We start from the raw sequence: 72,089 nt of genomic DNA, 5'->3' as shown, positions 1-72,089 counted from the left end.
TGTCTAACACTAAATTCAATAAGGGAAAAGGTACTAATTTACCAAATGAGAAGCCAACTTGTGGAAATAGTTGTAAAAAGCACTACTGTGATTGTCTTAAGGGGACAAATAATTGCTTTAGTTGTGGAAAGAGTGATCAAAAGATAAGAGATTGTCCAATCTTGAAGAGTCAAGACAAGGGTAGTGGTCAAGCTCAATCAAGTTGTTGTAGTGCTGCTCCAAAGAAGAACCACTTCTATGTTATATGCTCTAGGGTTGAGCAAGAGACTTTTCCCGATGTGGTTATCGGTATGTTGAAAGATTTCTCTATTGATGTGTATGAATTACTTGATATTGGTGTTACTTTTTCATTTATAGACCTCTAGTAGCTATAAATTTTTACATTTTACCCGATATTTTGCATGAACCTTTTGTAGTGTCTACACCGGTGGGAGAGTTGGTTGTTGCAAAAAGGGTGTATAGAAATTGTCCAGTAATGTTGCCCAATAGAGTTTCTTATGTTGATCTAGTAGAACTATAAATGCTTGCCTTTGATGTTATAAAGTGTATGGATTGAATGCATGCATGTTTTGCCTCTATTGATGGTAATACAAGAGTGGTGAGTTTTTAACTTCCCAAGTGAACACATTGTTGAGTGGAAGGGGGAATATTCTAGTCATAGAGGTCGTAATATTTCTTGTCTAACAGCATGCAAAATTATCTCAAAAGGTTGTCTTTATCATATAGTAATATTCCAAGATCTAGACTCCGAAGTTCCTTCCATCGAGTCGGTACCCACAGTGAATGAGTTTCCGCTAGTCTTCCCTAATAACCTTCCCAGTAATTCTCTTGAACAGGAAATTGACTTTGTCATTGATTTGCTGCCGGATACAAAACCCATATCAATTCCTCCGTATCGGATAGCTCCGGCTAAGTTGAAGGAGTTGAAGGCTCTACTCAAGGATTTACCAGATAAGGGTTTTATAAGGCGTAGTTTTTCTATGTGGGCTGCTCCGGTTTTTTTGTTAAAGAAGAAAGATGGGTCCTTCACAATGTGTATTTGTTACCGCCAACTCAAAAAGGTAACCATAAAGAATAAGTACCCTCTACCTCGGATTGACAAATTGTTTTATCAACTCCAAGGGGCGACTTACTTTTTCAAAAATTTACTTGAGATCGGGGTATCATCAAGTTAGGGTGAGAGGTGAGGATATAGCAAAGACGGCGTTTCAGACTAGGTATGGGCACTATGTGTTCTTGGTCATTCTTTCGATCTCACTAATTCTCTGACGGTATTTATGAACCTAATTAATAGAGTGTTTTGAAATTACCTAGATTTATTTGTCATTTTCTTCATTTATGATATCTTGGTATATTCAAAGATTGAGTGTAATCACATGGGTCATTTGAGGGTGGTATTATAAACCCTTAAAGAACATTAATCGTATGCCAAATATTGTAAGTGTGAGTTTATGTTGAGGTTATTGACATTTCTTTGGAACATCATCTCTATTGAGGGAGTTGATGTAGACCCAAGGAACACAGAGGCGGTGAAAAATTGGCTTAGGCCATTGACTCAAACCGGCATTAGGATTTTCTTGGGTCTAACTAGTTATTATCGGAGATTCGTAGATGGTTTTATGTATACTCCATCTCTTTTGACTACTTTGACCCAAAAGAGTAAGAAGTTTTTCATACATGATGTAGGTTGTTTATGTTTCATCTATGACCTATGAGTTAAGCATATGAGGAGATGAGTCTCTTAGGACTATGTTTTATAAAGAAATGATAATAAAGGCTTTTTCAATAATAGGGAATTTAGCTTAGCATCGAGCGAACTGATTGTATATGAGTATGTGTCCCTTTCCAATGTGGGAAGGAAGGTCTACAATATATCTCATGAGGTAGATTACCACAATGCCTCAATAGTCATAAAGAGGGTTTCCATAAGTGAATAACTATAATGCCCCATCTTGGCATAAACAGGGTTTACACATGTACCTCAAAGTTTGACAACTATACTTGCCAGATAAGATGTTGCAACTGAATTTGCTTAGTATGCTACCGTGTGTTAATGTTATACATGGATAGGTAAGAACACCTTTCATTGGTGTAAGGCTTTACAAAACCAAATTCCTTATTTAGAACCCATTGTCTTAGTGTCGCTTAAGGCTATAGTTTCCCTAAAGTAAAATGGACAATGGAAGTAAACGAATAGGACCCTTACAAGGATGACTTAAGGGAGGTTACTTAGGATTGGTGAAGTAATGAACCACTAGACATTGCACAAGTACTCCTTAGAATGTTCTGGGAAGGTGTTCGAAGGTGTACGATTATGATTATGTTTTTCTGCATGGCATGGTAGTATTTGTCTATTTGTCATGTAGATGTGCATGGTATGAGCCTATGTGATGTGGTCTTATTCTTATATGCACTATGTGAGTCTGAATGACTATATGATGAAGGTTGTTGAAATGAATGAGGTTGTCTTCACTTAATATGTTGATGTATGAATTGAATGATAAGGTTTGTAGTCATGAATGGTTTACTAAGTATGTGTGGAGTTATGGGATTTCACACGTACATTGCACTACTAAAATATTATTGGGGTCATGAACAAGGTCTTGTAATGATTTATGTGATGTGAAGTCATTATATGTGCAAATTGTTGTAGCTTACTGTAAATCCTTGACTTAAATGTGTCTTTGATAGGTTATACTTGTATGATGGTATGTGTTGTCTTGTATAGGTTTTATGTATGGTTTTGCTTGTGGCGTTAAGGAGATGCATTTACGCAATATCACGAGAGGGTTACTTGGGAGTTTAAGGAATAAAAGAAAAGAATACTCACTGTAAACAAGGAAATAGTTCATTGTAAAGTGACCTAAAAAATGACATAGATTGTATATGTGTTTTTCTATAGTGTTTGGCCTTTGAATATGATATATGAGCTATGTGAATGATATAAATGCTATTGTATAAAGGTTTTATGAAGATTTACTCAAAAGTATGATTTCAAGAAAATGTCCCTTTTAAATGGATGTTATTGCATGGTTGTCATACTTAGTGCATTCTTATACTAATATCATTCATTTTTACTTGGTACACTAAAATGTAGGTTATGGATGCTTAAAGGATGTTTATATTATTGATGAGCTTGATATGTGATTTCCAAGCTCAAGGAAAGGAAACCTTAAGCCGAAGGATGTCCTAATGTTTCGTTACTATTTATATAGTTATGTATTATGTTGTATGTGACGTGTCACTAATGTACTCTAATGTTGTTGAGTTTAAGATGGAAAATAGACCTATAGTCTGAGTATGTAATATTATATTTTATATATATGAAGTGAAGTTTCTAAGCATATGATGTTTTATGAAAAGTTTTAAATTTTCAGCTAAATTTACTGTGACAATGTATATTTTTCTTTTTCTTTACTTTTCTTTCAACTAATTCTTGAGTCACTTTACTTTTGTTCTTTCACTCTCTTTGTTCTTTCAACCCCACTTTCCAGAGCATTTCTCATAATATCCACCCTCAACTCATGGCTTTGCCATGAGTCAAGGTACACAATACCCAAAGTTGGGCCAGGGTCATAATGAAGGTTGTTTACTGCATTAGCCACCCTCAACTTATGCTTTTGGCATAAGCTGAGGTGCACATGTCCAAGGAGGGACCAGGGCCAACACATTATTCCCAGAAAAGATCAGTTGGGGTGAAAAAGAAAGGTCTAGTTTAAGCTTAGATCATTTGGATCAAAGAAGGATGAATTTCATTTGGTTTTCTTTTATTTAGGCTAAAAATGGGATATATTGAATAAGGGCCTATGATCCTTTCCTAATTGTCTATTATAGCTTACTTTTAGTAGGACTAACCAGGCAAGTTCTAGCTCAGTACAAATAGTGGAATATTCAAATCTTCCTCACACTCACTTGACATCTCATCACTCTACCAGATTATCAGACACCTAGTTCGAATTTCAGACTTAGGGTAATGCAATGGTGTACCTTTATCAGTTACTATGCCTAGTCATGCATCAATTTCCAATTTGTCAGGATATCATTTTAGCCATCATGCTCCAGAATTAGACTATGTATCTATTAACATGCTGGTTCAACAGAAAAAGTAATCAGTCTTTTGGGGAAAAAGAACACAGGCAAGAAAACCCCAAAAAAGGATAATGAATTTGGCAACTCAGACTTCACGCTAACACTCACTTTCCATTTACCCCACCCCAATAAAAAAACATGCAATTGTCCCCAATGCATAAAAATTGAAATACTAGAGTGGAAGGTGAAGCAAACCTGTGGCGCAACGCACCGTCGATCAGCAAGCTGGTGGGTGCGGTTGCCAGGAACCCACGTCCTCTGCAATCTGGACACCCTCACTGGTGTCCTCAATAACAACCGCACTATTAGTAGTGCCTCCTTCTATCTCCACAATTCGGGAGCTAGACGCCCAAGACGCTAACTCTGATGCTCTCATCTGGTGCGCCTCCTCCTCAGCAAGTGAGGCTCTCCTCGCAGCCTCCATCTCTCTGCGCTCCTTTTTCCATGCTCACGCCTCTTCCTTTGCTCGGCCCCTACGCCTCTTGGCATGCTCTCGAGGGGGAGGTGGTGGAATATCTGAAGTGGCGAATAGGGCCACCAACACTGTGTCTTCAGCAGGCTCGACAGAAGGGGCCTCAGACTCCAGCACCCTAGCCTCTAAGATCATTTCAATATCTGCGCGAAGGCTATCGACTGCAGCCTGAAGAGTAGACACATCCACTGGAGGGGCCGGGCTAGCACCCGCAACTCAAAGGTGTCCAAGCGCTGGTGAACCTCATCGATTTTCCGCTTTGTATACTGGGACCATTTTCCGCTCTAGGCGCTCTTCTGACTCAATAATAGACTTCTGCATCAACGGCTAGATATGATGCAGAAGTGTAGCCATTTGCGCCTCTAATTTTTTGACCCTAGCAAGCGGAACCTGCTCCAATAGAGGGGCTGTGCGAGAGGAGCTCGGGGCAGTCCTACTACCCGGGATAAACTCGACTGGGGTAGTGTCAGTGGACGTTGCCTGCGTAGCCGTGCGGGCCTGGGCTACCATATCAGCAAGATCATCAGCTAGTGGGGGATGCTCTGGACGGGGCCCTCTGCGTGGAGCCAACTCATTGAGAGATGAGGCCAACATCAACAGTGACCTGCGAGGTCTTGAGCTGATCTACATGCCATATAGGCACACCTGCGGACGTGCAGAGAGAAAAGATCATGCATGGGAAAGGGTAAGTAGTTGTGACCTTGAAAGCCCTCTCGTGCATGACTGCCTGTAGAAGCCACGCGAAATCCACCTCGAACCCGGCTATCATCGCCTCCATCAGAACTGCTCGATCCCATGTAACGATATTATCAGCGGCTATGGGGGAAAGGCAGTGACGGACAATCAGCCACAAGAACTTCACCGTTAAAGTGAGGTTGGCCTTCTTGATGGCCCCCTTTGGCTCGGTCACCCAGTCGGCACCCTCTCCATCAACTGACAGGTGCAGGGCCATCCACCTCTTGGTGGTCTCTCTCAGCGATGGCTCGAGCAGGAGCTGGCCATCTTTAGCAAGCTGCCATCTGTAGTCAAACTCGGCAGTTAGAGGGGTCTGAGTAGAATCAACACCCTCGCCGTATAGAAACCAGTGGATGGCAGGCAGGGAAATGTCGACCTGCACGCCCCGTACTCGGACCTGCTCCAATGGGGCCTGTTTGGCGGGGGCAGCCCGCCTATCTATCTATGATTGGATAGTCGCTACGTAGGATGCGTAGAACTCTCGGACCATTTCTTCACTGTAACGTCCCAACGGACGTGTTGTCCACTCCAGGCGATGCCTGGTGAAGAGATTATGGATCTCAGGCATCGTCTGGAGACTCCCTGTAAGTACCTGCCGCTCCAAGGTGAGTGTTTGAGTAATAAAACCTTTGTTAGTCAGGAACATGGCGTCGGAGTAGAATTGAAATTGCCCGTCGACACACCACCGATTGGGCTGGTCAGTGGCTGGGGTGAGAGCCTGAGCTGGTGAACCTGATGTGAATTCCGACTGTCAGCCTCATCAGACGAGGCCGATGCTACAGCGGTGGCGGGTGCGGGAACCTCAGTAGAGCCGGTGGCTTCCTCCGACCACGATACTCCAAAGGAGCTAGACGCTCCTTCTTCATTTGTGGCTAACCTAGAGGGTGTGCCGGTCAGTGTGCGCTCTTCATCAGACTTGGAGGCAATGACTACTCTGGACGCCACCTTTTTGGGTGTGGCTCTGGGAGCAAGTGCAGCACGGGCAGGGGTGGAAGTGCCTATGGCACATACTTGGGGTCACGCTCATCATCAGAGCCAATGACCATGCGGGCAGATGGGGCGACAGATTTCGATTGCCCGTGTGCATAGATTCGATCTTGCTTTGGTGCCATAGAAGATAGTACCTGTAAAGGATCAATATTAGTACGGCAAACAAGACAAGCAAAACCACACACAAAAAAAAGTTTCCCCCTATTATTTCCTTGAAGTGTAATTTTGTAGGTATTTGTGCTTAAGCTATTTCTGTGCCTTAGTAAAAAATTTCGACTCCGAACCAACCTCCAAGAATCGCCCCTCAAAAGTGAAACTAATGAGTGTAATTATATCCCAAAAGTGGGTTGGAAGAAGTGGGAAAACGTGAAAATTCGAGACGGAGGGCCAAATTTTGAAATTCAAATTCCTTCCAGCTTTCATCAAACGAGATGACCAGCCTTTTTTCTGATGTTTGGACCCTTTTAGGCAGAGGAAAAGGAGACAAAAGGTTGTGAAGGGTTCGAAGTCTTGCTTGCCCTACGTGGTTCCATCATTTCCCAAAAAGGACGTATCCGCGTGATGCTTTTTCTTCTTCAAATGTATGACTGGAAAGGGACATCGAGGAAGACTACAACGATCGTACTTGAACGTGTCACTCATCAATGCTTTTCCATGAACTTGTAAATATCCCTGTATGTTATGCTTATGCCGTGTGGGAACACTTGTACACTGCCCTCCTTCTAGGTTTCTCTACATGCCCAAAGGGAATGAGGGTTGGTTCTGGTTAGGATTATAGAATAGTCGAATTAGTCTGAAGGAAACGAAAGTGTGCCTAAAGAATGGGATTCATTTATTAGGATCCAATGGGAGTTGGGAAATATGGGACAAATTTTATATATATATATATATATATATATATATATATATATATATATATATATATATATATATATATATATATACATATTAGATGTTTGGATAGATTATGGTTAGTCAATTTAAGATTAATTAGAAGCTCCTTAACTTTAAAAAAATGAATTTTTTGATTTAATTGTAAACTACATAAATAAAAATATAATCTGTTACATAGCTAAAGCCATTAGTGAATATTTATGCAAAGTAAATTCTTTTTTTAAGATGATTTTTTTCAAAATGATTATAAAAATGTACGTAAGTCTATATAAAATATAAATATCATTTAAGTTTATAAAATGTATAAAATTGTATTTTAAAAATAGATTGGTAGAAATTAGGATTCTTTAATATATACAATTAGCTATTCTAAATGGTTCGAGGGTTAAGAAGCTCGTTAACTAATTTATATTGTTGAGTGTCAAAATTGGGTGTCAACAACTGTTCCTCATTTTCCTTGGATTGAAGCAATAAATTTGAGGAAAATGAAATTGACCCAACCAATTTTGACCGACCACATTCTCGTCTTTAGGAGGATATTCGATATGGACCTCATGCATTATGGTCGAACCCCGAAAATTGGTTTCCAGATATATCAGGCTAGATGAGAATTCAGGCCACTTGTAGTTCTATAAGATTGATTTAAAGAACGATTTCAAAAGAATTCAAAAATCATTCTGATAACGAATAATGAAGGGATCAGAATGCTCCAGGGTAAGATTTAAGAGCGATTGTTGGAATACAGACGAGTTTTCAACATTGAGCTCGCCTACATATCCTTAAACTCTAGCAATCAGGCTGCTTGTAGTTCGATCCAATCGGTTGAAAAGGTAATCTATTATGCTAGATAACCTTTAGTTCTAGGCAAATGACTAATTAAATCGAGTATGAAAAGGAGGCTTGTAACCTCTTAGCCATGGATGTGGCGCGTTTCACACCCATAATTAAGAATTTACACAGAAATAATTTCCAAATTTCTTGCCCCATTGTCACTCAGATTGGGAACTTGCTTCCAGCATACCGAAATTTTCGGATGCGAAAATGAAACCAAGAATCCTAACGAAAAACCCATATGCCTTCTGATAGGGGTGTGGTTTGATTGTGGTTGAAGTCGCTCCTCTGCTCGCGTCTTAAGAGTTTGATACTCCATTTTGGACTATGTTGTACTTCACTGCTAAGAAAAATTTTCACGTTGTGCTACATCTCTTTTGATGTTATCCACACCTGTGATTTTGTTTTTGGAGAATTCATCCCTTCGGATGCTCTCGAAAACTGAGATAAAATTCGTAAGCATTAAAATGCAATTGAAATGCGAGGTAGTGTCTTTTACCATATTAACACTTAGTTTCTCTCCTTCAATATTTGTCGCCAACTCTTTTGGGTTTGACGTATGAAAATGAATCTTATGTGTAATATTTGCGATATAATCTTTGATGTACTCTTCATTTGATATTAAAATAAATAAAGTTGATGCATTGTTGATATTTTCTTGATGTCGTCTTTAATGATTCTTTCGACTTCTAATCTTTCCATATAAAAGATGCAGTTGATGTCGATGGGTAAATATTTCTCTTGAGATGCACGATTTCCTTCTCTGTCCATGTATGATTTGTTCTCCCGATTGCATGACTTTACGCGATGCATGAATATTAACTCGTGATGCATGATTTTGTACGAGGCATGAATATCAAGCCCAATGCCTTATTTTCAGTGAGGCATGAATATCTTTCCGTGATGATTGAATATTATCTCGCGATGTGTGAATATTGACTGGCGATGTATGATCTTTTGCGATGCATGAATATGTGTTGCGAGTTCATATTCATCCATCACGGAAGATCATGCATCGCGAATCGATATCCATGCATTGCGAGTTAATAGATTAAGTCCCACTATAAGTACCCTCAACCCTCAATAACTTAAAGACAACTCACAAATAAAATCTCTTCCTTCTCTCTTATTTTTCTCTCTACATGAACTCACCATTAAAGAGTACCAAGGATTAGGGTTTGGGGGATGGAAAGGGACAAATTCACCATCAAATTTTTACCAAATGTTAAGTTATGGGTTCTATTCACATTTGAGACTCTTTCCTTGAAAGGTTCCTTCAAAAATAGATTTCAAAAGTTGAGTTTTCTTTTGGGTTTTATTCAATTATAAAATTGAAGTTATGGATTGAGTTGTTAATGTTTGCTTTAGGTTATATTGAGTAACTAACATATAATTCAACTTGTTTATGGTAATTATTGATGGTTTGGTCTAAATTAATGAATATGATCCTCAATCCCTAACCCTAGGTAGTGATCTTGACCTATATTGTATTTGTGATCATTCAATTGAGTTTATTGTTGATTAGATTACTATTTTATGGTGTTATTATGATTGAATTAATATGAATTATAGGCCTATCATTCTAGTTCTGGCGAGGTAATTTAGGTTTTGAATTCAAAAGGTGAAATTAGCATATGTATCTTGTCTCAAGTTGCAATCTAGTGTTGAATTGTGTAATAGAGATGCGATGCAATTGGCCTTGATATATTATTGGTTATGATTGTGTGATGATGTTACTCGCCAAATTGGATTAAGTTATGCTTTGATGGTAATACCTTGATAATAGACTATGTGGAAGACTTGGTAATTCTTAGATCTCTATCTTTATTTCTAATTGTGATTAATTGTTGTTAAGTCATGATATTACATTGTACTATGCCTTATACTAGGATTATAGGGTTGTATGATATTGAATTGAAATGTCTTCACTATGTTGTGAGGTTGATTAAGGTGTATGTGATATGAATATGGTGGAAACTATCAATGTGCCTTGATATGCTATGAATTGCTAAAATGTTAATTTTACTTATATGAGTTGTGATGAAAGGACTTGTACTCATACAATTCTTAATGAGATATTGATGATAAGGATTATATTAGGGGTAGACCCTATGTCCTAAATTAAAATATGATTCATAATTAAAGGTTTAAAGACATTTCAATAATCGGACTTAGCTTATCATCGAGTGTACTTGACCATGGGAGGTGATGACTTCCCAAAGAGGAAGATTCACCTTATGGTTCTACATGAGATGTTGACTTACCGAAGAATAATACTCATCCAATAAATTCCCATGAGAGGAGGCCCCAACTACCATGTGGTATCAAGAGGGAATATACTATCTCTTAGTTCTTGAACTATGTTCTCCCCATAGGAAGACTAGCTAGTGAATCCACCAAGAAAGCTACGTTTGTGTTTGGTTCTACTTTGGCCGTTAGACCACCTTCCATCAGTGTGAGGGTTTACAACACCAGATTTCACACTTTGCTCATGTGGTCTATGTCATCTAAGAAATGTGTTCCCTAAAGTAATGAAGAATAAACTAACAAAGGTGACTTCACAGGTTTAACATAGCCTAGGTAGGGGTATGGGACTCTACCTATGCCTTGCACTAGTTAACTTTCGGGAAGCTTTAGGAAGTTTATATTATGGAAGCATATGAGGATGATGTATATAATGATAATATGTTGATGGTACAATGTAAATTCATATACATGATGATGATTATTCTCTTGATATATGTAGTGTGACTATATTGTTAAAGTTGGCCAATGTTTAAGTTTTCTTGTTGAGTTTACTTGGTTGGACAAGGTTATGGGGCTTTGCTTGATCATTGCACTTGTTGACTTGATAAAAATTCATGAGTAGTTGTCTTGCTTATTATAATATGATTGACTCTTATTCATTCTTGTGATATTATTCTTTGATGTTAGAGTTGTAGTAAATAATGGTTTCAAGTATGTTGGGATTAGTATTACTTGTTGAGATAGTAAGCAAGTTTGGTGGATTGATATGACTTACTTGACTTTGGACCCTAAAGGGGTAATTTGCAATGTTTTGATAAAAAAATTCTTTTTCTCATGTTTTTCTTGTGTATGTGCATAAGATCTCATATTTAGTATATGTTCAGTACTAACCCCATTTTCTTCCATTTTCCCAAACATTTTAGGTTCCGGTCGTTGAAAAGTATGGAAGGCGACATTGTTGAAGGCTTGGACTCTTTCTGTCATCCAAGTGGGTGTAGGTCCTCAACTTTTGAGGGCAATGCCATCATCTAGCTTACAAATTTTGTTATGAGCTTATTGACTCATTCAGTTTTCCTTTTTAATTGAATATTATACTTTAGTATGACCTATAAATGGTCATGTTGGATTTATGTAAGGTCTATAACCATATTTTGTAATACTTTAGACGGTATGACTTGAGGGAATCATTGAGACTATTTCTATATTTTACGTACATGTATGTGCATTAAAAGTAGAAAGCTATGTATACTTCCTATACGAAGGGTCTATGTGTACTCGATATGGATACATATTATGTGTATGTAGACCTCCAAGTAGTGATGATGAAATTTTTAAATTTTCCGCATTTTTCAGCTATGAATGTAATGACATGAGACTAAGAGGTTATTATTAGTCCTTCAAAAGGACAACGACGACGGGTAAGTCTAGAGGGTAAACCTGGATGTGACAAACTTATTATCAGAGCATGAGTTTGAATATCGGTTGAGTTATGACTCTCACTCTACCACATCTATGTTGGTTTGTTTTCATTATTGTTCACACTTATGAGTAAGAACCTATATGATGCTTAGGAATCACCCTCTTTCTTGGAAATCCTAGATCGTGCCAATAGATTATTTTTATAGTGTGCTTTTACATCTAATGATGTTGTTGTTCTTATAGGAAGCATGAACACTAGAATGAATGTGGCTCGAAGACTAGAGGAGGAGGTTGCTAAAACGGCAGATCCTCCCCTTGATGACCAAGTTCCTCCACTTGAGGAAAAAACTAAGGTTGATCAATCCCCGGCTAACCCTCAAGCTATGACGGAGGCTGAGATGAGGGATATTATTGCTGAAATTGCCCAAGCCATTACTACTCAAGCACAAGATGCGACGGTCCAAGACAAAGCTATGACGGCCCAAGCCAATCGAGAGATTTCTCTCTATCCTCATCAACAAGTCACTACTATGGCTTCCCGTCCAAGGGACTTTACTCGAATGAACCCTCCTAGTTTCTATTGGTATAAGGTGATGAAGACACCCAAGAATTCATCGATGAGGTTTTAAATAATATTATATGCTATGAGGGTTTCTTCAAGTGAGAAGTTCAAGTTATCCACGTACAAACTCAAGGATGTGGCTCAAACTTGGTATGTGCAATGGAGGGATAATAGTCCTTTGAGGGCTGGTCCGGTGACTTGGGAGATCTTTAAGGAGGATTTTCTAGATCGATTCTTCCCCACAGATATGAGGGAGGAAAAAGTGGTGGAGTTCATTAATCTTTGCCAAGGAGGAAGGACTATCCATGAGTACTCTTTGAAATTCATTAAGTTGTCAAAATATGCTCCTTCTTTTGTAGCATATCCTAGAGACCAGTTGAGCGGTTTTGTGATGGGGGTGTTAGAGAACTATAACAAGGATAACCTAAGGGAAGTTGTTTAGTATAGGTGAGTGTATAGGACTTTACCTATGAATTGCACATGTAGCTCTTAAAGGGAGTTCTAGGATGGTGTTGTAATGTATTTGATTATATTTATGTTTCTCATCCATGACATTGTAGTGACTTTTGTTTGTTGTGATGATATGCATAATATGAATCTATATTATTTTATATGCATAATATTATTCTTAATGTCTGTATGATGAAGGTGTTGCTTGGCATGAATGAAGTTTTCTATGTTGCCTTGTTGATGTATGATGTGAATGTTAATGCTTGTAGTATCTTGGTAGGTTTACTTAGTATGTGTGAATTTATGGACTTCACACGTACATTGCATAAGTGGGTCTAGAATGGGATGATGAGTAGAGTTCTATGTTGTTCTTGTGAAGTGAAGTCCAAATATGTTAATGTTGACTAGTGCCTTAATAGGATAATGATTAGAAGTTTTGAATTGTTTGTGTTATTGTAATGAGTTCTTCTATGTGGTCCATAAAGTATGTTGTCTCAAATATGAGTTATATGTCTTGATTGTATTAAATGGTTCTATGAATGCATCTGTTGAGTTAATGAAGGTTTGTGTGTACGATTCCCTTGTAGTCTTAAGATGATGCTTGAGTGTAAATTATGTAATGGGACATTGTCCATACATTTCAACAAGTTTCACCATAGGGTTTCATTGGGAATATAAGAAGTTAAAAGCAAGAAAGCTCACTGTAAAATGAACTCACTCTGAATGACGTGAGTTTACTATAAAAGGAAGTGTGCTTACGGTAAAATAATATAAAATGTGACTTAAATGCATGTGTGATTTTATTTTATATTATGACTATGTTATATATGCCTAAATGAAGTATGTAAATTGTATAATTCTCAATGTATTAACTATTTTGAAGTTTTTATAGAAAGGGATGATGCTTGGTTTCAATTAAAATGTCCCTTTTAAATTCATGTTTTTGCAAAATTGTCATACCTAGTTCAATGTGGATTAACTTTATTCTTCTCTACCTTTTTGTACAATGTGTAGGTTGTTAATGTTTAAATGGATGTCTCTAAAGTGAAGGGGCTTGATATGTGATTCCCAAGCTCAAAGAAAGGAATCCTTAAGTTCAAGGATTTCCTAAGTCTATCTTACTGTAGAGTTTAGTTATAAATGTACTTGTGATTTATGTTGTAAGGGTTGTGTCCCTAATGTACTCTAATGATGTTGAGTCTAAGATGGCAAAGAGACTTAGCTTCTTTACGAATGTATTATGATATTTTATGTATATATATATATATTTGAAGTGATGTTCTAGCGATGATGTGCTATGAAAGTTATAAAATTTCCGCTAAATTTACCTATGAAAATGAAATAAATGATAACTATGAGCTTGCATAAAACCTCCAAGAGGTCCAGTACACCATGTTATGTCTAGGGTGTTCTCCCTAATTGTGACAAATATATTATCAGAGCATGAGGTTTAGGAAGATGCTTTTAGGGCCCAAAGTCTTGTATTTCCATGTCTTGTAGAGTCTCAATCATCGGTGGTGAGTCGCGACATATCTATGAGCGAGAGTCTATAGACGATAGAGTTTCCCTTTTTCATCATTCTCACGTCGTTCCATAGAACTTAACTCTATAAGATCTCTCTCTTATATTTTCTTGTCGGGGGTCTTTTAGATATGATTGCTTGGATGAGATTGTATCGCTATGCTTGAGGATGAAATGGTGAGTTTTGATGTTTTTCTTGGTTTTATGGTTTGATGAGTGTGTGTGAAGGCGAATTTTTGCATGCTTTGATGATGTGATGCCATTTATTGCCATATATGTGATATATAAGATATGACATGTTATGTGATGATTTATGTTATAATTAAAGTTAAAGCTTATTAAAGAAGTTGGTATAGTAAAATTGAGCTTCCTTTTTTTAATTATAAGTTGCTTTATGATATATAATGATATTTATAGGCAGTATATGGAGTTTTATGAAGTTTGGAGGTCAAGCGTTCAAGAATGTCTAAGACATTCAAAAGTTAGCCCTTCAGACGTTCAATTATGTCTTAATGAGGGTTTAGCCTGTTTGGACGTGTTTTATATGTAAATTTTGAGTGAAACTTTCATGGAAGGTCCTTGACTTATAAATGTACATATTTAAGTTTGAAACACTCGAGTACGACTTTTCAACGGCACCACAAAAGGGCCCACAAGAAGGACCCAAGGGCTATCGAGACACCGCTTTTGCAGTGTGAATCGAATGACCCAAAGACGCCCATTTGGTTTGACCAACGGACCGTTGGTGAGGTCTTATCAATGGACACTTATCATTGGCAAATCTCAACCCAAAAAGATTAAAAAATTCAATCGACTGAAGCCACAGACGGCCTGTCGATGGACCCACTGGCCATCAATAGTGGTCCGTCCATGCAGCCTTGTGCCAGTGCCTCCACACTGTTTCACTAAAGGGGTGATGGGAAATTCACCCCATGTCCAAACCTGACCCACTTGATTTATTTATCTATTTTTGGGTGTATATAAGTGATAAAAAAAACGTTATCAACCCATTAACAATTCCATACACACAAATCAGACATTCCCTCAAAAATCAATTCTCCCTAGAAACCTCCATTGTTGGTGAAGCTCAAGAACAGCTTGAGATTTGATTTCCATTGATTAGTCATCAATTTTTATAGGTTTTAAACTATACAAAGGTATTGTTATCCTTCATATCTAAGTAACCTTTCATTGTGAGAGTTAATCTCAATGTTTTTCAAAGAGATTTCATTATCAAACATCTTCTTATTAAATCTAGCCGTGGGTTCATTCTGAAAGAACTTTTAATGGCTTAATCATGATGCCCTCAATAGGAAGAATGGACTCGGGATCACCTATGCACTTCTTCAACATAGAAACATGGAAAATTGGATGAACCGAAGCCATTTCACTAGGAAGATTCAATATTTCATAGGGACCCACATAACAAGGACTCAATTTCCCCTTCTTGCCATATCTAACCACCCCATTCATTGGTTAAATTTTAAAGTACACCTTATTACCTTCTTCAAACTCCAAATCCCTTCTTCTATGATTGGCATAAAACTTTTGCCGACATTAGGCCGTTTGCAACAGATTCCTTAGGATATGAACCTTTTACAAAGACTTAAAAATCAAGTCGAGACCAAGAAGCTATCCCTCACCCGTTTCAAACCATCCAATAGGGGACCTACAACTCCTACCATACATGGCTCCATAGGGAGACATGGACATGGCTGAATGAAAACTATTGTTGTAGGCAACTCACCAAAGGTAAATGTCTATCCCAATTCCCTTTAAAATTAATAATGCACACCCTAAGTATATCTTCAAGGGTTTGTATCGTATGCTTCACTTGACCATTGTTTGTGGATGAAAACGGTTCTCGACTTCACTATAGTACCTAACCCTTTTTGGAACGACCTCCAATATCAAGATGTGAATTGGGCGCCCCAATATGATATGATGGATAAAGGAATGCCATGACGGTGCACAGTCTCATCTAGGAAGATTCTTGCATTATCCTCTGCCGAATATGAAGAATTGATGGGAATAAAGCGGGCAGATTTTGTCAATCAATCCAAAACCACCCATATTGAATCATCTTACTTTTGATTCTGAGTTAAACCTACTAAAAAGTCCATATTGATGTCTTTCTACTTCCAAGTAGGAACTTTTATCTCTTGTAGTAAGCCACCTGACTTTAGATGTTCAGCCTTTACTTGTTGGCAATTAGGACACTTACCGACAAACTCCGCTATGTCCCTTTTTAGATCTTCCCACCAATTCCTTTAGGTCATGCTACATTTTTGTTGACCTCAGATGAATTTGACTAGGGGGACCCATGTGCTTCTTCTAGGATCCAATCCCTCAACCTCTATACATTGGGAACAAATAATCTCCTTTTTTACCTTAGCACCACCCCCCAAAGAGAATTATTCATTGAACTTGTCGAGAACCGATTCTTTCAACTTTATTAAGGCTAGCTAGATCAAGGTGTTGTTTGGACTTCACCTCAACCACTAAAGATGACATGGAGTTATGATGAACTATAGCACCCCTATCCAGTGAACTCTCCAACGTCACCCCAACCTAGCCAACCTATTTACTTCCCTTTCTAGGTCCTTCTTGGTTTCGTCAAGATAGGATACCCTATCCATAGTAATACGTCTTAGGGAATCCGCAACTACATTACCTTGTCGAGGTCATAAAGACAATCATATCATAATCTTTCGATAATTTTAGCCACTTCTTTATCAGAGATTCAACTCCTTTTAGGTAAACACATATTTGAAACTCTTATGATCAAATGAACCCCATACAAGTAATGCCTCCAAATTTTCAAAGCAAACACAACGGGCACTGATTCAAGGTAATGAGTTAGATAAATTCTCTCATGTACCTTTAGTTGCCTAAGGCATAGGCTATCACCCTCTTGTGTTGCATAAGCACACACCCCAAACCCACTCGAGATGTATCACAATACACCACAAATCCCTTTGTGCCCTCCAATATGCCTCGTATTTTTTTATACGTAGTGCGCATCGTGATCTAGAAGACGTAAAGAAATATTAGGTAAGGATGTTATTTCCAAATGTGATATTAAGTATGAGTTGGCTAATGTAAGTGCCATTAACTTTAAGTGAGAGATTAATTAGTGGCTAATTTGGATTGATTTAATCCAATGGGCCCCACCACTCATAATTGGTGGCTGATTAGGATTAATTTAATCCAGTAGGCCCCACCACTCAAGGCAAAAATTAAAAAGGGATCAGATTGTGGGCTGGCCTTAGTGGACAGGTGTAGAGGGGGGCTGCCTCCACTTCATACTATTAAATGAGGTGGAGAAATCCACTCCATGCTAAATAAAGTGGTGAAATGCATTGCTGCATATCATCTTCTTCTTCACCACTTGTCTTAGGCAGCCATGGAAATGGAGAAACCAACCCTGCAACTCTTGGCCAGCAGCTGCAAATAATTTGGTTAATAATCTCCTTGTTTGGTGTGTTAATTCTTTAGAATACCCTTGTTAATTATCCATTAATTTTAAGAAGGGGGCGTGACCAGTAGCTTAGGAAGTTTGTTTTAGTTATTGAATGTGCTAAGTATGAATGGAAACCATAATCGGATTATTAGTGGTGTCGTGTTGGTGCTTGGGCTGTTTTGATTAAAGCAAACTGCAGGAAAATTCTATTTTGGCATTATGTATATGTTGAATGTGATTATGAGTATATACTCCAAAGGATGAATACGATAAGGTAGATGTGTTGGGAATTATAAAGCGAGTTATCGCTCAGTGTGTCGTTGCTTCGCTGCTATGGTTGCCGAGACGAAACTGTTTTGGGGAGGGGGTTGTTTAATATCATTCTTTGGGTTATATGTGTTATTGGTATTGCTGTGGATAATTTGGATTGTTGTCAGATTGGGACGAAGTAAGGAAAATAGGGGAGGTGCTGCCGAATTTTCGTTAGATTATTAGCTAGCTTACAAGAAAGTAAAGCACGATGTTTATCTAAGTGCGGCACGATTGTTGCTTGTTATAGATTAATAGCTTGAGCAATAAATATTGGATGTGCGGCTCGATTATACGGTATGTAACGCTGTCCCTTCTTTCTTTGCTTGACATGATTTTTAAAAATAAGCGAATAACGGACAGATTTGATACTTACCTCTAGAGCGTCTAGGTGACGTATATTCTTGCTTCCACAATTATTCCTCTATATATCTGCTATGTCTAAGGCTATGATGATCTCTAATATCTATGGTAATGCTTCTTAGAGTCATTGAGATTTTACGTTTCCATATCGTATTAAAGGTTCATAATCTTGATAAAACATTAATCTTTGGTGATACTCCTTGCTGGTTCACGTTGATTGTTTTATTGAGTTATCAGAAATGATTTTAATTGCATATGGTTGCTCATAATATTTTGCTCGTGCATAGAGTCATTTATCATTTCACCGAGTCCCGGGCCGGGTAATGTTCGTGCGGAGTTTCTTGCATATGTCACCTAGTTCCTCACTAGAGGGTCGGGTATGTATATTATATATATGATTGGTGATGAGGATGGTTATGATGATGATGATGACGGAGATGACGTGATGATTGTTTTGCCGAGCCCCTTACTAGGGAAGCTGGGCACCTTAAATGTTAAAAATATTCATGATTTTCACTTAAAAGGGTATATGTGTAGCGATATTTTGTTTCGACTTGCCATATTGGTATCCTGTGATCTTTACCTTATGCTTTACATACTCTGTACATTGTCCGTACTGACCCCCCTTTCCTCGGGGGGCTGCGTTTCATGCTCGCAGGTGTAGACGCACAGTTCAGTGATCCTCCCGCCTAGGATAACTACTCTGCTGATTGGGAGAGCTCCACTATTCCGGAGCCCAGTCGTTTTGGTACATAACTTTTGTGTAGTCTTTTGCTCGTCTATGGGTATGGCGGGGCCCTGTCCCGTTGAGTTTCACTAATGTACTCTTAGAGGTCTGTGGACATTATGTGGGTTGTATATATATGTTTTGGATAATGGTCTGGACATGGTTTGTTTGGGATGTCCGCTTGTACAGGGGCAGCCTTGTCGGCTGCGTACATCATTGTGTATTGTGTAGTGGCAGCCTTGTCGGCATATGTATGTTATTATGCTTTGAATAGTGGCGGCCTTGTCGGCTCGCGTATGCTGTTATGGTTGAATGGTTATGACTCCTTAAGAGACAGGTCCTCTTATATATATATGACGTTGGGGTTGGCTTGATTTGATTAAATTTCATATTGTCTTAGTTTCAGTTGGTTATACTTAGCAGGTTTGTATGTGGGTGTCCAAAACGGGCACTAGTCACGGCCCATCGGGTTGGGTCGTGACAAAGAGTGGTATCAGAGCGGTTCTTCCTCAAAAGTGTCTACAGACCGTATCTAGTAGAGTCCTGTTTATCGGTGTGCTGTGCACTACATCTATAAACAGGAAGCTACAGGACATTTAGGATGTCATTCTTTCTTCTTATTCTAGATCGTGCGATAGAGCTATATTAACAGGATAATCCCTCTCTAACGAATCCGTGTGTTTTCAGCTATGCCACCAAAGAAAGCGACAGCCGCCCAGAAGGGAAAATCGGTAGCAGAAGGTACTAGTCAGACCCGGAGAGTTACTAGGGCCCGTGCCCAGTCTATGCCTGGTATTATGCTCCAGTCGGAGAGCTCTGCTACACCCCCACCGCCAGAAGAGCTTAGAGCAGCAGCAGCTCCAGTTCGGGGGACACCACCAGCCCCCGAGTCCCCAACATTTGAACCTCCATCTCCTCAGTCAGGAGCGGAGGATAGGGCCATGAGAGATGCGGTTGAATTGCTAACTAGATTAGTGGTAGATCAGGCCCGCAGGCATGGACTAGGAGTTGATCATACGGACAGATCTGATAGCTTCAGGGCTCGTGACTTCTTAAGTTGTAATCCTCCAGAGTTCTTTGGGTCAAGGCCCAGGATGATCCGCAAGAGTTTATTCGTCAGATGCAGCGTACATTGAGGATAATGAAGGCTTTGGAGACCGAGTCTGTTAAGTTGGCTACGTATCGTTAGCAGGATGTAGCTATTAATTGGTATGAGTCTTGGGAGTTATCTAGGGGTTAGGGTGCTCCTCCAGCGATATGGGATGAATTTGTGGAGGCTTTCCAGGGCCACTTCCTGCCTCCAAATATGAAGCGAGCTAGAGTCGATGGATTCTTGCGTTTGAAGCAAAATGGCAGGAGTGTTCGAGAGTATAGCCTCGAGTTTGATTCATTGGCTAGGCATGCGCCTACTATTGTGGCTGATATGGCAGACAGGGTACATCGTTATGTGATGGGATTGGATCGTTATCTGATTGACGGTTGTATGGCAGTGACTCTTCAGCCAGGTATGGACATTGCTCGGGTGCAGGCATATGCACAGGGGGTAGAGGATCGACACCGGGGACGTCAGCCAGATAGAGATTATAATAGAGGCCAGCATAAGAGGGCTAGATCAGCAGGTTATCCTGACGAGTTTCAAAGCGGACAGTCTCAGCAGCATGTTAGATTTTCTTCCCAGCCAGCACAGAGTGCACCCCCACGTTTCATGGGTAGGGGGTTCGATCGTATGGGATATTCGGAAGCTGGTCAGAGCTCTAGGGCGTCAAGGTCACAGATGGGCAGGGGTTTCAGCCAGTCGAAGCCACCTTTGCCTCGGTGTTCTCGTTGTGGTAAGTCCCATCCTGGGGAATGTCGTTGGGCTACAGGTGCGTGTTTTTCTTGCGGCCGTCAGGGCCATACTATGAGGGAGTGTCACCTTTGAGGTAGTGCAGGTGGTATGGCACAGCCTACAGTGTCCGTTGCTGGTTCATCTTCTTCTGTGGCTATGCGCCCTACGGGGTAGGGTATTCAGGCGCCAGCAGGCCGTGGTAGAGGACGTGGTGGAGCTTCCAGTTCTAGCGGTCCCTCAAACCGTATATATGCTTTGACTAATTGGCAAGATGAGGAGGCGTCACCTAATGTGATCACAGGTATATTATCACTATTCTCCCGAAGTGTGTATGCATTGATAGACCCAGGTTCCACCTTATCATATATATCTCCCTTTGTTGCTAGTAGGATCGGAATAGAGTCTGAGTTGATAGAACCATTTGAGGTAGCTACACCTGTAGGAGATTTTATCATAGCTACGCGAGTATATAGGAATTGTTCAGTAGTTATATATAATCGTTGTACCGTAGCAGATCTAATAGAGTTAAATATGATTGAGTTTGATATTATCATGGGCATGGAATGGTTGGCTGCTTGTTATGCTAATGTTGATTGCAGAGGAAAGATAGTTCGATTTCAATTTCCAGGGGAACCGATTATAGAGTGGAAGGGAAGTACAGTATCGCCGAAAGGTAAGTTCATTTCATACCTCAAGGTCGGGAAGATGGTAAAAAAAGGCTATATTTAGCATCTGATTCGGGTGCATGACATAAAGGCAGAGGCACCGACTCTTCAATCAGTCCCGGTAGTTAATGAATTTCCCGATGTATTCCCCGAGGAACTTCTAGGCCTTCCTCCAGAATGGGAGATAGAGTTTACTATAGATGTACTGTCAGATACCCAACCTATATCTATACCTCCTTATAGAATGGCACCTGCTGAGTTGAAAGAATTGAAAGAGCAATTGAGGGATTTGCTAGAAAAGGGCTTCATCAGGCCTAGTACGTCACCTTGGGGAGCACCGGTACTGTTTGTGAGGAAGAAGGATGGGTCGCTGCGGATGTACATTGATTATAGGCAGTTGAACAAAGTAACAATAAAGAACAGGTATCCCCTCCCAAGGATTGACGATCTATTTGACCAGTTGCAGGGTGCAAAGTGTTTTTCAAAGATAGACTTGCGGTCAGGTTATCATCAGGTGCGGGTAAGGGAGGCAGATATTCCAAAGACGGCATTCCGGACCCGATATGGGCATTATGAGTTTAGAGTGCTGTCTTTTGGGCTGACTAATGCTCCAGCGGTGTTCATGGATTTAATTAATCGAGTATTTAAACCATTCCTTGATATGTTTGTTATTGTATTTATAGACGATATTCTGGTCTATTCACGTTCAAAAGAGGAGCATGCAGATCATTTAAGGACAGTACTTAGGGTGCTTCAGCACCAGAAGTTGTATGCTAAATTTTCTAAGTGCGAGTTCTGGTTGACTTCAGTGGCATTCTTGGGGCATATTATTGGAGCTAATGGTATTCGGGTAGACACGCAGAAGATTGAGGCAGTAAAGACTTGGCCCAGACCTACGACACCTACTGAGGTACGCAGCTTTTTGGGGTTAGCAGGATATTACAGGAGATTCGTAGAAAAGTTTGCCTCAATTTCAGCGCCTTTGACAAGGCTAACTCAAAAGGCAGCCAAGTTCCAGTGGACAGATGCTTGTGAGCGAAGCTTCCAGCTATTGAAAGACAAATTGACTATAGCTCCAGTCCTAACTCTTCCGGAGGGACCAGACGGCTATGTTATTTATTGTGATGCTTCGGGTGTTGGGCTAGGATGTGTATTGATGCAGCATGGCAAAGTTATAGCCTATGCCTCCCGACAACTTAGGAAGCATGAAAAGAACTATCCTACTCACGATCTGGAGTTAGCGGTCGTGGCTCATGCCTTGAAGATATCGAGACATTATTTATATGGTGTCCATGTGGACATCTATACAGATCATAAGAGTCTCCAATATATCTTTAAACAGAAGGAGCTGAACTTACGACAGAGGCGGTGGTTAGAGTTGCTAAAGGATTATGATGTTGATATTTTATATCATCTAGGGAAAGCGAATGTTGTAGCAGATGCTCTTAGCCGTAAGTCCATGGGTAGCTTGACATATGTACAAACAGAAGGGAGGGATATGGTTCGGGAGATTCAGCGGCTATCCAGCCTTGGAGTCCGTCTAGCTAATTCGAAAGATAGTGGAGTTTCTATTTGAGAGGTTGCTGAGTCCTCAATCATAGATGAGGTAAAGATACACCAATACAAGGACCCTATCCTGGCACAGTATAGAGATGCAGCTCTTCAAAAGGAAAAGACCCCATTTAAGGTTACACCTGACGGAGTGTTACGATATGAAGGCAGATTGTGTGTACCTGATACTGCGGGGCTACGACGGCAGGTTATGGGAGAGGCACACTCTGCCCGTTATTCTATTCACCCAGGGTCAACAAAAATGTATCATGACCTCAGATGCTTATATTGGTGGGATGGCATGAAAAAGGACATAGCGGAGTTTGTTGCTCAGTGCCCAAATTGTCAACAAGTCAAGATCGAACATCAAAAGCCTGATGGATTATTATAGGAGATAGAGATCCCGACTTGGAAATGGGAAATGATTAATATGGACTTCATTACAGGCTTACCTCGCACTCAACGGAAGTATGACTCTATATGGGTTATTGTAGATAGGCTGACGAAATCATCCCATTTTCTTCCAGTCAGGACTACTTATTCGGCTGAAGATTATGCGAGGTTATATGTCAGGGAGATAGTGAGACTTCATGGGGTTCCCACGTCCATTATATCAGACAGAGGAGCTCAATTTACAGCCAACTTTTGGAGATCGTTTCAGAAGGGATTGGGGACATAGGTGAACCTTAGGACAACATTTCACCCTTAGACTGATGGGCAGGCTGAGCGTACTATTCAGACACTAGAAGATATGTTGCGGGCCTGTATTATTGACTTCAAAGGCAGCTGGGATGACCACTTGCCGCTCATTGAGTTTGCCTATAATAATAGCTACCATTCTAGTATCCAGATGGCACCGTACGAGGCCTTATATGGGAGGAAGTGCATATCACCTATTGGTTGGTTTGATGTTGGCGAGACTAAGTTAATAGGCCCGGATGTGATTCAGCAAGCTGTTGACAAGGTGAAGCTTATTCAAGAAAGATTATTAGCAGCCCAGAGTCGACAGAAGTCATATGCAGATAATCGGCGTTGAGATTTGGAGTTTCAGATTGGTGACTGGGTATTCCTGAAGGTATCACCCATGAGGGGTGTGATGAGATTCGGCAGGAAGGGGAAGCTCAGTCTGAGATATATTGGGCCTTATCAGATTGTTCGTAGGATAGGCAAGGTTGCCTATGAGTTGGATCTACCATCTGATTTGGAGGCGGTACATCTAGTCTTCCATGTATCGATGCTACGTAAATGTATTGGTGATCCTTCTAGAGTATTCCCTGTAGATGATATTCAGGTAACAGAGGAGTTGTCATATGAGGAGAAACCCGTGGCTATACTTGATCGTCAGGTTAGAAGGTTACGTACTAAGGATGTGGCTTCCGTCAAAGTGTTGTGGCAAAATAACAATAGGGAGGAGATGACTTGGGAAGCGGAAGACGAAGTGAAGAATAAGTATCCTTACTTGTTCCCCGTACCTGTAGGTAATTCAATTCCTAGCTTGACTATATTGATAGATAATGAGATTATGTAGTTGTGAGGCATCTATAAGTTACGGAATGCAGGTTGATAGGTATAACTTTTAGAGAGACCTCGCTGGAATTTGTTTTTGCAAGACGCTAACTTAACATTCGAGGACGACTGTTCCTAAGGGGGAAAGGATGTTATGCCTCGTATTTTTTTTATACGTAGTACGCATCGTGATCTAGAAGACGTAAAGAAATATTAGGCAAGGATGTTATTTCCAAATGTGATATTAAGTATGAGTTGGCTAATGTAAGTGCCATTAACTTTAAGTGAGGGATTAATTAGTGGCTAATTTGGATTGATTTAATCCAATGGGCCCCACCACTCATAATTGGTGGCTGATTAGAAAATGGTATGTTTAGCCGATATGTCAAGGAGGCCAAAATTCACTAAAGTATACCTAAATATACCCTACCTGACCCTGAGCCTATGTTACAAGCTAAGAAAGTCCTATCGTGATCCTAAGGGTTTTATAGCGAACTTAAGGCAGTGAAAATAAAGGCAAGCTTATGGCAATATGTATGAATAAGCGTGAATTTGTTCTAAGAGTGAGTGTTGAAAAGTAATCCTTATAATCAAACTGAAATCATAGTGTGAAAAATGAGGATTTTGTTTTAAAGTGAGGACACTAGTTTCAATATCGGAATTGTTAGCGCCTCGGTGTTAAATTGAAGAGGATAGGTGTTAGTGCATGGTGAGTATGTGTCATGCTCTGATCCCACATAATTCAAGCCTAATAGTGATAGAATGCATAAATATGATGAGACTAATCGGGATTGATAGCCAAATGATTGCAAAGGATAAAACATGGATACTATTGTACAAAGATTTTGTATTGAGTCATAGTGCGTCGCTTGAGGACAAACAACGAATCTTAAGTTGAGGGTGTTGATATACTGTGGTTTCATGGTATAATTAATACTTTTTCCTTAAATTTAGTGTGTACAAAAGCCTTTTTGTGCTAATTTTTATATCAATTTCTCCTTATTTGCAGGAAATCTGTTCAAAGATTAAATAGGAGGTTTTGAGCGAAGAAATGCAAAATAGAACACCTACGGAGCTTGTGACGGTGTGTCATGCTTGTGACGGTCCGTAGGTGGCAGCGTAGTGCAGCTGCTGAAGGAAGATGGGGAAGTCTGACCAAGTGTGCGGTTACAAAGTCCAGAACGGTCTGTCGTGTCTTTGACGGTCCGTCCTGCAGGTTCGTCATGTAGTTCAGAGAAGTAGTCCTAGTACCCATATTCCAAGAGTTTAAGTTTTTTTGAAACGAACACCCTCGACCTACCGTTGTGCCTATGAAGGTCTGTCATACTTGTCGTTGAGGGTAATGAAAAGAGCAGCAGAAGAAATTGCACAAGTATAGGATGACGGAGTCCATGACCGTATGTCGTGACCACGACGATCCGTCACGAGGTCCATCGACCCAGTCGCGTTTTGATAGATTTCCAGCAAAAAGAGTCCTTGTTTAATTAGGTTTTTATTTTCTATAAATAGTTCGAAAAACCTCATTTTGAGGCTAGACTCCGTATTGTTAGACACTATATTAGTAGACACTCTATTGTTAGACTTTTGATTATCATTAGACTTTTTCTGAGATTCTTGATTACTTTGAGATTCTTGCAAGTGATTGTTGGTGATTTTTGGTGATTAATCAAGCACACTTTCGGATTTTACTCTTTCTCATTGAAGTAAGTACATGAATTCTTATAAAATATATTTGAATATTGTCATTATGACTATGGATAACTAAAATCCATAACTAGGGTTGTGGGAACCATAGACAAATAATGAGGTAAAACCTAACTAAAATAACAATTCTAGAATAGTGTCTTACGTGTATTAGTAATTCTTTCTCTTAGAAGTCTTTTTTACGGATTGCCAACGTTAGAACTAGCCTTAATGCTACTTGCCGGACCAAGGAGGTAGATAATAGGAAAAGAATTATCAACATTGATTTAGTGTATACTATCTAATAGACTAGTATTTATTGGTACGAGGTAATAACTTAGTCAAATATCGAATACGATGCTTAATATGAGGTAAAGATAAGGGTTAAGATAGCAACACACGTGGCCGAACAAAGGTGCAGAGTGAGATTTTCTAGATGCCAGACCAAAGATTTAGAAATACATAACTTATCACTTTGCATGCAAGATACTAGGAAACAATTGTTATAGTTAGAATTATCAAGTTATGAACCTCTGGGAACACATAAACCCTAGTTACTTTGATTAATTGATTAAACTCCAACATTCGAAGGTGTTAAGTGTCTCTTTCAATTTAGTTAGTTATTTTCATTCATTTAGAAATAGAAACCCCCCTTTTATTGTTTTTACTTTCCAAGGAAGTAATTGAACGAACAATAGTAATAATAGGTTAAAGTTAAGTCTAAACTATTTTTCTCGTGGGAACGATCCCAACCTCACTAGTTGGGTTATTTACTTGACACGACCCTTTACTTCCTATTTGAGAAGTAAGTTTGAGTGTATCATCTTCACAATTATGAATATGAACCTACATAGACGTGGTTGAGAGAGACATCAACTCAAAGATGTTAAGCTCATGCTCTGATCTAAAGTTTATCACATCCGGAAATAGCATGTAGATATAACCGGCCTCATATTCCTCTTTGAGGACTATGACTAGCCTCTTAGCTTACAATATTATATTCATAGGTCAAATTTAGAGGAAAATTTAAAACTTTTCATTTCTTCTACTTGGAGGTTTGCATAGACCTCTACATACACATAGCATATATATGTATATATCGAGTATATATTGACCCTTCGTATTGGAAAATTACTTAGTCTTTCACTTTTATCGCACATAAGTATATAAAATATAACATAGTCATTATAGTCCTCTGATATCATAATAATCTAAATATAATAGTGTAATAACTTGTGCATAACACATACATCAAAGTAAGAATGCCTCACATGGACTATACAATGTTTTATACTAAATGGAAAAGAAAGAAACATAGAAGTCTTAAACTCAATTATCTAGATAGTGGCATCGTCTCGGCAAGTGCGGAACTACCCTACTTTGATGATCAAGACAGCCAAGTCGTCTTCAAGAGCACTTCAACAACCAGAACCTAAAATGTTGGGGAAAAGAATGAAATGTCGTTAGTACACCATCTGTACTGTGTATAAGACCATATGCACACATCCTTTGAAATCATACTAAGATAAAGATACATTTCATAAAGTATGCAATTTTCATCTCGGTCTCAATCAGGCGCACATGCTTTATGAAAGTATGCAACATCTTGGTCTCAATTTTCATTTCATAAAGTATACATTTCCTAACTTAGATCATCTTCTTAAGACCTAGCAAGAAAGACTACAATTAACTCTAATTTTTTACTGATTAATATAACAACATCATCTTAAACTAATTAAATCAATAAGAAAGTTAATTGAAGTAAATACAACCGAATTAATATAAAAATCAAACCTAGGGTTAAGGGTCAAGGGTCATCTTCTACAAACTAGACCAAACCATCAAGATATATCATAATTAGGTGTTAACATATGTTAATCAATTTATATTATCCTGTAGGAAATACAAAAAATCCAATTCATAACACAATTTTTTAGATTGAGAAAGACAGACATGAAAACTAAACATTTGAAAATATATTGAAGGAACCCATTGAGGAAAGAGGTCTCAAAGGTTAATTAGATCCCATACCTCAAAGTCTCTTGAAGATTTGATGGTGAAATTGTCAATTTTAAGCCCCCAAATCACTCCCCTAGCTTGTCTTCAATGGTGTCTTCCAAAAGAGAGAAGGAAGGGAGTTAGTTTTTGAGAGTTGTAATTAGCCTAATGGGGTTTGGTCTTTATATAGGTGGTTAATTAACTTAATTAGGCTTCTATAATACCCTAAATAACCACAAAACTCCTTAATTAAAGATAATACTTAACTTAAAATGTGCATAAAAATGCAGTGTCACAGACGACAACATGACTGACGGATCGTTGGTCAGTCGACGGACCATCCCTTATCTGTGCTGCACATCCGTCGTTCCTGTTAGAGACTATGCAAGTGAGGTCCTCCAACAAATTTTCTATGTGTTGGTCGACGGTTAGCAAAGATACCCCATAGATCAACACACGAATCGTCGATGGCCTCTCGTTGTTGCAAACTTCCTAGGTAGTGTTTACTCCGACGTGCAAGGGTCTTCCTCAAGGGATCTTGGTTGGTTCTTGGGGAGTCGTACTCGGATTTTTCAAAAATAATCGACTTAAAAACGTGTTAGAAACCCTTCCAAAAATTTTCACAATTTTCCGACCCATAAAAGCTAGTCAAATAGGCTTAGGCACTCTAGTACTTCCTCGAACTAGTTTCAAGACATCATGGATGTTCTTGGATATTTTTGTTTCTAGACATCCTAAATGTCTTATAAACATTAAAATTTGCCTTAAAACAGCGTCAAAACCTTATGAAACTTATCTTAGTCATTAAGACACATAGTTGGATTTTTGAAATGTTACATAACACTTGCCTAAGGTGTAACTATTCGTACATACCGATCTAGGTTGATAAACTAATATCGAGTCCAATGTTGGCACATATTAAAGGGTAAATGAGATTGTTTCTAGAGACCTTGACTTTCTAAAGATGGAAGTTACATCTCATGAGAGAACACATATCTAGGGAATCCGAAATTACTAAACGTGAAGAAACCCATGCGGGAGGCCGTACTTGCGAAACGTTAGACCTCCATCATATTTACTTGCCCTTTTCGTTCTAAGAAATTGTTACCTTTAGTAATCATCTTATTTCATCATAGAAATTCACATTAGTCTCTTATCTACCCCTATCTGAACAACATATCATATAAGCTCATAGGTCAACATATGTGAGAACAATCCTTTCACTTTAGACCCACTCCAAAAGTGAGTAAATATTTCACTTACAATTTTATTTTAATTATGAGAAGATACTTTCAATCATATATTATTTATATCATAACATACATACATAATTAATGTATAATTCTATGCATTAGGGACATGGATGAGGAACACATAGCATAAACATCACAACCACATATTAGACTTAAAAACAATACTATCGAAGTAACTCATACTTCATAATTGAATCCAAGAAGAGCCAATCAACATACCTTCTTGTCCCTTACAAAAACCTTCATACTTGCATTATTAAGAATACATCACCAATTACATAAACAAGGTTAATTCAAGAATCAAGTACATAATTAACAACAATGTAGTCAATCTACATGTTCATCATCTCCACAGCTCACCATATCAATTCTAGGGTTTTCATGAAATTTGGGGAAGACATTACTCTAAGGAAAACACATGGGAAATCATCAATTAACCAACAATTAATTTTTAAAAAAACATTAACTTATCATAATTCAACACAATTAATTCACAATTTCATTTTTAAAATAAGAACCACTAATGAAAGAAAACCCTTGTTTTGGGAGATTTAGAACTAATCTTTGGAGGGACCTCTTGGGGAAAAGATTCCCAAGAGTGAAATAAACCATACCTTAAAGATGAATCACCACGAAATTGAGTAATCTTGGAGGATTGGTCTTCTTCATGATCCTTCAAAGCTTCTTTAATGGAGGATGAATGTAGAGAAAGTTGAGATAGGTGGGAGCTTTTATTTTTGATTTGGGGTATTGGTTTTATTGGGATATTGAGGTTATAAAATGATTTAAAATTAATAAATAAATCTACCCTAAAAAACCCACAATCCCCCTCACTTAAGTTGACCCTTTAATGAAGTCAAACTCGAATACGTATTTATGATTTTTCATGGGGCAACAAGTCCACGTCGAGGAGCTACTCCCACAAAATTTCAAAAAATAATTTTTGAACTATAGGATTCTGCGTTGTGTCCGCGTTGAAAACAATGATTCTGGCCTGTGATGTGCAAAGGCCATGACACGGAGTGGCGCCCTCCAAGAACAAAAATGGTTTGCCTCCTGGCAGCTTTTTTGGTCCAAAGTGGGGTCAACGTTGAGGGGTCGTACCTGGATGTTTTGACCCTGTTTACATTATTATACCTATTTAAAGTATTTTTACAAGTTTATTTTTTCAAATTTTAGTCTTCATATAACAATCCAAAATCTTCACAATATCTAAGGACGTTCACTAGATAAATTTCGCTACTTTCCGGACGTCATGGTCGTTTCTTACTGTTTTGGTTCTATTAATTCTTAAACAAGTGTATTGCACTTATTTAAGTCTAAATAATCATTCGTCATTATGTGAGAATCTAACCTAGATTATAGAATTCTAGGGATGTGTCAGAATAAGGTTCACATACGTTAGATTATACCCGTAAACCCAACTTGAATCCTTGGTGAATTCGTCCTAAGAGTTGCTCCAATTTCTTTTCTTCTTCAATAGTCATTTTGGGAGAATTTGGGCGACAGGTTGGTTTTGATTCCTTATGTTTGATTGGATATTGAGGTTTTGGCTTGGAAAAGGGGTTATATATTACTTAAAACTATGTCTAAACGACTTCCCATGTACCTAATCTACCCCCAATTTGATTGGACACTTCAAAAAAAGTTCAAGTTCACTTAAATTTTTGGAATTGTCGTTGGGAATAAATTCAATGACGCGGGGCTTCTCCAAAATGATTTTTAAAAATAAATCCCAAAACAGAGGAGTCCACAACCTGGCCATCGACGCGGGCAACCTTTCGGCCCATGATGAATCAAGTCTGCGATGCGGACTAGTTCTACCATAGCACAAAATATGCTGCCCTTGTAAGCTTGCTAGCTCAAGGACAGTTCCTCCTCAAGGACCCCTATGGTGGTCCTTGGGGCATCGTTCTCGGATGCTTCCACCCTTAATATTTTAGTATAGATGTTAGGAACCTTCCCTACATCTTTGAGCTCCAAACGCTACTTAAAATCTCATGAAACCTACTAAGGCACACAAGTATGTTTCAAGGATAAACATTCAAATGTCATTGACGTTCTTGGACATTTGACCTCCAAACTCTTCCAAACATTAGAAAATACCTCTTGACACAATTTTTAGTGATTTTAGGAATTAATAAACTAACCTGTAAAATGTTAGACTCATTTTCAACCTAGTACATTTTGAGAGTGTAACAATACTTCCCCACTAGGAAACAATCATCCTGGAATGACACATTGCTAAATACATCTGTAAAGGACCAATTTTATACAAGCAGCCCATTGTATATGAATTATAACTAAATGCACATACCCAATTAAAGGAAAAAAATCAATCTCAAGAAATTAATAACTACTCATAAACACATAAAGACCTCAAAAAAAAATCTCCTAGTCTCCTCCATTGGGAATAAGCAACACATGTCTTACTTACATAAATTCCTCATTAAAAGTAGATATCAAAATCGAAAAATCATATAATAATCAAAAGAAATTCTGGAAATATTTATAAACCATAAAATAGATACATACCGGAAAGGGACATAAGGAGATGTTTCTTGATCACCCTTGGATTGGAGAGCATAAAACCTATTCTTGGCTTTAGAAACACTTTCCACATTACTAGAATCAACTTTCTTGCCTCCTCTTCTTGTAAATCGAGCCTTAGGGTAATCTAAAAAGGCACAATTCATAATCTCACATGATCCTATATTTTTCTTTTGAAAAGTATGAAAGACTTGTTTAAGTATGGTAAAGTTCGTTAACCATATAGATCCTACAAGATACTTTTTACGGTATGTCTTGATCCTTTACTAATCATGAACACTACAAGATACCCCGTCGGAATGTCTAAGTTCATTTACATGTTATGAACACTACGAGATACCCCTTGGGCATGTCTTAGTTTGTTATTTGCTTTGAGCACTACGAGTTGCTTCTCAAGCACGTCTATATTCATACGATACGAAAATATCTACTAGGATACCTAGATACAACTACTTTAAGGACTCCCGCTGCATGACACCTACTCAGATAGTGATAACAACTACTAGGTGTAACTATCCTTTCTATTTGGAGTCCGAACCCTTGCTAGACTATCAGTCTCACTTTTCATATCCACTTGGAGTCAAGCATATACTCAAAGGTTTTCTTGTCAAGCCTTGGTCAACACTTTTATATCATGGAGGGATGTCCTTGACAATCTCTCAATTCTCAAGTGAATATAACACCTTGAAAATCCAACAAAAATTATAAAGCCTAACATAGGTATCATAAGGTCTAAGTATTGTTTCTAACTCCATTTTTAATGAATATAGGTCATTTAAGAGGTTTAAGAACCAAAACATCCAAGAACGTCCATGACGTCCGGGAAGTTTGTTCAAAGGGGTGTTAGTGTGCCTTAGACTATTTGACTATCTTTTAAGAGTCAGAAATGTACAAAAATTTGTGGAAAGGAAGCTAATAGGTGTTTGAGTTGTTTCATGGTTTAAACGTGCGATTACGACTCCCCAAGGACCAACCAAGGGCCCTTGAGAAGGACCCTTGTAGTTTGATGCAACACTGCCTAGCAGTGTGTATCAATGCATACACACTTCGGGAGAATAGTGATAATATACCTGTGATCACATTAGGTGACGCCTCTTGATCTTGCCTATTAGTCAAAGCATATATACGGTTTGAGGGACCGCTAGAACTAGAAGCTCCACCACGTCCTCTACCACGGCCTGCTGGTGCCTGAATACCCTGCCCCGTAGGGCGCATAGCCACAGAAGAAGATGAACCAGCAACGGACCCTGTAGCCTGTGCCATACCACCTGCACTACCTCTAAGGTGACACTCCCTCATAGTATGGCCCTGACGGCCGCAAGAAAAACACGCACCTGTAGCCCAACGACATTCCCCAGGATGGGACTTACCACAACGAGAACACCGAGGCAAAGGTGGCCTCGACTGGCTCAAACCCCTGCCCATCTGTGACCCTGACGCCCTAGAGCTCTGACCAGGTTCCGAATATCCCATACGATCGAACCCCCTACCCATGAAACGTGGGGGTGCACTCTATGCTGGCTGGGAAGAAAATCTAACATGCTGCTGAGACTGCCCGCTTTGAAACTCGTCAGGATAACCTGCTGATCTAGCCCTCTTATGCTGGCCTTTATTATAATCTCTATCTGGCTGACGTCCCCGGTGCCGATCCTCTACCCCCTGTGCATATGCCTGCACCCGAGCAATGTCCATACCTGGCTGAAGAGTCACTGCCATACAACCGTCAATCAGATAACGATCCAATCCCATCACATAACGATGTACCCTGTCTGCCATATCAGCCACAATAGTAGGCGCATGCCTAGCCAATGAATCAAACTCGAGGCTATACTCTCGAACGCTCCTGCCATTTTGATTCAAACGCAAGAATTTATCGACTCTAGCTCGCTTCATCTCTGGAGGCAGGAAATGGCCCTGGAAAGCCTCCACAAATTCATCCCATACCGCTGGAGGGGCACCCTCACCTCTAGACAACTCCCAAGACTCATACGAATTAATAGCTACATCCCGCAAACGATACGTAGCCAACTCAACAGACTCGGTCTCTGAAGCCTTGATTATCCTCAATGTACGCTGCATCTGACGAATAAACTCTTGCGGATCATCCTGTGGCCTTGACCCAAAGAACTCTGGATGATTACAACTTAAGAAGTCACGAGCCCTTAATCTATCAGATCTGTCCGCATGATCAACTCCTAGTCCATGCCTGCGAGCCTGATCTGCCACTAATCTAGTCAGCAATTGAACCGCATCTCTCATGGCCCTATCCTCCGCACCTGACTGAGGAGCTAGAGGTTCAGATGTTGGGGCCTCGGGGGCTGGTGGTGTCCCCCGAACTGGAGCTGCTGCTGCTCTAAGCTCTTCTGGCGGTGGGGGTGTAGCAGAGCTCTCCGACTGGAGCATAATACCAGGCATAGACTGGGCACGGGCCCTAGTAACTCTTCGGGTCTGACTAGTACCTTCTGCTACCGATTTTCCCTTCTGGGCGGCTGTCGCTTTCTTTGGAGGCATAGCTGAAAACACATGGATTCGTTAGAGAGGGATTATCCTGTTAATATAGCTCTATCGCACGATCTAGAATAAGAAGAAAGAATGACATCCTAAATGCCCTGTAGCTTCCTGTTTATAGATGTGGTGCACAACACACCGATAAACAAGACTCTACTAGACACGGTCTGTGGGCACTTCTGAGGAAGAACTGCTCTTATACCACTCTTTGTCACGACCCAACCCGATAGGCCGTGATTAGTGCCCGTTTTGGACACCCACATACAAACCTGCTAAGTATGACCAACTGAAACTAAGACAATATGGAATTTAATCAAATCAAGCCAACCCCAACGTCATATATATATATAAGAGGACCTATCTCATAAGGAGTCATAACCATTCAACCATAACAGCATACGCGAGCCGACAAGGCCGCCACTATTCAAAGCATAATGATGTACGCAGCCGACAAGGCTGCCCCTGTACAAGCGGACATCCGAAACAAACCATGTCCAGACCATTATCCAAAACATATATATACAACCCACATAATGTCCACAGACCTCTAAGAGTACATTAGTGAAACTCGACGGGACAGGGCCCCGCCATACCCATAGACGAGCAAAAGACTACACAAAAGTTATGTACCAAAACGACTGGGCTCCGAAACAGTGGAGCTCTCCCAATCAGCAGAGTAGATATCCTAGGCGGGAGGATCACCGAACTGCGCGTCTACACCTGCGGGCATGAAACGCAGCCCCCCGAGGAAAGGGGGGTCAGTACGGACAATGTACTGAGTATGTAAAGCATAAGGTAAAGATGACAGGATACCAATGTGGCAAGTCGAAACAAAATATCGCTACACATATACTTTTTAAGTGAAAATCATGCATATATTTAACATTTAAGGTGCCCAGCTTCCCTAGTAAGGGGCTCGGCAAAATAATCATCACGTCATCTCCGACATCATCATCATCATAACCATCCTCATCACCAATCATATATATAATATACATACCCGGCCCTCTAGTGAGGAACTCGGTGACATATGCAAGAAACTCCGCACGAACATTACCCGGCCCGGGACTCGGTGAAATGATAAATGACTCTATGCACGAGCAGAATATTATGAGCAACCATATGCAATTAAAATCATTTCTTATAACTCAATAGAACAATCAACGTGAACCAGCAAGGAGTATTACCAAAGATTAATGTTTTATCAAGATTATGAACCTTTAATACGATATGAAAATGTAAAATTTCAATGACTCTAAGAAGCATTACCATAGATATTAGAGATCATCATAGCCTTAGACATAACCGATATATAGAGGAATAATTCTGGAAGCAAGAATATACATCACCTAGACGCTTTAGAGGTAAGTATCAAATCTGTCCGTTATTCGCTTATTTTTAAAAGTCATGCCAAGCAAAGAAAGAAGGGACGGCGTTACATACCGTATAATTGAGCCGCACGTCCAATATTTACTGCTCAAGCTATTAATCTATAACAAGCAACAATCGTGCCGCAATTAGATAAACATCGTGCTTTACTTTCTTGTAAGCTAGCTAATAATCTAACGAAAATTCGGCAGCACCTCCCCTATTTTCCTTACTTCGTCCCAATCCGACAACAATCCAAATTATCCACAGCAATACCAATAATACATATAACCCAAAGAATCATATAAACAGCCCAAGCACCAACATGACACCACTAATAATCCGATTATGGTTTCCATTCATACTTAGCACATTCAATAACTAAAACAAACTTCCTAAGCTACTGGTCACACCCCCTTCTTAAAATTAATGGATAATTAACAAGGGTATTCTAAAGAATTAACACACCAAACAAGGAGATTACTAACCAAATTATTTGCAGCTGCTGGCCAAGAGTTGCAGGGTTGGTTTCTCCATTTCCATGGCTGCCTAAGACAAGTGGTGAAGAAGAAGATGATATGCAGCAATGCATTTCACCACTATATATAGCATGGAGTGGATTTCTCCACCTCATTTAATAGTATGAAGTGGAGGCAGCCCCCCTCTACACCTGTCCACTGAGGCCAGCCCACAATCTGATCCCTTTTTAATTTTTGCCTTGAGTGGTGGGGCCCATTGGATTAAATCAATCCAAATTAGCCACTAATTAATCCCTCACTTAAAGTTAATGGCACCTACATTACCCACTCATACTTAATATCACATTTGGAAATAACATCCTTGCCTAATATTTCTTTACGTCTTCTAGATCACGATGCGCACTACGTATAAAAAAAATACGAGGCATAACAAAACTTTTCTACGAATCTCCTGTAATATCCTGCTAACCCCAAAAAGTTGCGTACCTCAGTAGGTGTCGTAGGTCTGGGCCAAGTCTTTACTGCCTTAATCTTCTGCGTGTCTACCCGAATACCATCAGCTCCAATAATATGCCCCAAGAATGCCATTGAAGTCAACCAGAACTCGCACTTAGAAAATTTAGCATACAACTTCTGATGCTGAAGCACCCTAAGTACCGTCCTTAAATGATCTGCATGCTCCTCTTCTGAACGTGAATAGACCAGAATATCGTCTATAAATACAATAACAAACATATCAAGGAATAGTTTAAATACTCGATTCATTAAATCCATGAACACCGCTGGAACATTAGTCAGCCCAAAAGACAGCACTCTAAACTCATAATGCCCATATCGGGTCCGGAATGCCGTCTTTGGAATATCTGCCTCCCTTACCCGCACCTGATGATAACCTGACCGCAAGTCTATCTTTGAAAAACACTTTGCACCCTACAACTGGTCAAATAGATCGTCAATCCTTGGGAGGGGATACCTATTCTTTATTGTTACTTTGTTCAACTGCCTATAATCAATGCACATCCGCAGCGACCCATCCTTCTTCCTCACAAACAATACCGGTGCTCCCCAAGGTGACGTACTAGGCCTGATGAAGCCCTTTTCTAGCAAATCCCTCAACTGCTCTTTCAATTCTTTCAACTCAGCAGGTGCCATTCTATAAGGAGGTATAGATATAGGCTGGGTATCTGGCAGTACATCTATAGTAAACTCTATCTCCCGTTCTGGAGGAAGGCCTGGAAGTTCCTCGGGGAATACATCAGGAAATTCATTAACTGCCGGGACTAATTGAAGAGTCGGTGCCCCTGCCTTTATGTCATGCACCCGAATCAGATGGTAAATATAGCCTTTTCTAACCATCTTCCCGTCCTTGAGGTATGAAATGAACTTACCTTTCGGCGATACTGTACTTCCCTTCCACTCTATAATCGGTTCCCCTGGAAATTGAAATCGAACTATCTTTCCTCTGCAATCAACATTAGCATAACAAGCAGCCAACCAATCCATGCCCATGATAATATCAAACTCAATCCTATTTAACTCTATTAGATCTGCTACGGTACGACGAGTATATATAACTACTGAACAATTCCTATATACTCGCGTAGCTATGACAAAATCTCCTACAGGTGTAGCTACCTCAAATGGTTCTATCAACTCAGACTCTATTCCGATCCTACTAGCAACAAAGGGAGATATATATGATAAGGTGGAACCTGGGTCTATCAATGCATACACACTTCGGGAGAATAGTGATAATATACCTGTGATCACATTAGGTGATGCCTCCTGATCTTGCCTATTAGTCAAAGCATATATACGGTTTGAGGGACCGCTAGAACTGGAAGCTCCACCACGTCCTCTACCACGGCCTGCTGGCGCCTGAATACCCTGCCCCGTAGGGCGCATAGCCACAAAAGAAGATGAACCAGCAACGGACCCTGTAGGCTGTGCCATACCACCCGCACTACCTCTAAGGTGACACTCCCTCATAGTATGGCCCTGACGGCCGCAAGAAAAACATGCACCTGTAGCCCAACGACATTCCCCAGGATGGGACTTACCACAACGAGAACACCGAGGCAAAGGTGGCCTCGATTGGCTCAAACCCCTGCCCATCTGTGACCCTGATGCCCTAGAGCTCTGACCAGCTTCCGAATATCTCATACGATCAAACCCCCTACCCATGAAACATGGGGGTGCACTCTGTGCTGGCTGGGAAGAAAATCTAACATGCTGCTGAGACTGCCCGCTTTGAAACTTGTTAGGATAACCTGCTGATCTAGCCCTCTTATGCTGGCCTCTATTATAATCTCTATCTGGCTGACGTCCCCGGTGCCGATCCTCTACCCCCTGTGCATATGCCTGCACCCGAGCAATGTCCATACCTGGCTGAAGAGTCACTGCCATACAACCGTCAATCAAATAACGATCTAATCCCATCACATAACGATGTACCCTGTCTGCCATATCAGCCACAATAGTAGGTGCATGCCTAGCCAATGAATCAAACTCAAGGCTATACTCTCGAACGCTCCTGCCATTTTGCTTCAAACGCAAGAATCTATCGACTCTAGCTCGCTTCATCTCTGGAGGCAGGAAGTGGCCCTGGAAAGCCTCCACAAATTCATCCCATACCACTGGAGGAGCACCCTCACCCCTAGATAACTTCCAAGACTCATACCAATTAATAGCTACATCCCGCAAACGATACGTAGCCAACTCAACAGACTCGGTCTCCGAAGCCTTGATTATCCTCAATGTACGCTGCATCTGACGAATAAACTCTTGCGGATCATCCTAGGGCCTTGACCCAAAGAACTCTGGAGGATTACAACTTAAGAAGTCACGAGCCCTTAAACTATCAGATCTGTCCGCATGATCAACTCCTAGTCCATGCCTGTGAGCCTGATCTGCCAGTAATCTAGTCAGCAATTGAACCGCATCTCTCATGGCCCTATCCTCCGCCCCTGACTGAGGAGCTGGAGGTTCAGATGTTGGGGCCTCGGGGGCTGGTGGTGTCCCCCGAACTGGAGTTGCTGCTTCTCTAAGCTCTTCTGGCGGTGGGGGTGTAGCAGAGCTCTCTGACTGGAGCATAATACCAGGCATAGACTGGGCACGGGCCCTAGTAACTCTCCGGGTCTGACTATTACCTTTTGCTACCGATTTTCCCTTCTGGGCGGCTGTCACTTTCTTTGGAGGCATAGCTGAAAACGTACGGATTCGTTAGAGAGGGATTATCCTGTTAATATAGCTCTATCGCACGATCTAGAATAAGAAGAAAGAATGACATCCTAAATGTCCTGTAGCTTCCTGTTTATTGATGTGGTGCACAACACACCGATAAACAAGACTCTACTAGACACGGTCTGTAGACACTTCCGAGGAAGAACCGCTCTGATACCACTCTTTGTCACGACCCAACCCGATGGGCCGTGACTAGTGTCCGTTTTGGACACCCACATACAAACCTGCTAAGTATAACCAACTGAAACTAAGACAATATGAAATTTAATAAAATCAAGCCAACCCCAACGTCATATATATATATAAGAGGACCTGTCTCATAAGGAGTCATAACCATTCAACCATAACAGCAATACGCGAGCCGACAAGGCCGCCACTATTCAAAGCATAATAACATACGTATGCCGACAAGGCTGCCACTACACAATACACAATGATGTACGCAGCCGACAAGGCTGCCCCTGTACAAGCGGACATCCCAAACAAACCATGTCCAGACCATTATCCAAAACATATATATACAACCCACATAATGCCACAGACCTCTAAGAGTACAGTAGTGAAACTCGACGGGACAGGGCCCCGCCATACCCATAGACGAGCAAAAGACTACACAAAAGTTATGTACCAAAACGACTGGGCTCCGGAACAGTGGAGCTCTCCCAATCAGCAGAGTAGATATCCTAGGCGGGAGGATCACCGAACTGTGTGTCTACACCTGCGGGCATGAAACACAGCCCCCCGAGGAAAGGGGGGTCAGTACGGACAATGTACCGAGTATGTAAAGCATAAGGTAAAGATGACAGGATACCAATATGGCAAGTCGAAATAAAATATCGCTACACATATACCCTTTTAAGTGAAAATCATGCATATATTTAACATTTAAGGTGCCCAGCTTCCCTAGTAAGGGGCTCGGCAAAATAATCATCACGTCATCTCCGTCATCATCATCATCATAACCATCCTCATTACCAATCATATATATAATATACATACCCGGCCCTCTAGTGAGGAACTCGGTGACATATGCAAGAAACTCCGCACGAACATTACCCGGCCCGGGACTCGGTGAAATGATAAATGACTCTATGCACGAGCAGAATATTATGAGCAACCATATGCAATTAAAATCATTTCTTATAACTCAGTAGAACAATCAACGTGAACCAGCAAGGAGTATTACCAAAGATTAATGTTTTATCAAGATTATGAACCTTTAATACGATATGGAAACGTAAAATCTCAATGACTCTAAGAAGCATTACCATAGATATTAGAGATCATCATAGCCTTAGACATAACCGATATATAGAGGAATAATTGTGAAAGCAAGAATATACGTCACCTAGACGATCTAGAGGTAAGTATCAAATCTGTCCGTTATTCGCTTATTTTTAAAAGTCATGCCAAGCAAAGAAAGAAGGGACAGCGTTACATACCGTATAATCGAGAGCAACAATCGTGCCGCAATTAGATAAATGTCGTGCTTTACTTTCTTGTAAGCTAGCTAATAATCTAACGAAAATTCGGCAGCACCTCCCCTATTTTCCTTACTTCGTCCCAATCCAACAACAATCCAAATTATCCACAGCAATACCAATAACACATATAACCCAAAGAATCATATTAAACAGCCCCCTCCCCAAAACAGTTCCGTCTCGGCAACTATAGCAGCGAAGCAACGACACACCGAGCGATAACTCGTTTTATAATTCGCAACACATCTACCGTATCATATTCATCCTTTGGAGTATATACTCATAATCACATTCAACATATACATAATGCCAAACAGAATTTTCCTGCAGTTTGCTTTAATCAAAAAAGCCCCAGCACCAACACGACACCACTAATAATCCGATTATGGTTTCCATTCATACTTAGCACATTCAATAACTAAAACAAACTTCCTAAGCTACTGGTCACGCCCCCTTCTTAAAATTAATGGATAATTAACAAGGGTATTCTAAAGAATTAACACACCAAACAAGGAGATTACTAACCAAATTATTTGCAGCTGCTGGCCAAGAGTTGCAGGGTTGGTTTCTCCATTTCCATGGCTGCCTAGGACAACTGGTGAAGAAGAAGATGATATGCAGCAATGTATTTCATCACTTTATTTAGCATGGAGTGGATTTCTCCACCTCATTTAATAGTATGAAGTGGAGGCAGCCCCCCTCTACACCTGTCCACTAAGGTCAGCCCACAATCTGATCCCTTTTTAATTTTTGCCTTGAGTGGTGGGGCCCACTGGATTAAATTAATCCTAATCAGCCACCAATTATGAGTGGTGGGGCCCATTGGATTAAATCAATCCAAATTAGCCACTAATTAATCCCTCACTTAAAGATAATGGCACTTACATTAGCCAACTCATACTTAATATCATATTTGGAAATAACATCCTTGCCTAATATTTCTTTACGTCTTCTAGATCAGGATGCGCACTACGTATAAAAAAAATACGAGGCATAACACATACCATGAACATTATCATATAAATATGTCAAAACCACAATGTCATTCATATAATACATTTACATAATCATATGCATATAGAGAACCTTCCGAGAACTCTGCTCAAGAGCTACCTGTGCAATGCATAGGTAATGTCCCATACCCTCACCTACACTAACAAACTTCCCCCCTTTTTTTCAGGATAACATGAAAAACTTTGTCGAAATAGTCATAGATTGGATGCATAGTGAACAAACTTCCCTTAGGTTATCCTAGTTAGGGTCCATAACTTTACTTCCATTTTACATTTTACTTTAGGAAAACTATTGTCTTAACCAACACTAACACCATTGGTGCTAAACATTGAATTTGGTGTTGTAGAGCCTTACACCTAGGGAAGGTGCTATACATTGCAAAGGTAGAACATTAACATCATGTTAGCATATTAGGTGATATCACTTGCTAGATCCTATGGGGCAAACATAGTTTATGAAACTTGGAGGCATATAGTAAGTCAAAAAATGTTAAGTCACACCACACACATTACAATAATAGAAAGTCATCTCAGAAAATAATTGCAAATTCTAGCATAACACTACTCTTCATAAACAAGCATCAATTTGGGAAAATCATACAATTTATAGGCCCACAAAAGGAGACTAGCTATTCATGACTTCATTTTTCAAGAGTAAGCCTACAATCATTCTTTCCCAAAACTAAAAGTCATATAATTTTCAAGAGAGCAATCATTTTTCATTTTTAAGGACACTCAATTTCTCATTATAAGTCTGAATTCTACATATTAAGAGTGACTTCAAATATTTTTTTTACCTTATCTCATGATTTTAATTTACAAATAGAATATGAAGATGAAAAATAAACATGAGAAAACATAAATTTGATGAAAAATGCTTTTTTCATGCATATTCGAATATTCAAAACACGCTTTAATGTAATACTCCGAAAGTCTAAGACGTGTTCTAGAGCCTAAAATGGGTGTCAAGAGGTTTAGACACTGTTTTTAGGTCATAAATAATTAATATAGGTTATTTAGGAATTTTAGGAATTAAAACATTACAGAACGTCCATGACGTCAGAAAACTAGTTCAATGTGATGCTAGTGTTCCTTACCCTATTTGACTATATTTTAGGAGTCGAAAATTGATAAATTTTAGTGGAAATGTTTCTAAAACGTATTAGAGTTGATTTGTAGTTGACACATTTTGGCATGAATCCCCAAGGACCAACCAAGGGCCCTTGAGGAGGACCTTTGCATTTTGGGGTCAAAGGTTGCCCAAGCAAATGTCTACCAACGGATAAAACCAATGATCCATTGTCCAACCGACAAGGCATGGAATGCTTCCATTGATGGACACCTAGACAAATCCTTGTAAGCCTGTTTTAACAAGTCTAATACTAAAACGACGAGTGTGCAGTACAGATGTTAACATCGCTCGTCGTTTGAAGAACACACCGTTTGTCGTGGTCTCTTCTTTCAACGGACTGTTTTGCTGCACGTTTTTAAATTGGTTAAGTTAATTAATTAAGTAGTTAGTTATTTAAATAGGGTTTTAGGGACACCTAATTAAGTTGGTTACTGTCCTATATGAAGACCCTAACCTAATCAAACTAACCTAACTTTCATAATTCCCAAACCCAAATTGTCCTCCTTCTCTCTTCTTTCTCTTTCCCAAGTTGAACAACACCATCGAAGGTCAAATTAAAAGGGTTTATAGGGATGAAATCACCATGGTTTCTCCGTAAATCTTCATCACGCATCAAGATATGGGATTCCTTTCACCTTTGGGACTTCTTTCCCAAAAGGCCTCCATCAATTTGATTTCAAAAGATGAGTTTTCATGTTGGTTTTTTCCAGTCACAAAATTGTTCTTTTAAATTGATTTTTTATAGTTTATTTGGATTTTATTGATTATTTATGATGAATTATTACTATATTACACAACCCATTGATGGATTAGTCTAGTTTGTTGAAGATGACCTTTTCTCCTTAACCCTAGGTTGTTATCTTGATGTAAATTGTGTAGTATTGGTTCAATGGACGTTGTTATTGGTTGAGTTATTATAGTATGATTTTATATTATCAATTATGAATAGATTAAGATGAATTGTAGTCCTATCATGATAGTTCTTGAGTAATTAATCTAGGTTCTGGAGTAGATTATGAATTTTGACCTAAGTCTCTTATCTTAAGCTATTAACTAGTCATAGATTGTGATGTAGTGATTCAAATGGCTTTGTTATCATGTTAATTATTGGGTTGAGTAAAGGGTTAATGGTAACACCTGTATGTTGATTATTAAGCATACCTTGTAAGTCTTGTGATCTCAACTCCTTACTTCAACGATGTTTTATCGAACTATACCTTGTATTATGATTGATAGGGTTGGTATGATGTTGAATTGAAATTCCTTGACTATGCTTTATTAATTTGTTGGCTAATATGTAAATGTTATAAGGATGGTGACAACCTACCAATGTGCCTTATCATGGTGTGATTATGTAACTGTGCTAACCTCACTTATATGAGTTTTAATGAAAGGACAATACTCATGCAATTGTTGTTGAGATATGATCATGATGATTATATAAGGTATACATCCTATGATTTACATTAATCTATGAATATTAATAAAGACAATAAAGACATTTCCAAAAGAAACATAAGCTTAGTTCCACATGATGTTTTGACTCACCTCTGAGGGATACTCACTCTAACTATTATCATGATTTGAGGCTCCAATTTCCTAATGACATGTGGAGGGTTCATATAAAACTCCTAGTTCCTCAACCATTTCACCCCCATAGAAAGACTAGCTAGTGGATTTACCTAGAAAACTATGTTTATGTTTTGTTCTACTTTGGTTGGTAGGCCACCTTCCATCGGTATAAGGTTTCACATTGGAGGATTCTACACTTATATCTTGTGGTCTATGTATGTTAAGTCAAGTGTTCCGTAAACGAAAATGAAGCAATGAAGTACAAACCAACTAAAGTGACTTAAGAGGTCTACCATAGCTTAGGTAGGAGTATGGACTCTACCTATGACTTGAAGAAAGCTTTAGAAGGTTTTTCTTCTATATGTATATGATTCTAATGGTACATGATATGCATATGATGACCTTGCTCATTGATGATACTACATGATGACTGGTTTCACTTATGAATATGTGTATGGTCTCTATTTCTAAAGTATGATGATATGTACTTTTAATTGATATGCTATGTGAAGGTTGACATTAAATATGGTTCATGTTTGGTTTACTTGATTGAGTAAGGTTATAAGACTTTGCTTGGTCAGTACACTTGTTGAGTTAATAAGGATTCATGGATAACTATCTTGCTTTGGTTATTCTATAATGAACACTTTTCCATACTTGTTTCTATTATAACTTGATCATAGAGTTGCCTTTACTATGTGTTCAATTATGTGATATGCATGTTGACTTGACTAGATTTATTATTGTTGGTCTTGTGATGTTCATGCTTTTGAATTAATGAAATATTTCTTATTGATTGGTATAATATTCTTGAAAGTTCAAAAGGCTTTTCAAAGTAAATTGCATACTTTAATGAGTTGTCCCCATTTAGTGTGATTTAATGATATGTGTGCATATGGTCTCATACTTAGTACAAGTTGTGTACTAACCCCATTTCCTCCCTTTTGCCCCAAAATTATAGGTTCCCGTCGTTGAAGGGCTTCTGAGACGACTTTGAAGGAAGACTTGGTATTCTCACTCATCTAAGTTGGGTAGGTAGTCACTTTCCCAGGGCAATCCACTATCATGTTTCTGAAGTTGTTCTATTTTTATGACTTCTATATTCTTTCCTTTTCATTTGAGTAGTATAGTCTATATATGGCTCTTATTACATTGATGTATGGCCTTGACCCAAATTGTTATATTGTTGCTATATGGTTATGAGATGAGACATTCATTTTAGATAGCTAAATCTTATATATCTATGTGCAATAACAGTAGAAAACTATGTAATTTTCATATACGAAAGGTCTATGTATACTCGATATAAAGGTTACGTGTATGTAGAGGTGTATGCAAACCTCAATGTAGAAGTAATGAAAAAGTTTTATGTTTTTCCACATCATTGACCTATTAATGTAATGATATAAGCTTAGAGGCTAGTTTCAGTCCTCAAAGAGGTCGCCGCCACTAGTTGCATCTAGGGGGTGCTCCCCGGATGTGACAAACTTTATATCAGAGCATGAGGTTGAATATATTTAGATTGATGTCTCACTTAACAACATCTTTGTGTATTCGTAATAATAAATGGGAAGTGTGTCAAACTTATGAATATGAAACTATAAGATGATTAGGAAACTCTCACATTCTTGGAAATCCGATGTCATACCTATAGGGTGTTGTACTCTATGTGCGCTTAACATCTAATCATTTTATTGTGATTATAGGCAATGAATACTCGAAGGAACGCGGCATGAAGACTTGGTAAAGAGATCGCAAATGCGGGAGCTCCTCCCTAAGGCAATCAAGTCCCTCCTCTTGAAGAAGATGTTAATGATGACCAAGGTCCAATCAATCCTCCTCCATTGACTAAAGGTGACATAAGGGATTCCCTTCTCCAAATGTCCCAATCGATTACTACTCCAACACAAGCCGTCACTACTCAAGCTCAAGCCATGACGGCCCAAGCTAACGGGAGGTTGTACCCCGAGCAAACAAACATGTTTGTACAATGATCTCCAGTTTTAGGTATTTCAGTAGGATGAATCCCCCTACTTTCTATGGGTCCAACGTTGAGGAAGACCACCAAGAGTTCATTGACAAAATCTACAAGATCCTCTATGCTATGGGTTTGACTTCTAGTGAGAAGGCCGAGTTAGCCACTTATCAACTCAAATACATGACCCAAACTTGGTACATCCAATGGAGAGACAATAGGCCTTTAAGAGGTGGACCGGTGGCATGGGAGGTTTTCAAGAAGGCTTTTCTTAATAAATTCTTTCCTTGGGAGAAGAGGGAAGAAAATGTGGTGGAGCTCATCAACCTTCGTCAAGGAGGTATTAGTGTTTTTTCATACACTTTGAAAGTCACTAAATTGTCTACATATGCTCTTTGTTTGATTTCCAATCCTAGAGATGAAATGAACCGCTTTTTGATGAGAGTGTTGGATGACTTGCAAGAAGAATGTCATTCGACTATGATACATTATAATATGCACATTTCTTGTCTAATAGTTCATGCTCAAAAATTTGAAGATGTAAGGGCTAAGAGAAATAGTAGAGATCCCTAAAAAGGCAATGTCATTTGATGGTGGTTCTTGAAAGGGTAAGCTTGATATCAAAGATAAGCCTAGGTTCAAAAATAGTTTTTTCAACAAAGCTCCTTCCAGGTTCCCTAAGGCTAGGGATTATAGGGTGCCTAACCCTAAGCATAAATAGGAAAGGGATACTAATTAACCAAACAAGAAGACTACTTGTGTCAAGTTTGGAAAAGATCATCTCGGTGAATGCTTAGTTGGAATGGGAAATTGTTTTAGTTGTGGTAAAAGTTGTAACAAAATTTGAGATTTCAAAAATTTGAAGGGGCAAGACAAGTATAATGGTCAATTTCAAGCAGGTGGGTCTAATGGTGATGCTCCAATGAAAAACTATTTTATACTCACTGCTCTAGAGGTGAGCAAGATACTTCTCCCGACGTGGTGACCGATATGTTGAAAGTCTTCCCTATTGATGTTTATTCCTTACATTATCCGGGTGCTAGACTATCTTTTGTTACTCACTTGATGGATAAAAAGTTTGATATCTTGCCTGATATCTTGAATGAACCTTTTATGGTGTTTACCCCGGTGGGTATATCGGTTGTCTCAAAGAGAGTACATAGAATTTTTGATATGATGTTGCCCAATTGAGTTACTCATGTTGAACTACTAGAACTTGATATGCTTTATTTTAATGTCATATTTGATATTGATTGGTTGCATTCTTGCTTTTCCTACATATATTGTAGAACAAGGGTAGTGAAGTTTAATTTTCCAAATGTTCCTGTTTTAGAGTGGAAGGAGGGAAATTCTATTCCTAGAGGTCGTATCATTTCTTTTTTGAAAATTTGTAAAATGATCGCAAAGATATGTCTATATTACAAATGTTGGCTTAAGAAATGGGTTAAATGAGCTCAGTTTTGTAATCTTTGAACTTTGCTTTCCTTATATTGTTATTGAGGTTTAGCTACTGCCCAAAGGTCTATATTATGATGGAATATTGAGTAAAATGTTGTAGGTGATGAAAGCTTGGATAAAAGGGTAAGTTGTTTACGTTGTTTGGCTTTAATTTTGTAATGCTCTTGAGTGGTATCGTCCAACTTCATGGTGGTGGTGTTTACTTTAATTGTATGAATGTGAAGTTACTTGTTTATTGTGAATTATGCCATGAAGGCTTGGTATGTGAAGTAAGATGATAAGAAATTTATTCTTGTTAAATGTGCCTTATAAAACCATTATGTGAAGTAGGCTAGAGTGTATGCTTAAATGATGCTATTCTTGTTAATTGTTTTATGAAACTTGTATGAGAAGTATGCTAAGGATTATGTCTAAAGGACTCATATGAATATGTGAAGCATGTAAAGTGTGTGTGATGAATGAAGGTCTAAGCATGTATAGAAGTTAAATGTAAATCAATTGATTCTTATGTGACAGGTGTTCTCACATGTACACATAAACTCACACTTGAATGAATTAATGAAGCTAAGATAAGTTCAAAAGGGGAGTTTTGAGGTGTAAACTCTTCGTAAGATGAGATGATGTGTTTAGTAGCATCCCAAATACATCCTATGAACATTATTCAAAATTTTAAAAATGCAACTTTTAAGCAATTAATGATGAAATCATGATAATATAAGAGATATAACCATATAAACTGAATATGCAATCATAATCATAACTTAATGAAATGCATAACGTAAAGAACCAATGAAATTCAATTCCAACAATACTCCTAAACACAATGCAACAATTCAACATGCTACTATGACATTCTATCTATCAAGCTTGAACACAATAGAATAGTAGATACAACAGTCTATAAACCAACTACCCACCATACTCCCCCTACTTAGAAGGAAACCATAATAACAAAAAGAGAAACTAAAACGTAGCGGCATCATCACCCGAATTGGATCCCTTAGCTTGGAGAGCACAGAGACGATTCCTCTTTGGAGCACCACCATCCGGAGCATTAAGAGGAATTTGCTTGGCCTCTCTTCCTCTAGCTGCATTAGTAGGACAATCTCTCACCTTGTTATCATCCTTATCAAAACCAAAGCATCCACTAGTACCGGCTAGACACTTCCCAAAGTGATTTTTCCCATTAGTAGCGCAGGTTGGCTTAACCACTTGGATTCACCACCTCTCTCATATTAGTCTTATGAGAACTCGAACCATCTTGAATTGGAGCCCTCTTCTTAAATTTAGGTTGAACTTGCTCAACGGATCTTCCCCTCTTAGTATCTCTACATCACTTCCCAAGTTTAGAATCTTTAATGGATTGAGCATACACCACAAGCCTAGATAGAGTCATGTCATAATGGAGCATGGTTGTACAACACTCTTCCTTCAAAATATCCGAAACATTATCAAGAACCTACTCTTATCAACCTTAGGGTTAGACACCAATGATGGAGCACACGTCGACAATAGGATAAACTTTAGGGGATACTCCTCAACACTCATGTTACCTTGTCAAAGGTTTATGAACTCTTCAATCTTAACCTCCCTCTTATAACGGGGCTGTACCTTTCTAAGAATGTTTCCTTAAACTCTTCCCACTCTAAGGGAACCGATTCAACTGTCCTACTATCCTCCCATTGAGTGAACCAAACATGAGGAAGGTCTTTCAATATGTATGAAGCTAACTCTGCCTTCTCCTTAGAAGTCACCCCCATAGACTGCACTATCGTATATACCTTATGTAAGAAGGATTGGGGATATTCCCCCACCTTAGAACCAAGAAAGATAGGAGGATGCATCCTCATAAAGTTCCATAATCTTAAAGCGATAGTACTCTCTAAAGCATTGCTCTAGGCTCAATATCTCTTTTCAATTGTGTAGTCATAGCTCGGGCTAAGTAAGGATAGCCTATCTAATCTCCTCATTAACCATAATTGGGGGAACCGCTGGAACCTCATTAACCTCCCCTCCAATAGGTACATGATCACCTTAGGGACGCACTTGGGCATCTAGAGGAACTTGAACTCCATGTCGAGCTAGTCCACCTTGAGGAACTTCCTCTTACACTATTCCTTTTTCCTATCTTCTATGGCCATTCTTCTTGTAGTCATACTCCAACAAACACAAAATAAGGGATTAGGAGTAGACACTTACAACCTCAACTCTTTAGCCACGACAAATATTGATGAGGAAAGTCAAACTCAACTCTTGTATGGGATTAGTCCCAAGTATTGTATACTATAAAATTTAGATGGTTTCAAGTATAAATCCATTTAACATAAATTCTTAAATTAATTCATTGCCCGAATCGAGAATGGGTACGACTTCCCCTCTCCCCCTCTACCGTAAAAACAGGCCGATTGGTCTGAAATGGACAAGGACTTGTAAGAATATTCTTAGCATGTTATTCAAGAATCTTTCCTCAAATAGACCAAGATCCAATTTGGGGTCATTTCTTGGTGAACATGATCTGCCATAGAGAGCCGATGCAAAAGTAGTCCTTTACGCGAGGAAGAGAATCAACCGAATAGTCCCGTCCCACAAGCTCTGATCTAGGAGAATGGCCCCACCCGATGTGATACATTCATTAGATCATTAAAGACTCATTCATCACATAAAGGAAATTCAAGCAATGGTTATGGAGAAGACCTATGTACTTTCACTAAAACCTTCAAAGCCTATTGTATAATGTCTAGATAGCGTCCAATGCCACCACCTAAACTTCAAAGAACTTCTCTAATGCTAGTAGGTATTCCATATGAGGAGAATAGGCAATAACCGACAAAGACCATGGCATCATAGCAAGACATGGAATCCGGAGTTCTCACCTACTCCGATGAGGGTGTTCTACTTGTCAATAGTAGAACTTGGACACATCCCATGTAGGCACATGGTTAAGGAATATGAAGGGCATTCTTTGTAATTTAGTCTCATCCTTTAACTAGAACTACTTACCTTACCATACTCACTCGGTGCTAGCCTTTTTTCTCACAGAGTAATTCACATTAAAGGTTTATATAAAGGGGTTCCATATCAAGTTAATAATCCAATGACATTTACCCTACCAAAGTGGTCCTCTTAGGGCTACCTTAAAATTGTGACAAGAATATGATGATTACTTTACTAAGGTTTTATATTATTCCATTCCATTAAATCAACCTTAAGTCCATCATTCCTTTAATTGAAGGATACTATTATGGCTTACGACATCAACATTCATAACCTTACCACTAGGTTAAAGGTTTAACATAAAGACCCTCTTAACATCATTCAAAGTCACTTATCATTAATAAATTCAAGAGTAAGAAACATTAGCATCATAATTCAAGACATCATATATTCACTTTCATACATACATCAAGTAAGGGATACAAGTCAACCAAGACAGGACACCACATACTTCACCTTAACACATATTCCTTGTCATTCTATAAGGACATAGGAATAACCATTATCATCTTTACGTCATCCTAAAGTCTACCATATCATCATCAATGTAAAAAATATGAATTCAGATAGTCAAGTAGGAACAACCATGTATCAACCCTATGACTACACATAGAAGCATATAGTCATAGTCTACATGATTTCCTAACCTACATAGAAAGAACACATACTTTCATACTACTTCACATATAGATAGATATACTCACACTTCACATAAAAAACTATACTAAACATCATAGAACTTCAAATAGTGCCGACATGGCGATGATCATCTTATTGCATAAAGTAATGCCGAAAAGGCAACATCAATTCATATAGCCACCATAAGTGGACCGTACCAATCAAAATATAATTGAAGTCTAATTAACATAAAATAAAAGGAATTAGGGTAGCATACACCCACTCCATCTTATCACTTCAATTTCAAAGCTAAATCATCCAATTCGATATCATAAGGCCCTTACCCATGGTCATAACAACCAATTAAACATAATTATATCAATACTCATGAAACTAGGTGAAATTACTATATTTTCATCAATCTAATGTAACCTAGATATTAATTTTTTTGTATAATCATTACATAAATCAAAAGCCTACATGACTACATTTGAATTCGTAAAACATAAGTCAATATCAATTCAATGAGCTTATTATTCAATATATCTAAGAATATAAAATATTCAGTCGATCAATTTGAAAAAGTCTATATACAAATTAACCATAATCTATAAATGAATCAAAAGCCCAAAATGATCTACTAATAAATTCATCAATACCAAAGCATGATCACATAACCCATATTTTAGTCAGATTGAGAGATTTGTGAATGTCAAGTGTTCATTGAGAAATTCATTTGAAAACATCCATTAAACATTAATTACATCATATCTTAACTTTTGAAAACCATTCATTCAAGAAACCAAGACTTAGAGGAGAAATTGGACTTTTCATCTTTTGGAAAACATTGAAAATCATCTTTGAAATTGGATCTAAGGTGATAGCAAGCCTTATCTGAAGAACTCCCATACCTTAATAGAAGAATCCAATGAAAATTGAAGAAGAAACTCCATTGAATAACCATCTTCAAGATTCATATTTACCTTGAACTCTTATGGAGGTTCTAGGAGGAAGTTTTGGAGGGAATGTGTTTTGATTTAGGTTTTAGTGTTATAATGAGAGTTTAATGACTTATATATACTGTTAAAATACCATAAACACTAAAAACAACCGTCCTCATATTTACAAGACTTGGAGTGAATTTCCCAAAAAACCGAAGTCCTTAACAGAAACTGGTTGCAACCTCATAGCACCAGCACGGTCCGTAGGTGAGACCACGCCCTGTCGATGGGTTCTCGTGGTTTCTCCTACTGCTCTCCAATCGTCCATACTTCAGGATCCATCAACACCACCAATCAACGAGCCGTCACCTGGTCGCCTAGCCATTATTTTGGTTGTCGTTTTTCATTGCCTAGCAGTGTTGAGCTCCAAGTTAGGGTCCTCCTGTAGGGCTCCTTGTGGATCCTACTTGGAGTTGACCCCGACGTTTCCAATCAAAATATGCTCGCGTGCGATTTTAGGACCTACCACATGAGTGTCATCAAAAACGAATACGTAAAACTCGATATAACATACATAGACATGCAAGATCGTTTCAAGGTAAACCTTTTGAACATCAAGGACGTTCTTGGACGTTTGACCTCCAAAATTCACGAAACTGGACAAACTACCTATATAAACTATAATAACTCATTTAAGGACCTAGAATCTCATTAATTACATATAAACATATAAAACCACATATGAGGCACATAGATGACTTTGTCATAGAACGTCTTGGTCATCCCTTGACGTTTAACTTCCAATGCACCTAAAACTCTTAGACACTACCTCTATACCAAATTATAGACTATTTTAGAACCTTAGACCATCATCTTAACCATGTTAGGCTCACCTAAGTCATTTTTGGGGTCTTACAATCTCCCTCACTTGGACAAGATTCGTCCTTGAATGACACTGGCCACTCTTCCAAGAGGAGATTCAACTTAACAACTCATGACCATACCATATAAAATATCATACAATACAAACATCCAAGAGAACATCAATTTCACATAATTAAGAGAATCACAACACAACAAGAAACTAGAAAACATTCTATAACTCATCATGCTACAAAATCACATTCTTCATTCCAAATAACGAAAAATAATTTTATATTCAATATCATGTTCATATTCATAAGTCATAACCACATTACAAAAATTATAGAACAAAGAATAAATTAGTGAAATTTTGAAAATCTCCACAGTGAACTGCCAATTCTATACAATGAACTTGTGCAACTTTTAGGCAATTCGTGATAGAAACCAAATAATATGCAAGGTAACATCAGATAAACACATCTTAAAACATAACCATGGCTTCATAAAATACACAATGCAAGAAGTTAATGAAATTAAATTTCAACAAAACTACTAAACACCATGCACATGCAACATTCTTCTAGTATTTTCTATCCCATCTACAAACCATACTCCCCCACTTAGAAGGAACCCATACTAAGGTCAACATAACATCTACTATAAGGAACTCCCTCAAGGCACCTTAAACTTTACTAATACTTTCTTACCAAGGTCTACCTTATGATGACTAAAGAATCTCAAAAGGTCTCGTCATCTAACCACTACATCCCCATTACTAGGAAAACTCACATTTTCTATTTAAAATCCCATCATATCCCTTCCTATGATTGGGGTATTAAGAAACTTCAACTATCTCAACAACCATTTCCTTCAATTTCCTATCAATATACCTTATCATTCTTTCCATCTTAACTACCCTTCAAAAGGTAACCAAACCAATCTAAGGTCCAAACCATCTTCTACCATACCTCATCTAACAAGTCACATCTCATCTTTTTACTTTCTCAACCCAAACATCATAACGTAACCCTCAAGGGACAAATACATAAGGGAGACAAGGGAAAGACACCATATACAAACCTCTTGGGCACGATTTGATGAATGAAAAAGTGAAGTTTTTCCTCGAACACAATAGCCTCCTATTTATTATGTGGTGCCCTTCACATTATAAACAAGACTCTACTAGATGTGGTTCATAAGACAACTAAGAAACTACCTAAACCTGATTCAGTAATACCAAGCTTTTCATAACACACAAGTACACACTCGATGTTAGAGCATCCTTGTGTCTTCTCATGGTAAATGAGACTTCAATAAGTCTCATCTAAGACTCTCTTATCATTCATTGCATAATAAACATACTAATATGAGCAAGAATTTAAAACTTTCTTCACACACGAAGAACTCTTTCATAAACATTACACAAGGGGAAGACATTCATTTAAAACATTAAATCGTTACACCATCTACTTGAACTATCTAAACTTTAGAGTATACAATACTTGGGACTAATCCCATACAAGACAATAAAATAAAGACTATGACATAAAGGACATGTGGATATTGTCCTCAAAAAGATGAGGACTAACCAATAATTCATCTTCAAAGCCTTACAAACATATTAATACTCCATGGAACATCAAGACTTCCAATTCCCTACACTTAAGTAAAAAAGGGAAAACAAGGGTTTGGCACATTAGATGTACAAAGTATGGAAGCCATACAAAAACCATGAAAAAGGGACATTTAGTAAATAGCATGCTTTTCATGAATTTTTATTAAAACCTAATACTATAATGATAAGAACAACATTTTTTAACAACTTATAAAACACATAGCAAATCATTTAAGTAATTATCACGTTTTTGGAAAACATTATGGTGAACTTACTTCTATTTTAAAGTGAATTCCTTCATTGAAGTGAAGTTTCTTAGCTTCACTCTACACACATTTAGCATGTAATTCCCTCACTTAAAGCTATCCTAAGACTCATTTAAGTGAGACAAAGAGAGACCACCCATACACCCTCTCTACGTATACCTAAATGGTCTTTAATACCACTCATGCTGAGGCACACATACTTAAAAGACATCAAAGCATCAACACATAGATAATATGACATTCTTCTTAGAAAGGCTATCAAAAGACTTACATAAATCAAGAAGATAACGTCCATAATTGTCTTGCACAAGACCTAGGGACTCATACTAACACCTATGAAGTCTATTTTGCAATGTCTAAATAACGTACACTACCACCACCTAACTTCATAGAACTTCTCTAATGCTAGTAAGTATCCTATATGATGAGCATAAGAAATAAACGACATATACCATGGTAGAAAGACATTGAATCCGGTGTTCTAACCTACTCCAATGAGGGTATTCTACTTTCCAATTTGTAGAACTTGGGCACATCCCATGTAGGCACATGGTTAAGGAATCTGAAGGGCATGCTTTGTAATCTAGTCTCATGCATTTAATAGAACTAGTTACCTTACCATACTCACTCGGCGCTAGCTTTAGTTCAAATAGAGTAATTCACAATTAAGGTTCGTATAAATCGGTTCCATATAAAATTCATAACACAAAATCGTTGAGGACTAACCAATACTTAATCTTCAAAGCCTTCGAAACCTATTAATCCTCCATATAACATCAAGACTTCCATTCCCTACACTTAAGTCAAAAATGGAAAACAAGGGGTTAGCACATTGAATGTACTAAGTATGCAAGCAACACAAAAACATGAAAAAGGGACATTTAGTAAATAGCATTCTTCTAATAAATTTCGATTAAAACATAATACTATATAATAAGAACAACATTCAACAAGCAATAAAACACATAAAAATCATTTAAGTAATTATCATATTTTTGGAAAACATTATGGTGAATTTACTTCAAAGTTACAGTGTATTCCTTTACTGTACAGTGAAGTTTCTTATCTTCACTCTACACACCTTTTAGCATGTAATTCCCTCACTTAAAGATATCCTAAGATTCATTTTAAGTGAGATTAAGAGAGACCACCCATACACCCTCTCTAGGCACACCTAAATGATCTTTAATACCACTCATAATGAGACGCACATACTTACAAGACATCAAAGCATCAACTCATAGATAATATGACGTTCTCCTTAACAAAGGATATCAAAAGACTTACTTATGTAAATCAAGAGGATTACATCCATAATTGTCTTGGACATGACCTAAGGACTCTCACTAACACGTTCAAATGCTATTGTGCAATGTCTAGATAACGTCCAATACCACCTCCTAACTTCATAGAACTTCCCTAATACTAGTAAGTATCCCATATGATAAGCAAAGAAAATAACCGATATAGATCATGGTAGCAAGACATGGAATCCGGTGTTCTAACCTAGTCCGATGAGGGTATTATACTTTCCAATGGTAGAACTTGGGCACATCTCATGTAGGCACATGGTTAAGGAATCTGAAGGGCATGCTTTGTAATATAGTCTCATACATTCAATAGAAATACTTACCCTACCATACTCACTCGGTGATAGCCTTAGTTCTCATAGAGTAATTCACAATTAAGGTTTGTATAAAGGGTTTCCATGTAAGATTCATAACCCAATAACATTTATCCTACAAAAGAGGTCCTCTTAGGGCTACCTTCCAATGGCGAGAAGAAGCTCATGATAACTTTTCTAAGGTTTAAAATTATGCAATTCCAGCTAATACACCTTAAGTCCATCATTTCTTTAATTGAAGGATACCGTTATGTCTTACGACTTCAACATTCATAACCTTACCACTAGGTTCAATATTTCACATAAAGACCCTCATAACATCATTCAAGGTCACATATCATTAATGCATTCAAGACTAAGAGACTTTAGCATCCTTAGTCAAGACATCACATATTCACTTTGATACATACATCAAGCAAGGTAAACAAGTCAACCAACAAAAGACACCATATACTTTACCTTAACACATATTACATTTCATTCTATAAGCACATAGGAATAACCATTATCATCTTTATGTCATCCTACACTCTACCATATCATCATCAATGTAACAATTATAAATTTTTATATTCATGTAGGAACAACCATGCATCAACCCTCAGACAACACATAGAATAACATAGTCATAATCTACCTGATTTTCTAACATACATAGAAAGAACACATACTTTTACATTACTTTACATATCGATAGATATACTCATACTTCACATAAAACAAATATACTAAACATCATAGTACTTCAAGTAGTGCCAATAAGACTATGATCTTTATCTTACATAAATTAACGCCGACAAGGTCACATCAATTCACATAGCACCGCCACCATAAGTGGACCGTGCCAATCAGAATATAAATGAAGTCTAATTAACATAAATTAAAAGTAACTAGAGCATCATACCCCCACTTCATTTTACCACTTCAATTTAAAAGCTAAATCATCCAATTCGATATCATAAAGCCCTTACCCGTGGCCATAACAAAAAATTCAATATAATTAAAAGAATATTCATGACGCTAGGTCATATTACTACATATTCATCAATCCAATGTAACCTAGATATTAATTTTTTTCTATAATCATTGTACATATCAAAAGCCTTTATGTAACGACATTTGAATTCATAAACCTTAAGTCAATATAAATCAAATAAGCTTAATATTCAATAGATCTAAGAATGTACAATATTCAATTGATGAATTTGAAAGAGCCTATTATAAACAAATTAACCATAATCTATACATGAATCAGAAGCCCATAACGATCTACTCATGAATTCAAAAATATCAACATAAGATCTCATAACCCATATTTTTGTCAAATTGGGAGATTTGTGAATGTCAAGGGTTCGTGGATAATTTAATTGGAAAACATAAATTAAACATCAATTACATCATATATTAACGTTTGAAAACCATTTATGCAAGATCCAAGATTTAGAGTAAAAATTGAACTTTTCATCTTTTTCAAAACTTTGAAAATCATCTTTGGAATTGGCTCTATTATGATAGAAAACTTTAGATAAAGAACTCCCATACCTTAATAGAAGAACCCAATAAAAATTGAAGAAGAAACTCCATTGAAGAATTATCTTCAAGCTCCATCTTCACCTTGAACTCTCATGGAGGTTTTGGGAGGAACTTTTAGAGGGAATGTGTTTTGATTAGGTGTTAGGGTTATAATGAGTGTTTAATGACTTATATACTCTTAAAATACCTATAAGAAATCAAAAAAACCGTACACACATTTTATAAGACTTGGTGTGAATTTCCCAAAAACCCAAGTCCTTAACAAACACTGACAGCAACCTCACAGCACCTTCGACGACCTACCATTGACGGTCCATGGTTGAGACCATGCCCCGTCGATGGGGTATCATGGTTGCTCCTGCTGCTACCCAACCTTCCATCCTTCATTCTCCATAGACTCCACCAATTAAAGGGTCGTTGTCTTTGTCGACTGGCCGTCATTTGGGACCTAGTTTTGTACTGCCTGGCAGTGTTGAGCTCCAAGTTGGGGTCCTCCTAAAGGGACCCTTGTTGGTCCTATTTAGAGTCGTACCCGGACGTTTCTAACCTAAATATGCTTGCATAATAGTTTAGGACCTACAACATAAGTTTCATCCAAAATTAACACGTAAAACTCGATGAAACATACATAAACACCCAAGGTCGTTTCAAGGAACACCTTTCGAACGTCATGAGCGTTCTTGGACATTTCACCTCCAAACATCACGAAACTTGATAGACTGTTTATATACACTATAATAACTCACTTATGGACCTTATACCCTCATGAATCACATAAAAACACATATGAGGCACATAGGTGACTTAATCGTCGAACGTCTTTGTCGTCCCTTGCCATTTAATGCACCTAAACTCTTAACTTCATGTATACCACATTAAAGAAAATTTTAGGACCTTACACCATCATGAAAAACATGTTAGGCTCTAGCTTCACCTAAGTCATTTTGGGGGTCTTACATTAAGTCTCAATGTCCCCCCCCCCATCTTAGAATATATTGGGACATGACTCACACTTCAACACATAGGAAAATAACTTTGTTTATTACAATACATTCAATAAGGAAAGATAAATATCAAGATGTCCTCGAATATAGTGAGGACTATACCAACTCTTTGCTTAAATGAACACTTATCGAAGCTTCAACTTCGTGACTCCTCTCAAATGCCACCTACACCTTTAGAGATAGACAAAATGTATGGAATTAGTACAAACACTTGTACTAAGAATTGCATAATGCGTAAAATCATGATCAACGTACTTTTGTAAAACATGTTCTCTTTGAGTAAAACATCATAAAACAAATATAAGAATCACTTACAAGTCCACATAAACACATATAGTCACATTTCATAATATAGCATCAATATAATTTCAAGCCATATATCATATGACCATCCCACCAAACGTTATCCTAAGATCTACTTAAGTAAGACCAGATTAGACCTCCCATACACCCTCTTCAAGCGCACCTAAATAACCCTTAAGAATACCTAAGATAAGATTATTCCATTTTCAACATATATTTACCACTTAAGGTTACTCTAAAATTAACTTGATTAAAACATGAAGAGACCTCCCATACACCCTCTTCAAGTCTACCTAAGCAACCCTTAAAGGTACCCTAGATATCTACCTTTTCATTAACATACCTTTACTTAAGTCATTTTATTCACTTGACCCTTCAAGACACCTTCGTCAATTAAGGACTTTGACATAATGGTCTTGGAGAAGACCTAGGGACTCACTAGTATCATCTTCAAATTCTAGTCGTCCAATGTCTATACAGTGTCCCATTCCACTACCTAAACTTCCTAGTAGTTGTCAAACATTAACATGTATCCCACATAATGAGAATAGGAAATATTCGACATAGATCGTAAGGCATAGAATCTACAGTCATAAACTGTCACGACCCAACCCGATAGGCCGTGATTAGTGCCCGTTTTGGACACCCACATACAAACCTGCTAAGTATGACAAACTGAAACTAAGACAATATGGAATTTAATCAAATCAAGCCAACCCCAACGTCATATATATATATATATAAGAGGACCTGTCTCATAAGGAGTCATAACCATTCAACCATAACAGCATACGCGAGCCGACAAGGCCGCCACTATTCAAAGCATAATGATGTACGCAGCCGACAAGGCTGCCCCTGTACAAGCGGACATCCCAAACAAAACTGTCCAGACCATTATCCAAAACATATATATACAACCCACATAATGTCCATAGACCTCTAAGAGTACATTAGTGAAACTCGACGGGACAGGGCCCCGCCATACCCATAGACGAGAAAAAGACTACACAAAAGTTATGTACCAAAACGACTGGGCTCCGGAACAGTGGAGCTCTCCCAATCAGCAGAGTAGATATCCTAGGCAGGAGGATCACCGAACTGCACGTCTACACCTGCGGGCATGAAACGCAGCCCCCCGAGGAAAGGGGGGTCAGTACGGACAATGTACTGAGTATGTAAAGCATAAGGTAAAGATGACAGGATACCAATGTGGCAAGTCGAAACAAAATATCGCTACACATATACTTTTTAAGTGAAAATCATGCATATATTTAACATTTAAGGTGCCCAGCTTCCCTAGTAAGGGGCTCGGCAAAATAATCATCACGTCATCTCCGTCGTCATCATCATCATAACCATCCTCATCACCAATCATATATATAATATACATACCCGGCCCTCTAGTGAGGAACTCGGTGACATATGCAAGAAACTCCGCACGAACATTACCCGGCCCGGGACTCGGTGAAATGATAAATGACTCTATGCACGAGCAGAATGTTATGAGCAACCATATGCAATTAAAATCATTTCTTATAACTCAATAGAACAATCAACGTGAACCAACAAGGAGTATTACCAAAGATTAATGTTTTATCAAGATTATGAACCTTTAATACGATATGGAAACGTAAAATTTCAATGACTCTAAGAAGCATTACCATAGATATTAGAGATCATCATAGCCTTAGACATAACCGATATATAGAGGAATAATTGTGGAAGCAAGAATATACATCACCTAGACGCTTTAGAGGTAAGTATCAAATCTGTCCGTTATTCGCTTATTTTTAAAAGTCATGCCAAGCAAAGAAAGAGGAGACAGCGTTACATACCGTATAATTGAGCCGCACATCCAATATTTACTGCTCAAGCTATTAATCTATAACAAGCAACAATCGTGCCGCAATTAGATAAACATCGTGCTTTACTTTCTTGTAAGCTAGCTAATAATCTAACGAAAATTCGGCAGCACCTCCCCTATTTTCCTTACTTCGTCCCAATCCGACAACAATCCAAATTATCCACAGCAATACCAATAACACATATAACCCAAAGAATCATATAAACAGCCCAAGCACCAACATGACACCACTAATAATCCGATTATGGTTTCCATTCATACTTAGAACATTCAATAACTAAAACAAACTTCCTAAGCTACTGGTCACGCCCCCTTCTTAAAATTAATGGATAATTAACAAGGGTATTCTAAAGAATTAACACACCAAACAAGGAGATTACTAACCAAATTATTTGCAGCTGCTGGCTAAGAGTTGCAGGGTTGGTTTCTCCATTTCCATGGCTGCCTAAGACAAGTGGTGAAGAAGAAGATGATATGCAGCAATGCATTTCACCACTTTATATAGCATGGAGTGGATTTCTCCACCTCATTTAATAGTATGAAGTGGAGGCAGCCCCCCTCTACACCTGTCCACTAAGGTCAGCCCACAATCTGATCCCTTTTTAATTTTTGCCTTGAGTGGTGGGGCCCATTGGATTAAATCAATCCAAATTAGCCACTAATTAATCCCTCACTTAAAGTTAATGGCACTTACATTAACCAACTCATACTTAATATCACATTTGGAAATAACATCCTTGCCTAATATTTCTTTACGTCTTCTAGATCACGATGCGCACTACGTATAAAAAAACGAGGCATAACATCCTTCCCCCCTTAGGAACATTCGTCCTCGAATGTTAAGTTAGCGTCTTGCAAAAACAAATTCCAGCGAGGTCTCTCTAAAAGTTATACCTATCAACCTGCATTCCGTAACTTACAGATGCCTCACAGCTACATAATCTCATTATCTATCAATATAGTCAAGCTAGGAATTAAATTACTTGCAGGTACGGGGAACAAGTAAGGATACTTATTCTTCATTTCGTCTTCCGCTTCCCAAGTCATCTCCTCCCTATTGTTATTTTGCCACAACACTTTGACGGAAGCCACATCCTTAGTACGTAACCTTCTAACCTGACGATCAAGTATAGCCACGGGTTTCTCCTCATGTCATGACCCAACCCGATAGGCCGTGATTAGTGCCCGTTTTGGACACCCACATACAAACCTGCTAAGTATGACCAACTGAAACTAAGACAATATGGAATTTAATCAAATCAAGCCAACCCCAACGTCATATATATATATAAGAGGACCTGTCTCATAAGGAGTCATAACCATTCAACCATAACAGCATACGCGAGCCGACAAGGCCGCCACTATTCAAAGCATAGTGATGTACACAGCCGACAAGGCTGCCCCTGTACAAGCGGACATCCCAAACAAACCATGTCCAGACCATTATCCAAAACATATATATACAACCCACATAATGTCCACAGACCTCTAAGGGTACATTAGTGAAACTCGACGGGACAGGGCCCCGCCATACCCATAGACGAGCAAAAGACTACACAAAAGTTATGTACCAAAACGAATGGGCTCCGGAACAGTGGAGCTCTCCCAATCAGCAGAGTAGATATCCTAGGCGGGAGGATCACCGAACTGCGCGTCTACACCTGCGGGCATGAAACGCAGCCCCCCGAGGAAAGGGGGGTCAGTACGGACAATGTACTGAGTATGTAAAGCATAAGGTAAAGATGACAGGATACCAATGTGGCAACTCGAAACAAAATATCGCTACACATATACTTTTTAAGTGAAAAACATGCATATATTTAACATTTAAGGTGCCCAGCTTCCCTAGTAAGGGGCTCGGCAAAATAATCATCACGTCATCTCCGTCATCATCATCATCATAACCATCCTCATCACCAATCATATATATAATATACATACCCGGCCCTCTAGTGAGGAACTCGGTGACACATGCAAGAAACTCCGCATGAACACTACCCGGCCCGGGACTCGGTGAAATGATAAATGACTCTATGCACGAGCAGAATATTATGAGCAACCATATGCAATTAAAATCATTTCTTATAACTCAATAGAACAATCAACGTGAACCAGCAAGGAGTATTACCAAAGATTAATGTTTTATCAAGATTATGAACCTTTAATACGATATGAAAACGTAAAATTTCAATGACTCTAAGAAGCATTACCATAGATATTAGAGATCATCATAGCCTTAGACATAACCGATATATAGAGGAATAATTGTGGAAGCAAGAATATACATCACCTAGACGCTTTAGAGGTAAGTATCAAATCTGTCCGTTATTCGCTTATTTTTAAAAGTCATGCCAAGCAAAGAAAGAAGGGACAACGTTACATACCGTATAATCGAGCCGCACGTCCAATATTTACTGCTCAAGCTATTAATCTATAACAAGCAACAATCGTGCCGCAATTAGATAAACATCGTGCTTTACTTTCTTGTAAGCTAGCTAATAATCTAACCAAATTATTTGCAGCTGCTGGCCAAGAGTTGCAGGGTTGGTTTCTCCATTTCCATGGCTGCCTAAGACAAGTGGTGAAGAAGAAGATGATATGCAGCAATGCATTTCACCACTTTATATAGCATGGAGTGGATTTCTCCACCTCATTTAATAGTATGAAGTGGAGGCAGCCCCCCTCTACACCTGTCCACTAAGGCCAGCCCACAATCTGATCCCTTTTTAATTTTTTTGCCTTGAGTGGTGGGGCCCATTGAATTAAATCAGTCCAAATTAGCCACTAATTAATCCCTTACTTAAATTTAATGGCACTTACATTAGCCAACTCATACTTAATATCACATTTGGAAATAACATCCTTGCCTAATATTTCTTTACGTCTTCTAGATCACGATGCGCACTACGTATATAAAAAAAATACGAGGCATAACATCCTTCCCCCCTTAGGAACATTCGTCCTCGAATGTTAAGTTAGCGTCTTGCAAAAACAAATTCCAGCGAGGTCTCTCTAAAAGTTATACCTATCAACCTGCATTCCGTAACTTACAGATGCCTCACAGCTACATAATCTCATTATCTATCAATATAGTCAAGCTAGGAATTGAATTACCTGCAGGTACGGGGAACAAGTAAGGATACTTATTTTTCATTTCGTCTTCCGCTTCCCATGTCATCTCCTCCCTATTGTTATTTTGCCACAACACTTTGACGGAAGCCACATCCTTAGTACGTAACCTTCTAACCTGACGATCAAGTATAGCCACGGGTTTCTCCTCATATGACAACTCCTCTGTTACCTGAATATCATCTACAGGGAATACTCTAGAAGGATCACCAATACATTTACGTAGCATCGATACATGGAAGACTGGATGTACCGCCTCCAAATCAGATGGTAGATCCAACTCATAGGCAACCTTGCCTATCCTACGAACAATCTGATAAGGCCCAATGTATCTCGGACTGAGCTTCCCCTTCCTGCCGAATCTCATCACACCCCTCATGGGTGATACCTTCAGGAATACCCAGTCACCAATCTGAAACTCCAAATCTCGACGCCGATTATCTGCATATGACTTCTGTCGACTCTAGGCTGCTAATAATCTTTCTTGAATAAGCTTCACCTTGTCAACAGCTTGCTGAATCACATCCGGGCCTATTAACTTAGTCTCGCCAACATCAAACCAACCAATAGGTGATCTGCACTTCCTCCCATATAAGGCCTCGTACGGTGCCATTTGGATACTAGAATGGTAGCTATTATTATAGGCAAACTCAATGAGCGGCAAGTGGTCATCCCAGCTACCTTTGAAGTCAATAATACAGGCCCGCAACATATCTTCTAGTGTATGAATAGTACGCTCAGCCTGCCCATCAGTCTGAGGGTGAAATGTTGTGCTAAGGTTCACCTATGTCCCCAATCCCTTCTGAAACGATCTCCAAAAGTTGGCTGTAAATTGAGCTCCTCTGTCTGATATAATGGACGTGGGAACCCCATGAAGTCTCACTATCTCCCTGACATATAACCTCGCATAATCTTCAGCCGAATAAGTAGTCCTGACTGGAAGAAAATGGGCCAATTTCGTCAGCCTATCTACAATAACCCATATAGAGTCATACTTCCGTTGAGTGCGAGGTAAGCCTGTAATGAAGTCCATATTAATCATCTCCCATTTCCAAGTCGGGATCTCTATCTCCTGTAATAATCCACCAGGCTTTTGATGTTCGATCTTGACTTGTTGACAATTTGGGCACTGAGCAACAAACTCTGCTATGTCCTTTTTCATGCCATCCCACCAATATAAGCATCTGAGGTCATGATACATTTTTGTTGACCCTGGGTGAATAGAATAACGGGCAGAGTGTGCCTCTCCCATAACTTGCCGTCGTAGCCCCGCAGTATCGGATACACACAATCTGCCTTCATATCGTAACACTCCATCAGTTGTAACCTTAAATGGGGTCTTTTCCTTTTGAAGAGCTGCATCTCTATACTGTGCCAGAATAGGGTCCTTGTATTGGTGTCTCTTTACCTCATCTATGATTGAGGACTCAGCAACCTCTCGAATAGAAACTCCACTATCTTCCGAATTAGCTAGACGGACTCCAAGGCTGGATAGCCGCTGAATCTCCTGAACCATATCCCTCCCTTCTGGTTGTACATCTGTCAAGCTACCCATGGACTTACGGCTAAGAGCATCTGCTACAACATTCGCTTTCCCTGGATGATATAAAATATCAACATCATAATCCTTTAGCAACTCTAACCACCGCCTCTGTCGTAAGTTCAGCTCCTTCTGTTTAAAGATATATTGGAGACTCTTATGATCTGTATAGATGTCCACATGGACACCATATAAATAATGTCTGCATATCTTCAAGGCATGAACCACGACCGCTAACTCCAGATCGTGAGTAGGATAGTTCTTTTCATGCTTCCTAAGTTGTCGGGAGGCATAGGCTATAACTTTGCCATGCTGCATCAATGCACATCCTAGCCCAACACCCGAAGCATCACAATAAATAACATAGCCGTCTGGTCCCTCTGGAAGAGTTAGGACTGGAGCTGTAGTCAATTTGTCTTTTAATAGCTGGAAGCTTCGCTCACAAGCATCTGTCCACTGGAACTTGGCTGCCTTTTGAGTTAGCCTTGTCAAAGGCACTGAAATTGAGGCAAACTTTTCTACGAATCTCCTGTAATATCCTGCTAACCCCAAAAAGCTGCGTACCTCAGTAGGTGTCATAGGTCTGGGCCAAGTCTTTACTGCCTCAATCTTCTGCGTATCTACCCGAATACCATCAGCTCCAATAATATGCCCCAAGAATGCCACTGAAGTCAACCAGAACTCGCACTTAGAAAATTTAGCATACAACTTCTGGTGCTGAAGCACCCTAAGTACCGTCCTTAAATGATCTGCATGCTCCTCTTCTGAACGTGAATAGACCAGAATATCGTCTATAAATACAATAACAAACATATCAAGGAATGGTTTAAATACTCGATTCGTTAAATCCATGAATACCGCTGGAGCATTAGTCAGCCCAAAAGACAGCACTCTAAACTCATAATGCCCATATCGGGTCCGGAATGCTGTCTTTGGAATATCTGCCTCCCTTACCCGCACCAGATGATAACCTGACCGCAAGTCTATCTTTGAAAAACACTTTGCACCCTGCAACTGGTCAAATAGATCGTCAATCCTTGGGAGGGGATACCTGTTCTTTATTGTTACTTTGTTCAACTGCCTATAATCAATGCACATCCGCAGCGACCCATCCTTCTTCCTCACAAACAGTACTGGTGCTCCGCAAGGTGACGTACTAGGCCTGATGAAGCCCTTTTCTAGCAAATCCCTCAATTGCTCTTTCAATTCTTTCAACTCAGCAGGTGCCATTCTATAAGGAGGTATAGATATAGGCTGGGTATCTGGCAGTACATCTATAGTAAACTCTATCTCCCGTTCTGGAGGAAGGCCTGGAAGTTCCTCGGGGAATACATCAGGAAATTCATTAACTACCGGGACTTATTGAAGAGTCGGTGCCTCTGCCTTTATGTCATGCACCCGAATCAGATGGTAAATATAGCCTTTTCTAACCATCTTCCCGGCCTTGAGGTATGAAATGAACTTACCTTTCGGCGATACTGTACTTCCCTTCCACTCTATAATCGGTTCCCCTGGAAATTGAAATCGAACTATCTTTCCTCTGCAATCAACATTAGCATAACAAGCAGCCAACCAATCCATGCCCATGATAATATCAAACTCAATCATATTTAACTCTATTAGATCTGCTACGGTATGACGACTATATATAGCTACTGAACAATTCCTATATACTCGCGTAGCTATGACAAAATCTCCTACAGGTGTAGCTACCTCAAATGGTTCTATCAACTCAGACTCTATTCCGATCCTACTAGCAACAAAGGGAGATATATATGATAAGGTGGAACCTGGGTCTATCAATGCATACACACTTCGGGAGAATAGTGATAATATACCTGTGATCACATTAGGTGACGCCTCTTGATCTTGCCTATTAGTCAAAGCATATATACGGTTTGAGGGACCGCTAGAACTAGAAGCTCCACCACGTCCTCTACCACGGCCTGCTGGTGCCTGAATACCCTGCCCCGTAGGGCGCATAGCCACAGAAGAAGATGAACCAGCAACGGACCCTGTAGGCTGTGCCATACCACCTGCACTACCTCTAAGGTGACACTCCCTCATAGTATGGCCCTGACGGCCGCAAGAAAAACATGCACCTGTAGCCCAACGACATTCCCCAGGATGGGACTTACCACAACGAGAACACCGAGGCAAAGGTGGCCTCGACTGGCTCAAACCCCTGCCCATCTGAGACCCTGACGCCCTAGAGCTCTGACCAGGTTCCGAATATCCCATACGATCGAACCCCCTACCCATGAAACGTGGGGGTGCACTTTGTGCTGGCTGGGAAGAAAATCTAACATGCTGCTGAGACTGCCTGCTTTGAAACTCGTCAGGATAACCTGCTGATCTAGCCCTCTTATGCTGGCCTCTATTATAATCTCTATCTGGCTGACGTCCCCGGTGCCGATCCTCTACCCCCTGTGCATATGCCTGCACCCGAGCAATGTCCATACCTGGCTGAAGAGTCACTGCCATACAACCGTCAATCAGATAACGATCCAATCCCATCACATAACGATGTACCCTATCTGCCATATCAGCCACAATAGTAGGCGCATGCCTAGCCAATGAATCAAACTCGAGGCTATACTCTCGAACGCGCCTGCCATTTTGCTTCAAACGCAAGAATTTATCGACTCTAGTTCGCTTCATCTCTGGAGGCAGGAAGTGGCCCTGGAAAGCCTCCACAAATTCATCCCATACCGCTGGAGGGGCACCCTCACCCCTAGATAACTCCCAAGACTCATACCAATTAATAGCTACATCCCGCAAACGATACGTAGCCAACTCAACAGACTCGGTCTCCGAAGCCTTGATTATCCTCAATGTACGCTGCATCTGACGAATAAACTCTTGCGGATCATCCTGTGGCCTTGACCCAAAGAACTCTAGAGGATTACAACTTAAGAAGTCACGAGCCCTTAAGCTATCAGATCTGTCCGCATGATCAACTCCTAGTCTATGCCTGCGAGCCTGATCTGCCACTAATCTAGTCAGCAATTGAACCGCATCTCTCATGGCCCTATCCTCCGCCCCTGACTGAGGAGCTGGAGGTTCAGATGTTGGGGCCTCGGGGGCTGGTGGTGTCCCCCGAACTGGAGCTGCTGCTGCTCTAAGCTCTTCTGGCGGTGGGGGTGTAGCAGAGCTCTCCGACTGGAGCATAATACCAGGCATAGACTGGGCACGGGCCCTAGTAACTCTTCGGGTCTGACTAGTACCTTCTGCTACCGATTTTCCCTTCTGGGCGGCTATCGCTTTCTTTGGAGGCATAGCTGAAAACACATGGATTCGTTAGAGAGGGATTATCCTGTTAATATAGCTCTATCGCACGATCTAGAATAAGAAGAAAGAATGACATCATAAATGTCCTGTAGCTTCCTGTTTATAGATGTGGTGCACAACACACCGATAAACAAGACTCTACTAGACACGGTCTGTAGACACTTCCGAGGAAGAACCGCTCTGATACCACTCTTTGTCACGACCCAACCCGATAGGCCGTGATTAGTGCCCGTTTTGGACACCCACATACAAACCTGCTAAGTATGACCAACTGAAACTAAGACAATATGGAATTTAATCAAATCAAGCCAACCCCAACGTCATATATATATATATAAGAGGACCTGTCTCATAAGGAGTCATAACCATTCAACCATAACAGCATACGCGAGCCGACAAGGCCGCCACTATTCAAAGCATAATGATGTACACAGCCGACAAGGCTGCCCCTGTACAAGCGGACATCCCAAACAAACCATGTCCAGACCATTATCCAAAACATATATATACAACCCACATAATGTCCACAGACCTCTAAGGGTACATTAGTGAAACTCGACGGGACAGGGCCCCGCCATACCCATAGACGAGCAAAAGACTACACAAAAGTTATGTACCAAAACGACTGGGCTCCGGAACAGTGGAGCTCTCCCAATCAGCAGAGTAGATATCCTAGGCGGGAGGATCACCGAACTGCGCGTCTACACCTGCGGGCATGAAACGCAGCCCCCCGAGGAAAGGGGGGTTAGTACGGACAATGTACTTAGTATGTAAAGCATAAGGTAAAGATGACAGGATACCAATGTGGCAACTCGAAACAAAATATCGCTACACATATACTTTTTAAGTGAAAATCATGCATATACTTAACATTTAAGGTGCCCAGCTTCCCTAGTAAGGGGCTCGGCAAAATAATCATCATGTCATCTCCATCATCATCATCATCATAACCATCCTCATCACCAATCATATATATAATATACATACCCGGCCCTCTAGTGAGGAACTCGGTGACATATGCAAGAAACTCCGCACGAACATTACCCGGCCCGGGACTCGGTGAAATGATAAATGACTCTATGCACGAGCAGAATATTATGAGCAACCATCTGCAATTAAAATCATTTCTTATAACTCAATAGAACAATCAACGTGAACCAGCAAGGAGTATTACCAAAGATTAATGTTTTATCAAGATTATGAACCTTTAATACGATATGAAAACGTAAAATTTCAATGACTCTAAAAAGCATTACCATAGATATTAGAGATCATCATAGCCTTAGACATAACCGATATATAGAGGAATAATTGTGGAAGCAAGAATATACATCACCTAGACGCTTTAGAGGTAAGTATCAAATCTGTCTCTTATTCGCTTATTTTTAAAAGTCATGCCAAGCAAAGAAAGAAGGGACAGCGTTACATACCGTATAATCGAGCCGCACGTCCAATATTTACTGCTCAAGCTATTAATCTATAACAAGCAACAATCGTGCCGCAATTAGATAAACATCGTGCTTTACTTTCTTGTAAGCTAGCTAATAATCTAACGAAAATTCGGCAGCACCTCCCCTATTTTCCTTACTTCATCCCAATCCGACAACAATCCAAATTATCCACAACAATACCAATAACACATATAACCCAAAGAATCATATTAAACAGCCCCCTCCCCAAAACAGTTCCATCTCGGCAACTATATCAGCGAAGCAACGACACACCGAGTGATAACTCGTTTTATAATTCGTAACACATCTACCTTATCGTATTCATCCTTTGGAGTATATACTCATAATCACATTCAACATATACATAATGCCAAAACAGAATTTTCCTGCAGTTTGCTTTAATCAAAACAGCCCAAGCACCAACACGACACCACTAATAATCCGATTATGGTTTCCATTCATACTTAGTACATTCAATAACTAAAACAAACTTCCTAAGCTACTGGTCACTCCCCCTTCTTAAAATTAATGGATAATTAACAAGGGTATTCTAAAGAATTAACACACCAAACAAGGAGATTACTAACCAAATTATTTCCAGCTGCTGGCCAAGAGTTGCAGGGTTGGTTTCTCCATTTCCATGGCTGCCTAAGACAAGTGGTGAAGAAGAAGATGATATGCAGCAATGCATTTCACCACTTTATATAGCATGGAGTG

General features: G+C 39.2%; 1 protein-coding gene and 1 long non-coding RNA gene across 2 annotated transcripts; both read right to left on the bottom strand.

Annotated features, from left to right (window-relative positions):
- Positions 1-35,116: 35,116 nt before the first annotated feature.
- LOC138348372 (uncharacterized) lies at positions 35,117-36,573 on the bottom strand. The gene is made up of 3 exons (XR_011220966.1): positions 36,471-36,573; positions 36,058-36,104; positions 35,117-35,334 (listed from the first exon to the last, which is right to left on the bottom strand). It is a non-coding gene; the product is annotated as an uncharacterized lncRNA (long non-coding RNA).
- Positions 36,574-39,967: 3,394 nt separating this feature from the next.
- On the bottom strand, positions 39,968-70,629 carry LOC138348370 (uncharacterized). Its single transcript, XM_069297578.1, has 3 exons — positions 70,539-70,629; positions 68,469-69,911; positions 39,968-40,422 (listed from the first exon to the last, which is right to left on the bottom strand). Exons 2-3 carry the CDS (start codon positions 69,907-69,909, stop codon positions 40,388-40,390), a joined length of 1,476 nt encoding a protein of 491 aa, XP_069153679.1. The 5' UTR covers positions 69,910-69,911; positions 70,539-70,629; the 3' UTR covers positions 39,968-40,387.
- Between the last annotated feature and the right edge of the window lie 1,460 nt (positions 70,630-72,089).

Source organism: Solanum lycopersicum, chromosome 1 (assembly GCF_036512215.1).
Source record: "Solanum lycopersicum chromosome 1, SLM_r2.1".
In the NCBI taxonomy this organism is placed as follows: domain Eukaryota; kingdom Viridiplantae; phylum Streptophyta; class Magnoliopsida; order Solanales; family Solanaceae; genus Solanum; species Solanum lycopersicum.
The sequence above is the reverse complement of the archived record's forward strand: the minus strand, read 5'-3'. Positions and strand labels throughout refer to the sequence as shown.

What these genes read in the sequence shown, in the direction of transcription:
- LOC138348370 (XM_069297578.1), bottom strand. Translation starts at nt 69,909, where the DNA reads ATGCCTCCAAAGAAAGCGATAGCCGCCCAGAAGGGAAAATCGGTAGCA. An exon ending in GTCACCTAATGTGATCACAG is followed by an intron (nt 40,423 to 68,468) that starts GTATATTATCAC and finishes TCATGCCCGCAG; the next exon opens with GTGTAGACACACAGTTCGGT.